Raw genomic sequence first — 72,089 nt, 5'->3', positions numbered from 1 at the left:
GGTGCAGGCAGAGGTGTCGTTGTTGCAGGAGCATTGTTGTCGGTAGGCCCAGCTGGTGGTGCGGGACGGGACTGTACTTTGTGCTCACGAACGGTGTCCACAAGCCACGGTGCAGGCAGGGATGCCTGGTGATGACACTGGAGTCGATGGTGCTGGCGTCGGTGGGATGGGGCTGTGGTGAAGGACAGAACGGTAATTTGTGCTTCTCTCGAGTGGTGTCCACAGGCCACTGTGCAGGCAGCAGCATCGGTGTCAGCAGAAGCGGTGTCAACGAGAATGCCCAGGCTGCGATGTGAGGAGGAAATGGCGAAGTGCAGGGCCCATAGGTTGCGGTGCGAGCAGCAACTCAATGAAGTCATTTGATGACAATGTCGGTGAGACCAGGGTCGCGGTGCAAAGTGGGGCAGTGCTGCCTCATGCGGCGTTGGCAGGTCACAGTGCAGGTTAGCAACGTCATTGGAGGCGGCACGGCGGTTTCCCCTCTCGAACAGCACAAAACACACAGTTCCCAGTGCTGCAGGATGAGGAAACTGAAGTCTTTGGTGTCCCTGAAACTTTTAACAGGAGGCAAGCTCTACTCCAAGCCCTTGGTGAACTTTCTAAAGCAGGATACACAGCAGAGTTCACCCATTACACTCTTTTTAGGCAGAATCAGCAACTGCGGGCCAGCCCAGCAAAGCAACACAGCAAAGGGACAGTACTCCTCCTTCAGCTCTTCTCCTGGCCAGAGGTTCCTCTTGATTCCAGAAAGATTCTAAAGTCTGGGTTTTTGGGTCGAATACTTATACCCCTTTCTGCCTTTGAAGTTGGCAAACTTCCTAGCAAAGACTCAAGTGTTTGCAAAATCCTTCCTTGTCCAGGCCAGGCCCCTGACACACACTAGGGGGCTGGAGACTATTGTGTGAGGGCAGGCACAGTCCTGTCAGGTGAAAGTCACCACTCCCCCCTCCAGTCTAGCTCAGATGGCTCATCAGGATATTCAGGGTACAACCCAGCTCCCTATGTGTCACTGTCTAGAGGAGAGGTGTAAACAGCCCAACTGTCAACTGACCCAGACGGGGAATCCACAAACAGGCAGAGTCACAGAATGGTTTAAACAAGAAAATTATTACTTTCTAAAAGTGGCATTTTCAAATTCATAATCTAAAAACCAACTTCACTAAAAGATGTATTTTTAAATTGTGAGTTCAGAGTCCCCAAAGTCCATATTTCTGTATGCACTCAAAGGGAATCTGTGTTTTAAAGTTATTTAAGGGCAGCCCCCATTTTAACCTATGAGGGAGATTGGCCTTGCAACAATGAAAATCGAATTTGCCAGTATTTCACTGTTAGAACATTGAAAACAGACCAGTACATGTCCTACCTTTTAAATACACTGCACCCTGCCCATGGGGCTACCTAGGGCCTACCTTAGGAATGTCTTACATGTAGTAAAAGGGAAGGTTTAGGCCTGGCAAGTGGGTACAATTGCCAGGTCTAATTGGCAGGTTAAAACTGCTCACACATCCACTGCAGTGGCAGTTCGGAGACATGTTCATAGGGCTACTCATGTGGGTGGCACAACCAGTGCTGCAGACCCACTAGTGAATGTGATTTACAGGTCCTAGGCGAATCTAGTGCACTTTACTAGGGACTTTCTAGTAAATCAAATATGCAAATCATAGAAACCAATCAACAGTACAATTAATATAGGGAGCACTTGAATTTTAGCACTGCACTGATTAGCAGTGGTAAAGTGCTCATAGACAATTAGCCAGCAAAAATAGACCTGAAAAAAATAGGAGAAAGAAGGCAAAAAGTTTGGGGATAACCCTGCAAAAAGGGCCATTTCCAACACACAGTAATCTTTAAAAATGACTGACATGTATATGTCAGCACTGGTCCTGAGCTCTAGTGCAGTGACCCCCCCCCCCCCAAAGTACACAGCCAATATAGGTTCACCTGCCTTTGTGTCTAGCGATGGGGTTGGAGGGGGTGTTTTCTCCGTGGTCCAGTGGCATCAGTGACGGAGGGTGTTGTCCATGGGTGTTCAGCTGGAAACAGAAGCGGAATCAGGAAAGAAGATGAGTTTTCACCCCTCACCTACCCCAATCCGCCAAGTCAGACTTGGAGGTCGGACCGCAATTGTTTACTTGGCAGTAAGGAACATCCAAATCTGCACAGCGGTAAGTGTGCCTGGAGTACTGCACCAGCCACTCTTTCCTCTGGTGCTGTGGCAGTGGATGAGAATCCTTGGTGGAGTCAGTGGGACTCGGGCAGGTTATCTTCTATGGGACCGCCAACATCTAAATCTGGCAGGCAGACCACATGGCGGCGGACGGGTTTTCAATCAGAAAACCGATGGTGGGACTGTTACAACACAACCAACATCTAAATCAGGTCTATAGTCACCTAACCATAACATTGCTTTAACCTTTGTTTTTTTCAGTGAACATCTAAGGTTTTTTTTTTAAAATAATAACAGATCTTTTTATCACACCTGACTAGGATGTTACTTTAAACTTTGTTTTTTTCCAATGAATTTCTAGGGCTTTTTTTAAAGTAAAGTAACATAAAGGCAACAACCCACCACAGGTGGCATTCAGTCATGTGTGCTAGAGAGTTGTAGCCAATACCCAGGCCGGCAGCAAACCCCATACTGAGCACAGCTTTTGCTGTGTGCAGCATACAGAAGGCCTTTGTGCCCCAAGGACAGGGTCTGTGGCTAAACACAAGAGAACAAGCATTTGCAATGCAATCAGTCTCGCATTTGCAAGAGTTAGAGCCATTGGTGTTATGAATGACAATGTTTTTTACCCATGTGTTTTGGCTTGGAGTGGAGTGGATGGATGTAGTATAGAGTGGAAATATGTGGGTTGATTTGGAATTGTCAGGTGTGGAATTATATGGGTTGGAATTTTGTGGTGTTTAGTGTATTTGTGTAATGGAATTATGTGACATGTTGAATAAATAGGAGCGAGAGCTACACTGAATAGATAGAAAGGAAAATAGAGAGGGATAGGAAGTTTGTGATTGAAGTAGTGAAAGAACTTCAGACAGAGGAGCAGAAAGAAGGGGAGAGCAGGCCACAGACGCATAAACAGGGTGCACCTCTGTATGCAGAAGACACCCCAAGAAGGTGAGAAGAGCATGGGTTTGAGAGATGGAAATCTTGAAAAGGCACTGGAAAGAAACTGTGCTCGAATACTTGAAGTGAACCAATATGAAAGAGGCAGGAAGAGTGTGAGAGAGAGGGAGAGAGTTGTGAGAGAGTAAGAGATACAGATAGAGAGAAAGATGAGTGGGAGGAGTAACTGGGGGGTGGGGGGTAAGGCGAGAGGTGGACTAGTGCCCAGCGCAAGAAGGTACAGGAAGGGAGCATGTGTGAGCAGGCAGTATAGAGAGGAGATAGGGAGTCTGAGGGAGGGATGAGAGGGGCAGTAGAATTGCAAGATGAGAGAGGGTAGTGTGAGGGAGAGATGAGAGGGGCAGTGCGTGTGTGGGGGAGAGATGACAGGGTTGGTGGAAGTGCTATGGAGAGACACAATATATTTATTTATTTTTTCTGGTTTTGTATAATGCAAACTTGCCCCAGGGCATTAGAACCCTCTATAGTGAAGAAACAAAGTTACAAGAGTTAAATAATGAGATAACTTACATTGGGGAAGAAAACCAAAAGGGAAGATATCTAATTGAGGGGAAGCATAAATAGCAAATACACAATGAGTTGAGATATTTAGAAAAACATTTTGGCCTATATTTCTACTTTTTGACACAAACAAGCACCGGCGCTGGTTTGCGTCAAAATTTTTACCACTGGCTAACGCCATTCCTATGCACCATGTGGGCGCCTTATTTAAGGAATGAGGTTAGCCGTCGCTGAGGACTGGTCAGAATAAAACACAATGACTCAAACCAGGAAGCGCCGACGTAGGGGAAAATATGGGTTGTGTGTCAAAAAATGGTGCAATTCAGCTTTGAGGCAAAAATCATGCCTCAAACCGGACTTGTGCCATTTTATGATGCACAACCCCATTGAAATGACTCCTGTCTAGCAAAGACAGGAGTCATGCCCCCCTTGAGCCCAGAGGTCCCTTCACGCCTGCCCTGACCCAGGCATTAAAAAACGGCGCACATCAGGCTGTGCGCTGTTTTTTAAGGCCCGCCCTCTCCTGTGCATCAAAATGACGCGGGAGTATAAATAAGGCGCACAGGCCTTAAAGTCATTTTTTGGGCAGGAACGCTTATCTTGCACGTCATTAACGCAAGGAAGTTTTCCGCATGACTCACACGGAGGAATTTTGACGTCTGCAGGCTCGGGCGTCAAAGTTTAAATATGGTGCACAGTTTGCGCCTAATGTGCGTCAAAGTTTTTGACGCACATTCGGCGCAAACAGAGTATAAATATGTCCCTTTATCTTAACTTGAGTCTTCACTCATTGTGCAAAAGATGGGCAACAGACCAAAGGATGTACATCACATATTAACCAACAAACAAGTCCTCTAGGGAATTCCTCTTCATTAAATGATTTAAACCATCAAGCAGGTCACATGTAAGATCCAGTTAGTGCAGGTAGATTAATGCCCCATGCAATATTACTGATTTGTCAACCAACAGGTTTTATGACTGAGAACTCATTTTAAGAACTTACAGAAGTGCTGCACTGCTCAAGGCTCCAGCCCTACAAGTAACTCCTTCTCAGAAAGTGCTTGAGGCCTCCCATGACTTTGACTAGGCAGTCATTGAGATTTATGACCGAGTCCCATGTAGGTCTCCGCACTCGTAGAAAGAGTGTCCCCACCATGTTGGCTTAGCCTATTAAGAATGCAAATCGGTCTGCAGCTGTTAATAATGCTTCTAATTTAGAAACCAACACGTCTATTTGCATAGATAATATATTTGAACCTTCTAACAGCATAGAATCTCCCACTGATAATTTAGGATCTACTTCATACTGAAATATGTCTGTCTGAGGGGGGAGCACTTCACTTAGTAAAGACTGAAAAGTGTTCAGGCAAAGTGATAATGTGTGCTAGATTTCAAGTTGGAGTGTGAAATGATGAAACCAGAATTAGACTGCAAGCACAATATGGAGAAATGTGCATACTAAAAGGGGCCTTAACAAACAAATTATAAATGGATATAGATATTTGAATCAAATGTGAAGGAATGCATTAGGTTTTAATGCACCGGCTGCCAGACAATTTTGAAGGAAGTGCTGAAACTGGAATTACACCTCTAGTCCCAAAGTTAGAAAGCTGTAGCTCAAGGCCTATGCCACATCATTCTTGTAACAAAACAAATGAGTTCTTGTGTGCTTCAGGGTACAAGATTGTTTGTGCATCAAAGACATGAAGAACAAACGCTAAAACCTCAGATACTAAATATATTATAATTTTGGTAACACTGTTTTAAGAAGCTTCCAGGCTCTTACTAATAATGAAATAAAGTACACCCAAGTAGTGGCCATCTTAGCAAACTAGGAGAGGAGACATGAAAGGCAAAGCTTATTTTTCAAAGCTTACTTTGGCTGAGTGCTTTTAAGTCACAACAAAATCAACAACTTGTTTTAACATTGACATATTGCCTATAACATAATGGCAGGTGAGTACGTTTTGGTCACTAAAACAATAAAAAGTTGTTTTGAAATTGCTGTATTGCAAAAAACACACACTCAATTGGAACTTCAAACAGTTCAAATTTTGCTGTAACAGTCACAGATAAAAAGCGTGCACAGCTCTGAAAAGAATACAACATAACTTGGTTTTCCGTGCTGCCCCAAAAACATTCTCTCAGCCCCGATCACCTTTTACTGGCAGTACTCACCTGTCCCCCTGCACTTGATAGAGCGTTCCGTACTAATAATTTACCTGTATTTGGACGCTCTTTAGGCCGATGAATCTTTTGGCTAAGTGAGACTCTCTTCACTCGAGATCAATCAATTTAATCTAATCAATAATCAATAACGAACATAAGCAATACCCTGATCAACATAACACTTAACAATTAATCCAGAATACATTTCGGCGAACCATGACCTTTCGGTCATGAATAACCACACCAGTTTATTCAAGGTTAATGAATTTATTTCCCTATATTAACAAAGCTAGCACAATATAGATGTGTCTCAACACCAAATGATAAACATAAATGAACATTAATAGCTGTCCATAACGGCGGAAAAGATGCAATCTATGCAGCATTTGAATAACAAGGCATTCGATAATAGCAATGCAAATCACTAAAACTATAATCTGTAATGAGCTAATTGCATACATTGGTCAGCATAGCAAGGTCTCAAATTGCATCGTGCAACAAAAGGAATCCTCACCTAACCTCAAATTAGCATCGGCATGTGGGACTTCAAGCAAAACAATTTTAGCAACATTAATTTGGAAAACTCCTAGCTAGGGATCTTATCAAAAATCAGCAGTTGGTTACCTAAAAAAAACACAATGCAATTGTACAATTTCCTTTCATATTTACCAATTACAATCAGCATTCAAGGAAGTCTTCGTCTCACAGGTACCGTTTCTCGATCGGCATGGGTACCGGTTTCGATCAGCATGGGATGGGGCAAAGGGGCAAAGTGGACGGGGCAATTGCCTCACGGCGGCAAAGTAAACTACTACTTCATGCAAAGGGATCAAAGTTAAAGTCTCTAGGGCAAGAATTAATTAAAGTCTCTTTCTCTCGATTAGAGAAAGCATCAGAGTCTCTTTCAAAATGGCGTCGCAGCAAGGTGGGCCATAATAGCTGCAATGTCCTGCAAAATGGCGGGTATCGAGCTGGTAATGGCTGCAATGGCTGGTAATGGCTACTTTCTTCTCGTGCACCTGGTTTAAATAGACAACAGTTCAAATCCAGTAGGGTCTTCCATTGGAGGGTTCATAGGTTGGCTCCAAATTGTCCAATCAAAAACAACAGTTCTCAAGCTTTTACTTAAGCATACATTATCCTTGGAGACGGGTACGCAAGTTGCAACATTTTATACCAATTAACTCACTTTCAGAGCTTCCATTGTCCGCACCTGCAGATTGACCTTGGAGCAAGAAAAAAGATGCCAGGCTGGCACGAAACCTTAAGATAAGCATGTGAACGATCTCAGTGGAAAAGTACAGCTTCAAGCAAAAATACACGTTTATTTGCACATTGGAAAAACACGAGCATCTAAACCGTGAGACCAGGCAACTAGGCCAAAGCCTCCTCTAAAGTTATGCTAAGCTAAAACATTTCAAACAAGCAAATCCTAGCACACGTTTACGATTATGGCAAATTCGTGCAATTCTAATACATCACGTTATATAAAGCACGCTTATAAATGTTGGCAAACTACTCTAAGGGCACATTTGTCCCCGTACAATCTTTATTAGTTCGGTTAAAGTCACACTTGATTATTGCAGCACTACGTTTAAGCGGTAATAAATGTAAAACCTTCATTTCTGCGTCATCACACTCACACCTTCAGATTGGAACCGAACACCTCCAGTCTAGCAGCTGATACACTGGTGGGTTAAGGCTGACTACAGTTGCACACGGATGATGTCAGGAGACATAGACAAAGAAGACGTCCTCAACTTCTCTGGCAGACCAGCTGAAGAAGCAGAGGTATTGGAGAGAGTCCGCTACTTTTGCAGGACATAATTAATTTCAAATCAAAATGAAAAAGGTAGCAAGTAGGAGAATAAAATACACATAATGTATGTATGGCATTGATATGTCTTGAGAGAGGCAGAAAGTATTGAGGTGGCTGTTAGAAAACATGGGGCATGTAGTCCCTACAGTGCTGATGCTGTGAAAGAAGCAAGGAACTGCATCTCTAGGCAGGCAGTGCGCTCTGCACTTTACGGGGTGGCTGGAACAGCTTGAGTGCTTGAAAGCTGTGGTGGCAGCAGCAGGGAGGTGGAAACAGGTATCCTCGAAAACAGCCTGTAAGTCTTTGAATGCACAGCAAATGTAAGAGATTAGAACGCGATTTATAGACCTGTTGAGAAATAGACCTCGGAGCGACTGAAAACATCCACCGCTCCTGCCAAATGCTCTTACAGAAAGGGAAAAGTAGTCCCTAAACAGATTCTACAATGGGCAAGTTAAAGGGTACAAGTACTGGGGCACTGCTCTGTGGGAGGAAACAACTGATGCAAATGAGGGACAAAGAGGAATAAATGACCAGTACCAAGCAAGGATTTTTAAAGGACACTGAAACAGACAGACAAATGACATGCAGTGGATGGGGCTGAAGCCCACAAAGAAGTGTATACAAGAGGTCATGGATGCTAAACCTAAAAAGGGAAGAAGGCTTTGTGCCCCCTATATATTCAGTAAAAACACCAAAGTTTATGGAGACGTTATAGTTAGGGTCACATTTTAAACATACAAAACTATAGAAATTCAGCTATCATAGTTAGAGGTATTTTAAGTAACTATAACTTGTGCTTTAAGGTAACTATAACTCATGCCCTCACCATGCACAGTTTTCGCTTCAATTAGTTTACCACAAATGTTACACTGATATTAATAATTATGTTATAAAAATGTCATGAGTCCGGTAATATCTAGGGTAATTAGCAGTGCATGGTGAGGGCACGAGTTATAGTTACCTTAGGGTATGAGTTATAGTTATTTGAAATAACTATAACTATAAATAAATATAACAGCTGAATTTCTATGTTTTTTTACATTTGAAATATGAGCCTAACTATAAAGTGAATTTCATTTTTTTTTTTAGTTCTATTCCCTAACAATAACATCCCTGTAACCTTTGTTTTTTTCAGTGAATTTCTATTGGTTTTTTAACATAACAGCGTTGGGCTGTGGGTGGCGGGTGTTGGCTGCAGGGTCTGGTTGCAGGCCAGGCCCTGCAGCCAATTCCACATAACCACCCAAACCCTCCCCACACAAAGCCTTAGGCCTTGTAAGGTATGGGTTGGCCGCAGGCCAGGCTCTGCAGCCTACCCCACAGAACTAATTAAGTGCTTCTTTGTTTGGTGGAGATGTAATCATATACCTATGAATCAAGAACGTGTCTCCAAAAATGGTGAGAAACAAGTTTGTGGGGTCCTTTTAGTAAGCTGTCAATCTTCCTTAGAAAATGGTACGAAGATATTGCATAGCACTAATGTATTTGGGGCAGGGCCAAGGGGGTGGGTCTTCTAAGCCATTTTACATATTTATATTTTTTAAAAGGGTTAACATTATATCTGATCTCACACAGCAGTGACAAGAAAAAACCCACTCATCACAGTCACTACATGAGATATTACGCTCAAAAAAAGAAAGGATGCAAACAGCTCCTTCAAGGTCTATAAATAATTTTTCACGGTGGAACTGCAGAGAAAGCACACTTGCTTTACCTCTGCCATAATCAGGAAGTTAGGATGATTAGTACTTTTCAGAAGTGGAGCTTAAATATGGGCCCTGCTTTTTTCCTCTTTAAGTGCTTCCCATTGAGCGTTATCTTTTTAGAAAAGCTCTCTTTGCCAGAATGAATCCTGCCATACATATTTATCTATCATGCATATGCAGGGCAGGATTCATTGGGGACAGCAAGAAGAGGCTCAAGGCCCCGCGGTTCCAGCTAGCTCCTCACCCCCTGTGGGAAAGTGCATAGCTCCTGCACACTGGGATCTTCCTGAAATGCAAAACCTTTATCTGTTAACCTGCCCGCATGTCTGTGGGGAGGGAAAGAGATTAAATCTCAGCTTTGGGAATAGCGGGCCATTTTTACAGCTCTCGCTTGCTGGAAGCGAAGTGTTTGCTTTTGCTTTATGGGAGCTATCAAAGCTCCCACCCTGCTAAAGCACTTCGCTACCTCCCAAGTGTGGGCACCTTGAGAGGTAGCAGGAGTTTGCCCTGCGGGGTGGTCCCCAGCTCCACATTTGACTCCAGGAGTGAGGCTGTGTGGCCCCCCTCCTTTTTTCTGCACAGAGCCAGTCCAGAGGAGGTGGTAGTCTCCGGGGCCTTATAAGGGACTGTGCAGCACCCTTCCTTGTTTAAAAAATAATAATTGTCCCCAGAGAGGTGATGGTCCGTGGATCCCAGGTAGTCTGCATGGCGCAGCGTAATTTTTTAATTATATTATTTTTTCAACAAAGAATGCCCCTGTGACCTGGCCCACCTGGGAGCAAAACTAAAAGCAAGCGCGGGCGACCACTCTTGTTTTAAAAAAAAAAATTCACAGTGAAGTTCGCCAATATTCATGAATTTCACTGTGAATTTTTTAAAAAATGTTTTTTGCCCTGGCAGATTCACAGAGGGGTAAATGGACCAAGGCTGGTGGATTAGAATCCATTGAAGCAGAGTCCAAAATGGCTGCTAACACTAAAGTGTTGGCAGCCAATCAAATCTCACCATGAGATCAAAACTATTTGGTGCTTCTAGATATAAAAATGTATATTTCCTTAAATATCTTGAAAATTACAGAACAGATTTACACCAAATAACACAAATCATGATCTCCAGATCAAAAGTTACCTTTCAGCCAAATTTGGTGTAATTCAGTCATGCAGTTCGGGCTGTAGATGTGTCTAAAGAGCCTATGGGAACTAACATGAGAAACACACTTTTTTTGACCCTCTGTTTTCCATAGCCCTCGCTTGGCGGATCTGGTAGAAAGGTAGCTCCTGGCCCAGAAAGCACCCTATTTGTTATTTGGTGTAAATCTATTCAGTAGTTTTCGATATAGGAAAGGAAAAAGATTTGGCTGTAAGCACTTCGACCATGAAATGCCGGCAGCTGTCTTGGGACCAATATACATGATAGCACCCCATTAAAATGCATTGTAGCGAATGGCAGGTTTTGAGGGTCACAAAAAAGGAGAAGGTATAAAGGTTGTTAACAAATTTTAGTTAAGATATAAATCATTTTCTTGATGGAAGCATTCTAATTTAGAAAATTGTGGTGTGGTCTACTGTGATTTTACCCTGCTGGGATTTCATGAATTATGTTTGAGAGAAAAATGTTTTCTCATGATTTTTCCATAGAGGTTATGGAAGGTGTCCGCATGTGTATCATACACATGCGACGCCGGTAACAGACTCTCCAGCTCTTCGTTTGCGGGTCGGAGGCTTATCATGGTCTTCAGGTACTCCTTCCATCCTTCGGCATATCATCCTTTAATATACCAGCGGTTCATTGGAATTTTAGAACACTTTTGGGTACTTCCATGCTTTGGAGCCTCGAAAAAGTCAACTTTGACGAAACACGTGTCGGCTGTTTGTTTTTCCGAACATGAGAATTGCATTTGCCTTCTGATACTGTGCCCAAGATGTCCTATTGGGCCAGTTGTCATTTTCATCCAGAGACATTCTAGAAGAATAAAGTGATACTTTCACATATCTGCGATGTGCCGTGATTTTCTCTTCTGCATTCCACAACTGTGACCTCTCCTAGGCAACAGTGTACGCACCCTGTGGCTGGGTGTATAACCACTTGGGCACTCCTTCTATTACAAACTTTATCATCATGGACTCCGCAACAAGACATTAGCTTACCTTTGGGAAGTGCGCTCCTTTCTCTACACAGCCACAACTTCTGTTGCTATTTGTATGTATATTACACAAGGACACATTCATGTTGTTTTTAGGATTAAGAGATTAAGGCCCTCATCATGACATTGGCGGTAAATCCTGCTTACCACCGCAGTGACGGCTGCCAACATACCATGCGGTGGCAGATATCCTTTCAGCATGTTTTGACACACACACACAAATCCGACAGAATACTGCCACATACACAAATCCGCCAGCCCAAAGGTCAGTGCTAAAGTGGCAGTACCAACACCCATACCGTTATGCCAACAAAACAACGCCCACCACATAATGACCCACGAATCACCATGGCGGACATTCAGTGGCGGTAAACCATTGGCGGTACACACCAGCATGCTCAGAATGGACACCCAAATACTAAACTGCACAACATTGGCCACTACCAAATGCTGACACCTGACACTCATACACACACCACACACACCCACCCACAGCACTATAAAACATGCACCATCACCCACACCCCTTTACGAATACAAATTATTGCCACCAGACTGACATCAAGACCACTGCGACAACTAGACACACACACACCCATACATCCCTCACGCACCCTACTTCGCACACCCAACCACAGTACCCAACACCCACACACTTACACACAACACCCAGGTCCCCACAAAGGCCCCCCCTTTCGCAGATGAGGAGTTGCGGGTCATGGTGGAGGAAATCGTCAGGGTACAACCACAGCTGTTTAGACCACAGGTACAGCAAATATCCATTGCCAGGAAAATGGAGCTATGACAGAGAATCGTGGACAGGGTGAATGCTGTGGGACAAAATCCACATACAAGGGACGACATCAGGAAGAGGTGGAAGGACCTACAGGGGACGGTATGATCCGTGGCAGAAAGGCACTAGCTCACCGTAAAGAGGATGGGCGGTGGACCCCCACCTCCTCCCCCAAAGCTCACAGCATGGGAGGACCAAATCTTGGCATTACTGCATTCTGAGGGACTCACTGGAGTTGCCAGAGGACTGAACACTGGTGAGTCAACATTTACCACTTATCACTCCCATACCTGCATGCCATCTCACACCCTCACCCTCACTCCCATCACTCCACTCTATTCCACACACTGCACCTACACATATGACTAACCCTAAAGCCAAGCCCTGCATGCTATACCAATGCATGGACAGCCCTCCCAGCCCTGCATGGACACCCATCACCAAAGCATGCACAGCATGGAGAACAAACAATCCCACTATACATCACCATACACAAAGGTGGCAGGGCAACAGCAACGATAGAGGGGAAGCTAGGGATGTACAATATGTCACAGACATGATACACAATACATCACTTACATCCCCACAGGTACCCCAGCCAATCTCAGCAGAGTGGAGGTGCTACGAATAACCAGTCCCCCAACAGAAGATGCCCCCAGTGATGACAGTAACTCTGGACTTCAGGATCTGAATGAACTACCTCGCCCATCAGGGACCACTGGTCAGTCGGTCACCCCTGCATACTCCAAGTCAACCACAGAGTCTCCCCCATCAGTATCGAACACCACAGCACATCAATCAGCAGTGTGCCCACCTGTACAGGGACCCCAGTCCACACCTCACACCCAAGACAATTAGGGACCTGGGGTCAGTGGCAGTGGGCACACCATTCAGGGGACAGAGGCACAGGGGAACAGGGACACTGGGAGGACTGCTGCGCACCAGGGGGAGGACAGGCCCAGGGAACCGACTCTCCAGGAGGCACTCACCAATGTCCTGGGGGCCTACCAACAATCTCAGGACACAATGGGCCAGATCCTTAACAACATGCAGGAGAACAAGCAGCTACAGGAGGAACAAAAGCAGGAGATCAGGGAGGACTTGCAGGTTCTCACCAACACCACCATGATCTCCATAGCAGGGGTGTTAGCAGACATGGCCAACATTATGAGGGAATGGACACCACACCTGCGGGCCCCTACCACCTGCTAGTCTATTGACCAGCCCTCCACTTCCTCTGCAGCTAGTGGGCAGGGGGCCCCGCCATGGGACCCACAGGCACCAGCACCCCTCCACCTGCAGAAGGTGAACCACCTCGCAAACATTCCCTCCAACCCAGACAGAAGCCAGAGACACTTGCCAAGACCAAGACCATTGCCAAGATATGAGACTCTCCTGATTGTCCCCCTTGTGCCCAACCCTGTCACCTTGTCCACTTTGAATTGCCTTTGCTCCCCTTCCTATGGCCATCTGGACACTGGGCATGTGCTAAAAACAGTCAGGAACAATACCCTGGACTTTCCTTTACTATCACCCTGTTCCATTGCACTTTTAAGACAATTATTTGCACTATAAAAACACCCTTGAACACAGTTTGAGTGACACCATTTTATGTGTTGAAAATGTGCATTTATGGGAACAGTCACATCTTGTGCAAATGATCTGAACACTGTAATAGCATCCAAATAATGACCTGTAGCTGTCTGCAGTAAACACATCAGGACATTGTTGTCATATCACCAACATCTGTAGAAGGACAAGCCATAAGTGACAGTAAGGTGAGATAGAAAGGACGTGAATACCTTCATGCTACAGCCACACAGAAAACATCAATAGTCAGAGTAATGGTCAGTTGCACTGTCTCACCTGTGTGTCATTGGAAGTATTGACGTATAACTGATGTTCTGTTGTACACATCCTCATCCTGTGCCTCCTCATCCTCACTGCCCTCAGGGTCCACTGCTGCCACAAGGGCATCTCCAGTCCCCTCCTACTGCACTGCAGAAAAGCCACATGTCGTCTGAGGGCCAGGTTATGCAACATGTGCAGCATGTCACTACTATCTGGCAGACCTTCTCATGTGAGTAGCACAGGGATCCACCTATCAGATGCAGGCATCTGAACCTGGCCTTCAGGAGGCCGAAGGACCTCTCGATTATTCTCCTGGTTCGCCCATGTGTATCATTATAACGGTTCTTAGCCCTTGTCCTGGCATTCCTCACAGGGGTCAGGAGCCACAATGGGTTTGGGTAGCCAGAGTCACCTGCAAATATTGAGGGACAAAATGTAACCTTACACAATCCTATGAGGATAACACTTGAAGGAATGCACTGACATACAGTGGGTGGGGACACTGGCTCACCTATTAGCTACACCCTGTGCCTCTGTAGTTGAGCCATCACATTTGGGATGCTGCTATTCCTCAGAACGAAGGCATTATGTACCGACCCAGGATACTTGGCAGTGACGTGGGAGATGTAGTAGTCCGCCAGGCACACTATTTGCACATTCAGTGAGTGGAAACTCTTGTGATTCCTGAACACCTGTTCATTCTGGCCGGGGGGGACAAGTGCAATACGTGTACCATCAATTGCCCCAATAATATTGGGTATATGTCTCATTGCATAGAATCCGACCTTCGCAGTGGCCAAATCCTCCACCTGGAAAAAGAAATGTAGCTGCACATGTGTTTCACCAAGGCAGACAATACCCTTGCCAGCACGATTGAGAACATTGGCTGGGATATTACTGCTGCCCAGCCCACTGTCACTTAGAAAGAATGAGTTGCCATGAAATGGAGAGGGGGGTTCCCAGTGGGATGACGGATAGCTGATATCAGGTCAGGCTCCAATTGTGCACACAGCTCTGTGATTGTGGCCCTGTCCGGTCTATGGGTGAGTATAGTGTGCCTGTCCTCTAGTGTAGCAAAGTCCACACGAGGTCTATACACGGAGATTTGTCTCCTCCTCCTATTCATCCGCAGTGATAGATATCTAAGGGACACAAGAGTGAGTAGGCCGTCAAAATTTAAAGCATGGAACCACCACCTCAGTGTGCATACAGCATTAATGTGATGGGACAGTTGGAATGGGAATGTATGTGCAATTTTCGGCAATGAAGCAGTTATGGAAGATCTGTATGTAGTCTACCACAATGAAATGGTGACTGCCTGTGCTGTACCTAGGGACAGGTGGAAGTGAGGTAACTTCTCCGACATTGGGCGTCGTGGTGGAAGGAGGTCTTGCACCGCCGTGCAATTCCTAATTGGCTAATATGGGTCTCTATGGAGTACAGTGGCCAATGGGGACCAGCGTCTGCTGTGACGGTGTACACCGCCGCAGACATGACTGCCATTTTATGTCTATAATCTCACTTGATTCCTGACTTTCCACAGGAGAACACCTACACTACGTGTGCTGCTGTGACATGTGTCTGGAACCTACCATGGCCCGTGTGACTGGGAAAAGGGCCCCTGCCTTCACTTTGGAGGAGTTGGAGGGCTTGGCTCCAGTCCAACAGGTGAGTACACCTTGGGCATGATGCATGTGGGAAGGTTGCATGGAGATGTGTGTGCAAGCATTGTGTCATTTGGGGGGATGTCTGTTAGTAGTGTACATGGTGTGCGCCGGGCGATGTGTGAGCCAAAGGAGTTGGAAACGGGATTTGTTGGCCATTTGCCTGACAGGCTGGATTGTATGTGTAATGGTGTCCTCCTGTGTGCATTCCCTCTGCAGGTCAGCGCCCATCAAAAGAAGGGATTGTGGCGTGCCATCGCCAAGGATGTGCAGGCCGTGGAGGTATACAGCAGGCAGAGCACCCACTGCAGGAAATGATGGGAGGACCTGAGACGCTGGGCACGGAAGACCATGGAGGCCCAGCTGGGGATGGCCTCCCAATGATGAAGGGGTACCCATCGGAAAATGACCCCCCTGATGGCCCGCATACTGGCGGTGGCCTACCCAGAGCTGGATGGGCGCTTGAGGGCATCACAGCAGCCACAAGGGGGTGAGTAGAGTGGGCACTACTACAATAATTGGTATGTGGCATGGGATCCGGGTGGTGGGTGTGAGTTAGTTGGTGCCCCTAATGCCAGGACAGGCATTACAGCATGATCCAGCTCAGGGGTAATGGGTATATGGCAAATGCAGGTAACCTAGCATGTCAGTCAGGGTTTTGTGGGTCCAAGGAGGTGTGCACTGGCCAGTGTTTGCCCCTCATCTTGCTGTGCTGCAATTGACTCAGTGCTTCCTTTCTCTCCCTCCCTCCTTTATCCTTCTGTCATCCTGTTCATGTGTGCATTAGAATCATCTCACTGAGGAGCAGGGGCACCTGTGAAAGAGGGAGCTGCATCCCATAGGACCCAGGATGCAGAGTCCACCGATGCTGAGGAAACCAGTGGGACAGAGGGCGTGAGGAGCACCACGTGCAGACAGGAGGTGACAACACAGACTCAGATACCTCCTTCGATGGAAGCTCCCTGGTGGTGGTGGACACCTCTGTGACCACTCCAGCTGCAGGTAGGGAGGGCATCTTTTTCACCCCAGGCACCTCAGGCCCTGCCCCATTGAGCCCTGCTGTCCTGAGTGAGGATACTATTGACCTCCTGCAATCCATCTCTGTTGGGCAGTCAACCATTGTGAATGGCATTCAGGGGCTGGCATTCCAGATGCAGCAATGCAATGCATTCCTGGAGGGCATCCACAGTGGATTGGCGGCCCAACAGAGATTGATTCAGACTCTGACATGCACTCTGATGGCAGCCATTGTCCCTTATCCTACCGTCCCCCTCCAACTACCGCTTCCCAGTCCCAGTCTCCGCAACCTCAACCTATCCCATGCACACATGCAGATGAGCATGCACACCAGACATCACACAAGAGTGGCACAGTCAAACACAGGCACCACTCTTCAGTCCACAAGCACACATACACACAACAGACATTTGCATACACATCCATATCCACTGCCTTCTCCATCTCCGCCTCCTCCTCCATCTCCCTCACAGTCACATCCACACTCAGACCTGCATGCACTGCTTCAACAGCCACCACCAGTATCACCACACCAAGCAGCAACACACCTCACTAGCAGACACATCCACAACATCCATCCATGTGTCCCCTGTGTCCTCTCCCACCCTGTCGGCACCCCCACTTCTAAAAGGACACAAACACAGGCACTCAGACACCCAACAGCCATCCACCTCACATAAGCACACTGGCCATGCATCTGCACCGAAGTCCAGCAGATGTATTCCTCCAACAACCACTCCCTCAACCTCCACTCCCATCCTTCCTCCCTCATCCTCCCCCTGTCCCAACAACCCAGTCCAGCATCTCAGCCAAATAGTCCACGGGGACAGTGGAGGAACCTCCTTGTTGTGGAGGCAAGACAGTGAAGGATCCCACTCCACCAGCCAGGAAAGGGAAGGATCCCACTCCAGCAGCCACGAGGGGTAAGGTTCCCACTCAACCACCAATGCAAGAAAAGGTTCCCCCTTAACTACCAATGCAAGAAAAGGTTCCCACTCAACCACCAATTCAAGAAGAGGTTCTCACTCAGCCACTAATGCAAGAAAAGGTTCCCACTCAACCACCAATGCAAGAAAAGGTTCCCACTCAACCACCAATGACAGGCAAGAAGCCCACATCTCCAGCTGGGACACAGCAGCCCTCACCTCCAGCAGAGGCTGCCCACGTGACACCTTCCCCAGCAGAGACAATGCAGCCATCACCTCCAGCAGAGGCTGCCAAGGTGACACCTCCCCCAACAGAGACAATGCAGCCCTCACCTCCAGCAGAGGCTGCCCAGGTGACACCTCCCCCAACAGAGACAATGCAGCCCTCACCTCCAGCAGAGGCTGCCCAGGTGACGCCTCCCCCAACAGAGACCATGCAGCCCTCACCTCCAGCTGAGACACAGCAGCTCTCACCTCCAGCAGAGGGCATGTAGACCACCCTCCAGGGACTGTTGTACAAGGAGCTCCCTCCAGGATCAGTGGGCACATTCCCCACCTCAGTGACTGTGCCCTTGCACTCCCTAGCATTGGGAAATGGGCATGGAGCCCCTCCAGGATCAGTGGGAAAGTTCCCCACCTCAGTGACTGTGACCTTGCACTCTTAAGCATTGGAAAATGGGTATGGAGCCCCCTCCAGAACCAGTGGGCAAATTCTGGACTTCAGCTGAGGTGCCCCCACCCCCCTTCCCCCTGAGGTGCCTGTCCACTTCTGTGATGTTGCCCCTACACATTTTTGTGCGTAGTTAGTCAGCATCAAGTTGGGGCATGTACTGTGCCCTGTTGCCATGTGGGCCTTATATACTTTGGAGTGGGCATTGGCCCTTTCTGGACATTTGTTTATGTATATCTGTCCAAAATTGGTTCATATGGTGGCTTTTGCCTTGCAAATACATTTTCAGTACTTCTGACTTGTAGTCCTTATATTATTATGCCGTGTGTCGTGTGCCATTGGTTTACAGTTGCAGCTGGTTCTGTGTATGGTGTGTGTGTGTCTGGTGTTTGTCGTGCTTGTGTGTGTGTCACTCTCCTTTTCCTCCCTCCCTCCCTTGTATGCTAGGCGGCTGTACTCACTGTTGTTTTTTTTGACGGCGTTGGTGTTCCAGGTGGAGCATGGCATAGAAGACTTGACGTTCCGGTTCCATGGCGGTGTTGATCTTCTCTGCATCTCTGCTGGTGAGTCTTTGGTCTTCTCTGATGTATTTCTGCCAGGCTTTTGATGGCATTGGTACCATCCTGGAAATTGTGGCAGTGTGCTGTGTCATAATGCGGTGGACGGTACCTTACCTTCCACCTGGCTGTTGATTGCTACCGCCGTGGTGCGTGGTGTTTACGCCCTGGCAGATGGTGTGGTACATTGCCTGTCTATGGGAGTTATCACCCCCATGTTCATAATTTAGCAGTAGTTACCACCAGCCTGTTGGCGGTATTACCACCACTTTAACAGTCACCACCAATGTCATAATGAACACCTAAGTGATTTGTCCAAAATCACAAGATGTTGAGCTGATGCCTAATCTCAAACCTGGTTCCCCAGTTGCAAAGTCTGCAGCTCTGGCCATAACGCCACATCCTCTTCCCTAAGTGCAACATATAATCAAGGGATCAACTGGATAAAATCCAAAAAGATAGAAAATAATTTAAAAGTGCTTTGTTACTGTTTGAGAACCCAGACAATATGTGTTAGACCTGACAGCCTTAGGGTAGTCACCCCTAACTTTTTGCCTGCCTCCCTCCATTTTTTTGGACACTGTTTTTGCTGGTTTATAGACTCTGTGCACTTTACCACTGCTAACCAGTGCTAAAGTGCATATGCTCTCTCCCTTAAAACATGGTAACCTAGAATCCTACCTGATTGGACTATTAATTTACTTATAAGTCCCTAGTAAGGTGCACTTTATGTGCATAGGGCTGGTAAATTAAATGCTACTAGTGGGCCTGCAGCACTGGTTGTGCCACCCACTTAAGTAGCCCCTTTTTCCTTGTCTCAGGCCTGCCATTGCAAGGCCTGTGTGTGCAGTTTCACTGCCACCTCGACTTGGCATTTAAAAGTACTTGCCAAGCCTAGAACTCCCCTTTTTCTACATATAAGTCACCCTTGAGGTGTGCCCTAGGTAACCCTTAGGGCAGGGTGCTGTGTAGGTAAAAGGCAGGACATGTACCTGTGTAGTTATATGTCCTGGTAGTGTAAAACTCCTAAATTCGTTTTCACACTACTGAGAGGCCTGCTCCCTTCATAGGCTAACATTAGGGCTGCCCTCATACACTGTTGAAGTGGCAGCTGCTGATCTGAAAGGAGCAGGGAGGTCATATTTAGTATGGCCAGAATGGTAATACAAAGTCCTACTGACTGGTGAAGTCGGATTTAATATTACTATTCTAGAAATGCCACTTTTAGAAAGTGAGCATTTCTTTGCACTTAAATCCTTCTGTGCCTTACAATCCACGTCTGGCTGGGCTTGGTTGACAGCTCCTTGTGCATTCACTCAGACACACCCCAAACACAGGGTACTCAGCCTCACTTGCATACATCTGCATTTTGAATGGGTCTTCCTGGGCTGGGAGGGTGGAGGGTCTGCTCTCACACAAAGGACTGCCACACCCCCTACTGGGACCCTGGCAGACAGGAGTAAACTGAAAGGGGACCTGGTGCACTTCTTAGCCACTCTTTGAAGTCTCCCCCACTTCAAAGGCACATTTGGGTATAAAACAGGGCCTCTGCCCTACCTCATCAGACACTTGCTGGAGAAGAAACCTGAACCAGAAACTACATCCTGCCAAGAAGAACTGCCTGGCTGCTCAAAGGACTCACCTGTCTGCTTTCTACAAAGGACTGCTGCCTTGCTGTTGCCCTGCTGTCTTGCTGAACTCTTGTCTGGCTGTGAAAGTGCTCTCCAAGGGCTTGGATAGAGCTTGCCTCCTGTTCCTTGAAGTCTCAGGACCAAAAAGACTTCTTCCTTTCACTTGGACGCTCCGTGCGCCGAAAATTTCGACGCACAGCTTGTTTCGCGGCAAGAAAAACGCCGCACGCCGACGCTGATCGACGCGACGCCCTCGGGACGATCGAGACTTCGACGCACAACCTCGCAAGGACAAAGCCGCCCGACTTTCCAGGAGAAATCGACGCGACGCCTACCGTGAGCGCGAAACTTTGACGCACGGCCTCGCAAGGACAACGCCGCCCGACTTCCAAGGAGAAATCGACGCGACGCCTGCCGTGAGACCAAAATTTCGACGCACGGCCTCGCAAGGACAACGCCGCCCGATTTCCAAGGAGAAATCGACGCGACGCCTACCGTGAGATCGAAACTTCGATGCGCAGCCCCGCAGAACGACGCGCAGCCGGAAAACAAGCAGGAGAATCCACGCACAGACCCGGGACATCTGGTAATCCCCGCAACCCACAAAAAGAGACTGTCTGCGCGCCGGAAAACGACGCCCGACTTCCCCGCGTGGAAAAGAACGACGCAAGTCTGTGTGTGCTGAGGAGAAATCGACGGACACACCCCTTTTTCCGCGCATCTCTTCTCCTGTGGCCCTCTGAGGAGATTTCCCACCAGAAACCAGGTACTCTGTGCTTGAAAGACACTTTATTGCTTTTTAAAGACCTAAGACACTTTATATCACTTCCCTGTGATATTTCTACAATTTTCCATTGCAACTTTATTCTTTTTGACCTACAATTATCCTGATAAATATTATATATTTTTCTAAACACTGTGTGGTGTATTTTTGTGGTGCTATATGGTGGTATTGTATGATTTATTGCACAAATACTTTACACATTGCCTTCTAAGTTAAGCCTGACTGCTCGTGCCAAGCTACCAGAGGGTGGGCACAGGATAATCTTGGATAGTGTGTGACTTACCCTGACTAGAGTGAGGGCTTTTGCTTGGACAGAGGGTAACCTGACTGCCAACCAAAAACCCCATTTCTAACAATATGCCCTCATTTTAGTGTTTTATACCACAAACCATAAGTTCTACGGAAATAAGACGCTCTCATTTTAATCATTTCTAAAGGAAATGCTTTAGGTATTACAGTTTTGATTACATCAAGATGATGTCAGGAGTGCCACATTCTTCTAATAAATATAGAAGGTTAGCAATCTTTTTGTATGTTAGAAAACTGGGGGGAGGCAGAGGTGAGGGGCACAGACTCAAATAATTGAGGGTACGGAGGAGGGTGCAGAGGCAAGAAGTTGACCATGCTGGGCAGGCGGGAGGGGCAGTGGTAGCACAACGGGCCATAGAGGGCAGGGAAAAGGAAAGCAGGGGCAACAAACCAATTATTCAGGAGAGGCTGTGGCAATATAACAGACAAATGAGGGCCGAAGGAGGAGTCAGTGTCAGTACAACCATACAGACCAGATTCAAGCAGGATACTCCCAATGTTTTTAAGACCAAAAGGATTTTATTTTATCTGTCTCCTACCTAACATCACCTCTATTTCAGTGTAAGTCAATAGGAAAAATCAATTCCCCATGTTTTCTTTTAAGATCTCCCTCTTACGAAGTTCAAAATGTTGGCAAATGTGGTTCAGTGGACCACGGAGAGCAGGAAGAATGGGATAGGGACATGGACTTTGAGACCAGAGGGTAGGAGGGACAGAGGGCAGGAGGGCGATGGGCAGGGCCACCAAACTGTCCTTACAGGGCAGACATCAGGGGTTGCAGCAGCACAACACAACACCTAGGGCAAGCAGGACGGCAGTATAGCACAACAGACCATGAAACACAATAGAGAGGGGACAGGGCCATGCACATGAGCATCAGAGAGAAGAATGGAAAGAGGCAAAGGCAGCAAGTTGACCATACCAGAGAGGCAGGAGGGACAGTTGCATCATACCAGACCATGAAGGGCAGGAGGGAGGGGCAGGGGTACGACAATGGACCATACAAGGCAGGACAGAAGGAATAGGGGCCTGTACAAGGAAAATGGAGGGCAAGGGGGCATGGCAGAAGCAGCAAGCTCACCATGGAGGGCAGGCGGGATGGGCACTGGAAACCCACAACACCATGGAGGGCAACAATGAGACTATAATGGCACACTCACTGACAAGGGAGGGAAGGTGGGAGGGGGTCAGGGGCAGCATACTGACCACAAAGGTCAGGTGAGAGGGGCTGTGGCAGCACAGAAGACCATGCATGGCAAGCAAGATGGGTAGTGGAAGCACAATGGCCATGGTTAGCAAAAGAGAGAGAGCAGGGGCATGCACGAAGAACAGTGGAGGACAGAAGGGAGCGGTAGGGGATGGACACGGACAAGACAGGGCAGGGGATGGGGCTTTACAACAGACCACCCAGGGCAGGCAGGAGGAGCTGTTGCAGCACAATAGAGCATGGAGGGCAGAAGGTAGATACAGCAAAATGGATGATGGAGGACAGGAAGGAGGGGATAGGGGTATGGAACTCATACAGGCAGGATAGAGGTGACAGGAACAGTTGGCCGCCATCTGACCATGACAGGCAGGTGGGAGGGGCAGTGACAGCTCAACAGAACACACAGAGTAGATAGGAAGGGCAGTGAAAGGTCCATGGAACATGGTGGGCAAAAAGGAGAGAGCAGTCACATGCACACAGACATTGGAGGGCAAGGGAATGAGGGTCGGAACAGCAAGCTAAGCACAGAGGCTAAGCAAGGGGGTAATGATGGGGTATAGAACTGGGAAAAGAAGGGCAGAAAGAGTGAGTAGGGACATCAAGCTAAGTGGCGGACGGTGCCAGCACATCGAATCAGGTAGAGCAGGAGAGAGGGGGCTGGTGCATGGACTGAGACAACAGAGGATAGGGAGGAGGTGGATAGGGCAGCAAGCTAACCGTTTAGGGCAGGCAGGAAGGGCAGTGGTGAAACAATGGCCAGACAGGGCTGTAATGAGGGAGCAGGGGCATGACTCAGACAGTGGATGACAAGGCGGAGTGGAAGCAGGAGCAGCAAACTTGTTTGGGCGCAGCACAATGCCAGGCCATGCCCTGCATCCAACCTCCCCCCATTGTGCATTGAGATGGGCATCTTACTTAACATTAAAAAAATCCTTAGAAGTTCGCTGAAAAATACAAATGTTACAGGGACGTTATAGCTAGGAAATAGAATTTAAAAAAACTTAAAATTCACAAAAAAAAAAAGGTTATAGGGACATTATAGTATGTTCAGATTTTGCACGCACAAAACCATATAAATTCACCTGTAAGAGTTATCTCAAGTAACTGTGACTCGTGCCATAAGGTAACTATAACTCGCGCCTTACCTATGTACTGCTAATTACCCCAGATATGACATCACTCATGATATCTTCTATGACATCACTGATAATACACTGTAACAATTGAAGTAATATTTTTGATGAGAAAACTGTTCAGAGACTATGGGGGTCATTCCGGGGACCGCGGAAGCACCGCCAACAGGCTGGCGGTGCTTCCAGGGCCATTCTGACCGCGGCGGTAAAGCCGCGGTCAGAAAAGGGCAACCAGCGGTTTCCCGCCGGTTTACCCCTGGCCCAAGAAATCCGCCATGGCGGCGCTGCTTGCAGCACCGCCATGGGGATTCCGACCCCCTTCCCGCCATCCTGGTCCTGGCGGTAAATACCGTCAGGAACAGGATGGCGGGAAAGGGTGTCATGGGGCCCCTGGGGGCCCCTGCACTGCCCATGCCACTGGCATGCGCAGTGCAGGGGCCCCCTCACAGGGCCCCATAATGATTTTCAGTGTCTGCAAAGCAGACACTGAAAATCGCGACGGGTGCCACTGCACCCGTCGCACACCAGCAACTCCGCCAGCTCTATTCGGAGCCGGCTTCATCGTTGCTGGGGCTTTCCCGCTGGGCCGGCGGGCGGCCTTTTGGCGGTCGCCCACCGGCCCAGCGGGAAAGCCAGAATGGCCGCCGCGGTTCTTTTGACCGCGGTGCGGTCATTCGGCGGTAACCGTATGGCGGGCGGCGGTTGGAATGACCGCCTATATATAGCAGTGGCCAGTAGGTAGTTATTGTTAGGACCTAGTTTCCATTGAAAAATAGTTTTTTGACTTGCCTATATCACTGGCACCGTTTGATGAATGGTCATAAAAGTTTCCCAAAAAATGTGACCAAAGACCTTGTTGTGCATGGAAGTTTCGGGATGATCTGTCAAGTGTGGGCCGAGAAGAAGGGTCGTGAGTCAAAAGAAGTGTGTTTCCCATGTTAAATCTTGTGGACTCTTTGAACACGCCTGCACCTCTGGACAGAATTACACCAAATTTAGCAAAAAGGTATGTTTTGGTCTGCAGATCTCCCTTTTTTGGTGTTAATCCATTCAATACTTAAAGACAAATCAAAGGAAATCTAATTTTGTATGTATAGTGTTGCAACGACTTCATGAATACTGTCGATCTTGTACAGAGATACAATTGGCTGCCAACACTTCAACTACGAAGTGTTGGCAGCTATTGTGAGACTCAGAAAAAAAAAGGAGTCATGGTACGTTAACACTAACCCCCTAGCCTTGGTGCAGGGGTACCCATGGTACACTACCAGAGCAAAAAAGAAAAGCATTTTTTTCAAATTCACTGCAAAATTCATATATTTTGCCTGAATTAAAAAAGAATGCGATCTTTGTATTTAAAAAAGTTGTGGCGCCTGGATAGGCCGGGTCCTGGGGCCATTATGCAGACAACAAAAGGAGGGGGGCCCATGGGCCTCCCTCATAGGTCTTGCACAAGTCCCAGGGACCACCACCACTCTAGGGCTATTGTGATTAAATATGCAGGGGGCACCCCCACACCCCAGTGGCCACCACCTCCCCAGAGCTAACTAAATAATTATATAATGGGGGGTACTGTGGACCCCCCTCAGCCACGGGAACCACCACTTCCCCGGGACTACATATACAAATTATGTGAGGTGTGGCCCCGCACCCTGAAGACTGCCATCTCCCTGGGGCTAATTAAATAATGGAGGGATCCTGCGGACCCCCTCCCACAGCCCTGGGGACTACCACCTTCCTGGGCTATCTGTACAAAGTATGTGGGGGGAGGTATGGCTCCCTGCACTCCAGGGACCACCACCTCACTGGGCAACATATTGTACAAATTGAAGGGGAGGTCCTGCTGACTCCTGGAGGACTGACACCTCCCCAGGGCAAAATTAAAATCATGTAAAGGGGCTGCGCAGCCCCCCTCTTAGAGCCAATAATGGTCCTGGAGACCGCCACCCCCCCAGAGGCCGGCTCCTGCTACCTCCTGAGGTCCCACCCTCAGGAAGTGGCTGTTTTCTGTTGCTTGGTGGAAGCTGACAGCTCCCGCCAAGCAAAAGCAAACACTCCGCTTTCAGCAAGCAGGACCTGTCAAGCTGCTTCTGCTTGCTTAAAGCAGAGTTTTCATCTCTTTCCCTGAACACTAACATGCGTGTAGAGAAGAGACGTAAACATTGCTCCTCATGCAGGGAGCTGCTACTTGCAGCAGCCCCAGGGTGTGGAAGCAATGCCCACTCCCGCAGGTCACGGGGAGCCGACTAGGACTGTGGGAGCCTTGAAGCTCCCCCCGGGATCCTGTGACTTTCTCTCTCTCTCTCTCTCTTCCATCCCATAATGGGATGGAAGAGAGAGAGAGAGATTGTTATTTCAATGGTCTCTCCATACAATGACTTCAAAGCTGCATACAAGCAAGACGTTTTGTTGGGATGTTTTAGTTACCGTTTGATGCACACCAGAACAGGGTCACCTCTGGCCTACTGGTTAATCCCTTGGACTATTATTCAATAGGCTGGAAGTTCAAATCCTGGTTTCTCACAGCAGTGTGTCTGTTTATTTACTCCTATTTTGAATGTTAAACATACCTTATCTCATGGCAATATGTCTGCCTATTTACTTATGTTTTGACTGTTACACATTCCTAGTGATGGAACATTTGTATCTTTTTCCCATCACCATCTTTGGATTGCATGTCATAGAGAGGTCTTTCATTGCATACTAAGGAGTCAACTGGGGCCTACTGGTTAAGGTCTCAGACCCTCCTACAGAAGATTGAGGGTTTCAGTTTAGGGGCCATATTTATACTTTTTTCACCCAAAACTGCATTGGCGCAGTATTGCGTGAAAAAGTATAGCATCAGCTAGCGCCATTCCAAGATGCCGTCCGGGCGCCATATTTATGGAATGGCCATAGACGACGCTAACAGGGTGGGGGAGGCGTAGGGGAAACCGAAGTTGTGCGCCGAATTATGGCAAAATGCTTACTGGGACTTGCCTGGCATGGGTCCCCCATCCTGTGGTGTCCCTTTGGTGTGGGTGCCGGTGTCCCTTGGGTCAGGGAAGGGCACCTGTGGGCTCTTTCCATGGTCCCTGACCATGGATATATACCTACAGGTCCCCTAACTCTTGCCCATACACAGGCATTAAATAATGGCACTAAGTAAGCTTAGTGCCATTATTTAAGGCCCCCAACCCCCAATGCTGGATTTTAGCACGTGGGGGTAAATATGGCGCTTAGGCCATATTGTCCTTTTCTGGACATGAACGCCTACCTTGCATCTTATTGACACAAGGTAGGTTTTCACCTCCAGAAAATGACGCTAACTCCAAAGTTTTGTCGCTAGGTGTGTCTAGTGCCAAAGTATAAATATGGAGTAAGGTTTGCACTGAATTAGCATAAAAAAAAAATGCCCATTGGCTCCATGCCCACAGCAATGTCGTGGGGAGTGTAAAGCCACAGTCTCACAAGTGTGTCTAGTGGGTGGTCTGCCCACTGCTTGGTCCTGGGGAGTGCAAAGCCACAGTCTCACAAGTGTCTCTGTGGGTGATTTGCCCACTGCTTGGTCTTGGGGAATGCAAAGCCACAGTCTCACAAGTGTCTCTAGTAAGTGGGTTGCCCACTGCTTGGTCCTGGGGAGTGCAAAGCCACAGTCTCTCTAGTAGATGCCTTCTCCACTGGTTCTGGAGGGGGCCTTGTGCCCAGTGTGCTTCATCCTGCCAAGGACAGGGTGAGTGGATGCATTTCTCCACTGGTTCTGGAGGGGGCCTTGTGTCCAGTGTGCCTCATCCTGCCACGGATAGGATGAGTGGATGCATTTCTCCACTGGTTCTGGAGGGGGCCTTGTGCCCAGTGTGCTTCACCCTGCCAAGGATAGGGTGAGTAGATGCATTTCTCCACTTGTTCTGGAGGGGGCTTTGTGCCCAGTGTGCTTAATCCTGCCAAGGAGGGGGTGAGTGGATGCATTTCTCCACTGGTTCTGGAGGGGGCTTTGTGCCCAGTGATGTAGCACTTGGGGGGTGCAGGTCACATTCCCTCACCTGGGTGTCTGAGGCACGAGATTTGCACGGAACAGGTGGCATGATAGTCCTTGGAGGCAGGACTAGACTCCATCCTGCGGCGGCTAAGGCTGCAAACTGGTGGTAGTGCGGGTGCTGGTGGGGGTGCTGCCTGTGGTGGTGGGAGGCTCCAGCACTTCTCCTGCAGCCTCAGATGGCTGTCCACTGGGGTTGCTGCTGCTGGTAGAGGTCCTTCTGCCAGCGGTGCAGGTGGCAGCATTTGCGGCGGGGCCTGTGGCGGTGCTGGGAGCGGTTCATATGGCGGTGCTGGCCGTGGTACAGGTGCTGCCAGTGGTGGAGGGAGGCTCCAGCACTTCTTCTGCAGCTTTGGACGGGTGCCCACTGGGCTGCTGATGCCAGTCGTTGTGCTAGTGGCGGTGCAGGTGGCAGTGCAGGTGGCGGTGCTTGCGGCTGTGCTTGCGGCGGGGCTGCTGGCGGTGCTGGCTGCGGGGCAGGTGGCAGGGCTGGCGGTTGAGCTGGTAGGCACCAGGCCTTCATCTGCGGCCTCCGAAGGCTGAAGTGCCATGCATGTTTTTTTCTGCCCCTTCCTCACCTTGGCAGATGGTGGTGTGACCTTGGCTCTGGCAGCTGGAGTTTTTGAGGAGGCGTTTCTGGGTGGTTGATGCTCCTTGCCCTTTCTGCATGCTGGCCCCTTCTTCACCTTGGCAGGTGGCGGAATGCTTTTATCCTTTGCAGGGGTTGGTGGCACACTGTCTGGGCTGACGGGTGCCCCGTTTGAGCTTCTGTGAGTTGCTGGTACCACAGCGGACGGCGACTTGGTGGCTGAGGTGCTGGCCTGGGTTCTGGACATCCTGGCCTGAGGGGAAGGACGGGGGGAGGGGTAGGGAAGAGGTGAATGTTTGCCATGAAAAGCTTACTAGACACACTGGGGCAGGAAGAGGGAGAGGGTTTGGGAGTAGAGGAAGAGGTAGTGGTTGTAGGAGGTGTCTGCCTGCTGAGTGTGGGTGCAGGTGCATGGGCTGGATGCTGTTTTGAGGTGGATGGCTGTTGGGTGGGTGGGTGCTTGCGTTTGTGTACTTTGGGAGGAGGGGTCACTGACACACTGGGAGAGGACACAGGGGATGTGTGCATGGTTGTGGGGTGGTGACTGCTCATGAGGAGTGTGTTGTGATGGGCGTGCTGGTGATGGAGGTAGTGGAAGAGGACGGTGTGCATTCAGGTGTGAATAAAGACGCTACTGGGAGGGAGGTGGACGACGAAGAGGGGGACACAGTGGAGGCAGCGGATGTTGGTGTTTCTGCATGGGTATGGTGCTTGTGTGAGTGCCTGTGAGATGAAGTATGGTGCTTGTGTTTGCCTGAGCCACTTTTGTGTGTTTATTTGGGTGAATGCTGGTCTGAAGGTGTGCTTGGGATAGGCTGGGGTTGAGAGGATTGGGACTGGGTAGAGGAAGTTGGAGGGTGGAGGCTAGAGACAGGGACAATGGCTGCCATCAGTGCGGAGGCCAGAGCCTGAAATGCTCTCTGTTGGGCCGCTACGCCAGAGTGAATGCCCTCCAGGTATGCATTTGTTTGTTGCAAATGCCTCTCGACACCCTGGATGACATTCAGAATGGTTGACTGCCCAACAGCCTCCTCACTGAGGGCAGCAGGGCTGACTGAGGCAGGGCCTGAGGCGCCTGGGGCAAAGGAGATTCCCACCCTCCTGGTGAGCGGGCACGGGAAACACGCTGAGGGGCTGCTGGGATGGCGGTGCTGGTAGGGGGGGTGCCGGCTGTACCTGTTATTGGGGTGGGCACAGATGTGTCCGCCACTGCCAGGGAGCTTCCATTGGAGGAGGAGTTGCTGTCTGTGGTCTCCCCTCCTGTCCCTGTCGTAGTGCACCCTTCGCCCCTGGTCCCACTCTTGCCCTCACCCTCAGTGAATTCGGCTTCCAGGCCCATGTGGGATGCAGCTCCCTCTGTCACTGGTGGCTCTGCTCCTCTGCCAGATAATGCTAATGCACACAAGGACAGGGTGGCAAAACAAAAAGGGGGAGAGGGACAGAGGATACACTTGGTCAATGCCAGCAACAACACCACACAACACACAGAGAGCATCCCTATGCACTTGGCCATGCGCTACCAGTTACTAAGATAGTCACCAGCCCATGGGTTACAATGCCTAACGCCATTAGCTACACACCTGAAACCCACAGGACCCTGCTCAGAACTAGATGTCCACTAACACTATTGGGGTAGGAGTGCTTCAGAGCCTGCCCAACAAGGGACATATCCGGTCATCTTCGCCCTGGCCTAGGGGCACCCGAAGCCCACATCCCCCACCCAGGTAACGCGAGCAAAGTCTGGATTCTGAATCTGTACTCACCCCCTTGTGGCTGCTGTGATGCCCTCAAGCACCCATCCAACTCCGGATAGGCCACCGCCAAGATGCGGAACATCAGGGGGGGGTCATGTTGCGACGGGCACCCCTTCCTCATTGGGAGGCCAGCCCCAGCTGGGCCTCTGCCGTCTTCTCTGCCGAGCGGTGCAGGTCCTCCCACCTTTAGCAGCAGTGGGTGCTCCGCCTGTCAAAGACCCCCAGGGTTCGCACCTCCTTGGCGATGGCACGGCAAATACCCTTTTTCTGATGGGCGCTGACCTGCATAGAAAAGACAGCAGAAAAGTGAATTAGTCAACCGTCCGGACCGTCAGACTCATGGCCCAACAGATCCCTCCCATACCCTGACGCACATACATTGATCACCTTACATGCTGCACTCTGGTCAGGACACCTCTTCCCCCCCTCCACAGTTAGCTTACACACACAGCACTCCATTAATTCATGGCCCACGCATCATGCTCACAGTGTACTCACCTGTTTGTCTGGAGGACCGTAGAGTAATGTGTACTGGGGTAGGACCCCATCCACCAGTTTCCCCAACTTCTCCACAGTGAAGGCAGGGGCCCTTTCCCCAGACACAGGAGCCATTGTCGACTCCAGACACAGGTCACAGCAGCACTTTCAGTGTAGGTCCTCTCCTATTGAAGGTCAGGTAGCAAGTGAGTGAACAGAGAGAAAATAACAGTGACATCCGCAGTGGTGTGCGTACCGTCACCGCCAGTGTACATCGCAATTGACTCCTGGAACCCATAGGCCCCAATGATAACCAATGCAAAGTCATCGACCGCCTACTGTGACGGCGCACAACGCCAGCGGAAATACCTCATTTCCACTTGTCCCTGCTCATAGGTCAGGCAGCTGCCATTTCAGGGGGGTACAGGCCATGGCACCTAACTGTGTCACAGCAGACATTGTCACAGAAACTGATTGTCAGATTCACATGATGGTTCTGTAAAGGAAGAAATTCATCATTAGTGAAATAGATGTGTGAATATAACCCTCTGCTCACTGTTTTCTTCCATAGGCTTCAACCGCTGAGGCTGAATATGAGATGCGGCATCCTCCGGTGTACAGACCCCTGGTGGACCTTGCGACAATGGAGGACAGACACATAATCGTAACCTACAGACTTGATCGTGCCACAATCCATGAACTGTGTGCCCAATTGGAGCCAGACCTGATGTCAGCTATCCGCCAGCCTATAGGTATCCCCCTCTAGTGCAGGTCCTGTCAGTGCTCCATTTCCTGACAAGTGGTTCCTACCAAACAACAGTGGCCATGGCATCAGGGATGTCTCAGCCAATTTTCTCAAATGTGTTGACCAAAGTGCTGTCTGCCCTGCTGAAACACATGTGCAGCTACATCGTATTCCCCGAGGTGGAGGATTTGGCCACAGTGAAAGCTGACTTTTATGCCCTGGGACATATCCCCAACATCATTGGTGCCATTGATGGTACACATGTGGCATTTGATCCTCCCCCTGGAGAAATGAACAGGTGTTCAGGAATAGAAAAAGCTATCACTCTATGAATGTGCAGATGGTGTGTTTGGCGGACCAGTACATCTCCATGTGAATGTCAAATACCCTGGCTCTGTGCATGACGCCTTTATCTTGAGGAATAGCAGCAGTCCATATGTGATGGGCCAACTCCAGAGGCACTGGGTGAGGCTAATAGGTGAGCCCAAGGTCCCCACCCAGTATAAGTTGGTGTCTGGGTATGGGGTTGTCCCTAAGGTTTAGTGTGTATCTAACAGTTGTCCCTCGATATTTGCAGGTGACTCTGGTTACCCCAACCTCTCATGGCTACTGACCACAGTGAGGAATGCCAGGACAAGGGCAGAGGAACGTTACAATGAGGCACATGGGCATACAAGAAGGATTATTGAAAGGACCTTTGGCCTCCTGAAGGCCAGGTCCAGGTGCCTCCATCTGACTGGTGGATCCCTGTACTACTCACCCAAGAAGGTATGCCAGATCATCGTTGTATGTTGCATGTTGCACAACCTGGCCTTGAGACGCCAGGTGTCTTTTCTGCAGGAGCATGAGCCTGGGGATAGGCGTGTGGCAGCGGTGGAGCCTGTGGACAGTGTGGAAGAGGAGGCAGAGGAAGAAGATGTTGACAACAGAAGCAACATAATACAGCAGTACTTCCAGTGGCACACAGGTAAGACACAGTAACTTCACTTAACTTATCAGTTATCTGTTGGACATTGTACGTGGCAGCCTGATTTCCCTATGTCTATGGCCACTTACTGTACCCTTTGGTATCTCTATTTTCAGACCTCTGTGGCCCACTCTGGCTCCTGCTATGTGTACTGCTGCCCACCAAAGGTCATTTAAAAGTATATTTGACTCTATATTTGACTTGCAATGCTTTCAGTATGTTGAACTCATACATATTTGAATCATTTGACAGATTCCAGATTTGTATTTGTTCCAAGGGTGTTTATTTACCTGTTCATAAGTAGAGGGGTATGTGCAATGGGCTGGGCTGATGGTGAAGGAAAGTCCAGGGAAGAGTCCAGTCTCTTGATATCGCAGGTGCATTGTCCAATGGGGCATGGGAAGGGGAACAATGGCAGTTCAAGGTGGACAGGTTGACAGAGTGGGACAGGAGAGTCTTGTTTCCTGGCGGGATCTTGGCAATGTTCTCTGGCATCTGCCTGGATCGCAGGGACCGTTTGCAGTTTGGTTCTCCTTCTGCAGGGAGTGGGGTGCGGGTGGCCTGTTGTTCCTGTGGGGGCCCCTTCTGTCCACTAGCGCCAGCAGAGGTGGAAGACTGTTCATCGGTGTAGCTAGTGTCAGGGGTCTTTTGGTGTGCCACTGCCTCCCTCATGGTGTTGGCCATGTCACCCAGCACCCCTGCAATGGTGACCAGGATGGTGTAAATGAGTGTGAGGTCTTCCCTGATCCCCAGGTACTCTCCCTCCTGCAGCCGCTGGGTCTCCTGCAACTTGGCCAGTATCTGGCCCATCGTCTCCTGGGAAATGTGGTATACTCCCAGGATGTTGGGGAGTGCCTCCAGGAGAGTTGGTTACCTGGGCCTGTCCTCCCCCTGTCGCACAGCAGTCCTCCCAGCTTCCCTGTTGTCCTGTGCCTCTGTTCCTTGAACCGTGTGCCCACTGCCACTGACCCCAGGTCCCTGATCGTCCTGGGTCTGTGGGGTTGCCTGGGGTCCCTGAAGTGGTGGACACACTGCTGAATGACGTGTTCTGGGGACAATGGCATGGGCCAGGTGGGCGGGTGCTGTGCTGGTGTTTCCTGAAGGGGGAGGCTCAGTGGTGGGTTCGGACTGTCGCAGGGGAACTGACTGTCCAGATGTCCCTGATGGGCAAGGTTGGTGTCGTCACTGTGGGCCTCTTCTGGGGGTGAGTGGACATAGATGGCACCTCCTCTCTGGTGACGTTGAGTAGGGTCCTGTCAAGATGCAAATGCAGTGTCAGTGTATCTACGAGTGCCATCTTGTGCATGGGTGTGCTTCCCTGTATGGTTGTGATTTCCCTGTCAGCTTTGCCTTGTGTTCGTGGTGATTTTGTGGGATGGGTGAGTCTCTCTACTGGGCATGCTGTGGTGATGGGTGTCCATGAAGGTCTGTGATGGGTGTCCATGCACTGGTGTTACATGCAGGGCTTGGTATTGGAATGGGTTGTGATAGTGGGGTATATGTGAGGTGGGGGAGTGATGGGGGTGAGGGTAGGGGTAGGAGTTTGTGATGGCATGCAGGTAGGGTGAATGGATACCTCGATGAAGCCCTCAGGATCCATGATTGCCAAGACTTGCTCCTCCCATGTTGTTAGTTGTGGGGGAGGAGGTGGGGGTCCACCGCCAGTCCTCTGTACGGCTACCTGGTGCCTTGCAACCACGGAATGCACATTCCCCTGTAGGTTGTTCCACCTCTTCCTGATGTCATCTCTAGTTCTTGGGTGCTGTCCCACGGCGTTGACCCTGTCCACGATCCTCCGCCTTAGCTCCATCTTCCTTGCAACGGACATCTGCTGCACCTGTGATCCAAATAACTGTGGCTCTACCCAGATGATTTCCTCCACTTAGCTCTTGCTCTGAGAACCTTGGGTGTCTTTGGGGTGCCATAGATGTGATGTGAGTAGTATGTGTGAGGATGTGTGGGGTGTTGTGTTGTGGGGTGCATGGATGGTGTATTGGTTATGATGTACTGTGCCTCTGATTGAGTGGGGGCTCCTGCCTTGTCTCTCTCTCTCTGTTGGCATTTTTTTTTTCTCATTGAAAGGGTTGTGGGTAATGTGGGTGTGTGTTTTATTGTGTTGTTGGTGTGGTGTGTGTATGTGTGTCAGGTGTGTGTATTTTGAATTGTCCAATGTGGTGTAGTTTTGTAAGTGTGTGTGTATTTTGAGCGCGGCGGTGTGTACCGCCAATGGTTTACCACGATTGAAAGACCGCCGCGGTGATTCGTGGGTCATCATATTGTGGGCGTATTCCTGTTGGCGTAACAGTGTGGGTTATGCTATCGCCATTTTATCACTGACCTTTGGGCTGGCGGACTTGTGTGGGTGTCTGTATAGTGGCGGATTTCTCTGTGTGAGTCATAATACCCGTAGCGGATTACCGCCTCGGTCACAGTATATTGGCAGCCGTCAGCACGGCGGTACTCGGCATTTACCGCCACAGTTGTAATGAGTGCCTTAATCTCTACAAGAAGGACACCTTGTGCGGCAAAAATTGACTCACAGCCTGCATCGCGGTAAAAAATTCATTGCGCGCCGAACCAGAAAAACGCAACCTAACTTCGCAACGAGAAGATCAGGGCAGTGCCAACGTAGCGACCGTAAATTCTACGCATGGCCCACTGGATTGACAGACAACCGAGCCGGAACAATGCAGCCCAACTTCCAGAAAGGAATCAACACAGTGCCTGCCGTGGGGTAGAAATTTCCACGCAACGCCCACCGGATCGACACAGCACCTGTGACTTCATCCTGTCAGCGCCAGAAATCCTCGCATTGTCCCGGGGGCATCCGAAAACTCCGCAACCGGAAGAGGATCCATGACCAAGCCCCAGAAATCGACGCACAGCTGTTCCTGCGTGAAAACTAAATGATGCATCGCTGTGTGTGGCCCCAGAAATCAACGCACACCTCCTTGTTTTCCACGCACCTCCCCCTCTGCGGTTCTTTGCAGAGATTTTGAATGCGAACCAGGTCCTTTGTGCTTGAAAGAGACATTTATTGCTTTTAAAAGACTGAAGACTTTTTATATTGTTGTGTAGCCATTTTAACCATAGCTCCATGCACTGTATTTTAACTCACTAGGCTGCTGTGCACCTTATGCTAAATATATTTTATTCAGCTTCATTTTATTATTGTTACTATAGCCACTTTTACGGTCTTGTTTTATTTTCTGTTTATCTAACTGGTTTTGCCTAGGTCAGCACTCTGTTCTCAAACAAGACATTCCTGATCACTCTGTGCTTCTTTCAAGGCTACAACACAGTACATTGCCAGTGAACGTGGTAGATGTTTAGTCTCCAACATTCGTAGAAAAAACACATCCTTACGTAGGGACATTTTCCAAGAACATCAGCTGTGTTGTTATAAAAACACTTCCTTGTCCCTTCCTTGTCCCTTACACGTTAGAGGGAGATTCCAGTCAGATAACCACGACTGTATGCTGATTGCCGAATGATTTGCTACAGATGCTAATGCAGACTGCAGGCCTGTGCTCAGGTATGGGGGATGATGTCTTCCTAGGGGAACCTGAAGGGCAGAATTAGAAATTAACATGCTGTGCTCTATCATAGCCTAGGTAGGAGTTTGTCTACTGACCATAGTGACAGTATGATAGCGTTATTTTTATGCTTCACTCTTCTAGGCACAATTGTAATATTGTTATGCTGTGTCGTCCTGGTTATTGCAGCTCACGCTTTGCTATCTAAGATGCAGTCCTTTTATTAAAGTCATTATTAAAACCTAAACTGCCTCTGTTTATCATTTATATACGAGACTAAATGTAATTGAGAGAAACTGATGAGACCGGACCGCCACCTTAGAGCCATCCTAGTATACTTTTTTATTGCAAGGCGGCACTAAAGTGGCTTTTTACAGATGCCATATTTACAAAGTGGTATGAGGGCATTGCCCACTTTGTAAATCCTTGCTCCACTTTATGCTTGCCCCAGGCATAATGTATGCAGTGGGGATTACCTTACGCCATTTGTTCTGCACTTTAAACCCCTACTCAGAGCAGGCGTTAAAAGGGGGCATGCCATTGAATACAATGGGCCCCTAAGTACTTTGCAGGAGTGGCGCCAAAATGTTGGCACTACTTCTGCACAGTACATCAATAGCGTCAGGAATTCTCATGGTATCGACCCCTACCCTGCTCCATGGTGCGCTGTATTTTAAATATGGCACATACATGGTGGTGGTAGGGTGGGCGCCAATGGGTGGAAGGAAAGTGGCGCAGCACTGGCTGAAGCACCACTTTTCTTAAATCAGCCCCAAAACGTTTTTCACACATTAAAACCCCACCTGATATGTGGTAAAGGGACATGTGATTGACAATAAGCAAACGTAGTTTAAATGTTGTTTCTGATGTTAGTTCATATCTAGTTTATGTTTATAATTTTATTGCACTCATACAATCAGGGAGCACCTCAGCTCACATAACCCTGAGGTCTTTGCATGGCAAACTGCACTAGGGTCCCATGGATGGAATCCTCTATAATTTATAACAAATAAATGCACTTGGCATGCAGCTTCTTCAAAGAAATTAGCTATGTTAATTCCAAACATAAGTACTTGCAGGACAAAACTTTTAGTTAGGTTTGTATTCCTTAGATTGTGATTTATTGCATGACAGTTGATACTGCATATTTATTGATTCCTGCCTTATGCTTACTGTGAGCTCAAGCATTGCCTCAAATGTTGACAGCTTTGCAGTGTTATAGATGTATAGACTTTGAATCCTAGCAAGGTAGACCCATCTTTCCGAAAGTGGGTCAAGTGAGTACCAAGTATTAGGTAATAATAACATCTGTTATCTACAGCAAATAGAAATGCCAGAAGTGCATTATCTAGCCCTATGTAAAAATAAAACATGCACCTTGATGCTAGGTTGCCTCCCCTATAGGCAAGATTGTTTTTGTGCAAGAAGGGGGCACCTTCCTGCATAAAACCAATCCTGGGAGGCTTTTTTCTCTTTCTATATGTCCAGGAAAAATTAGAATAAATTAAGATATTTCTTTTTGTTGCACCTCCCATGGCAAGGTGTAAGGTTTTGTTGCATCCCCATGTTTACAAGGTCTTGTAAATCTGGGGATGCATCAAAAAAATGGTCATTGGGTGGGAACACCTATCCCAATGCCCATGGATTGCCTCCCTTGTCCACCGTAAGGCAACACAGCGACTGCACTGTCTTGCTTACTCTATATTTTTTAGGCCTTTCAAATCCACTCAAAATGGCTTTGCTTGGCCTCCTAGATATGATTTCAAGGTTTGTGCTGCTGTTACTTCATAAAAAGTGACGCAATGGCCGTGCAAGGGGCTCCTAATATGCCCCTGGGTTCCCTGTTTCAAAGCTGGATATTAAAAAACTGTAATGGGCTCATCTCTTCCATATGCCCAGGTTCCACTGGACTTGCTGTACCAGTGATATATGCCACTGTATGTTATCCTTTCGGGACATAAATCTGGCTCGAGTGCACACCGAGGAAATGAAGTAAACATTTTATTTTCAATCAGCAACATCATATTTTAAAATGCCTCCCGCTCTGGGTATATATTTACTAATATTCACATTTCTAATAGATGGACTCCATAATATGTGAACATATTATTTCAAATGTATTTAGAGATTCTCGATGTGACAAAGTGGGCGTTTTTGAGAGATAATATTTTACTTACATATTTATTACTGTGGGCCTGAATTGGAGTTTGACGGGCAGGCTAATCCATCAAAAATATGACAAATATCTTCTATGATTTATTTTACGTGCATTGGCATCGCAGGAAAGATGCACCAGTCAGCCAAGAACATACTTTAGGAGATGGTTAATCCTATGAATCCTAATGTACGCATATACTCTAAACTGTATTGACAAGAGTTCTGGCAGACAAAAGTGCAACCAGCATTTGTAGCACGTACCAAAAGAAAGCGATTCCTTTGACTGAAGTCTCGTCGAGGAAAGTGCCAGATACTCGAGTGCAGTTGGGAGAGCATCAACAGGTACAACTGAACTGGCCGCCAAAGCATGCGACTCATAGAGATAACATCTACACCACTGACCTGGCTGCTCCCTCTTTTCATTCCAAACACCCTGCAGCAGCACAGAGCAGCAGGGATGTGCATAGCCTCACTTGCTTCTCATTGGTGATTATGGGAAGTCATTCATGTCAAAATTACAGCTCCCCATATTGGACACCTCCTGAAATGCATAGCGTGCTGCAAAATGAATATGGCACACACCAGAATGAATGTACTATGTGTCAAAATAATTATGAGAGTGAATCTGAATTGAACCAAAACAAATATGGAACCTGGCAGAATGAACATGCTACTTAGTGATTAATATGAATAACACACAAATCAAATTGAATAAGAAAGGAAGCGCACAGGAGGTCCCGGGAGGCGTGTCGAGGGCAGGAGCCCTTTAAATCTTGAACAGCGCTCCCGCCGTCGCTGGAAGCGCACAGGAGGTCCCGGGAGGCGTGTCGAGGGCAGGAGCCCTTTAAATCTTGAACAGCGCTCCCGCCGTCGCGGGAAGCACAAAGGAGGTCCCGGGAGGCGTGTCGAGGGCAGGAGCCCTTTAAATCTTGAACAGCGCTCCCGCCGTCGCAGGAAGCGCACAGGAGGTCCCGGGAGGCGTGTCGAGGGCAGGAGCCCTTTAAATCTTGAACAGCGCTCCCGCCGCGCGGGACGCGCCCGGGCAAAGCCCGGGCCCGTCCTTGCCCGTCATTGCCAGGAAGAGGCAGGGCAGGGCCACCCCCCTGACATTTATTCCAAGTCGTCTGGATTTGGCAACTTACACGTATGGCTGCCTGAAGGTACTGTGTTGACATTTACTCCAAAAAAGGTCTTCTTATAGAGGGCCTTAGGACGGTTCTCTCCCTCACTTGTTGTAACGCTTTTATCATTACCTGATAGTTTTTGGAGTGGGGCTAGGCTGGGCCTCTGCCTCTTCACATTTTTGCAAGAGGTCTGCTTGTATCTATAGTGCAACATTTATAGCTAACGCTGTCATACGAGAAGATAATAGTATTAACTAGGTTTCCCCCACCAATCCTTTTTCTAATCTCTTTTATAAATACATATTGTGGACTGGTCCACAGAGCCGAAGCACTACATAGGCGGCTCAAGTTATGGGAAAACGTAAGGCATCAGAACCCCCAAGGGGGAAGGAGAAATCTATAAAAAAACTTAGGAATGCGGGTGAGAACTGCACTATAGCTGAAATTGATGATCTTATCGAGGAGGTAGTGTCACTACTATGTAGCAGGGCCACTATCTGGGAGGGTCCCGATAAAAAGATTACCTCCTATTACACGAAGAAAATTGAACCAGAGGAAGATAAAGTGATAGAGATTATTTGTCAGCAAGAGGGGGAGGTATCATCCGATATTAGGACTGGCAGCCCTAAGGATGCTACAACCCGATCCATACACCCATGCACCATTGATAATACTAGGAAGAAGGGCCATACGCAGGAGTATGAAGCTGTGTGCTCCAATAAATATGCAGTCTTGGCAGAATTCGATAGTAGTAATGTACAGAATGCTCAAGAGGGGGAACCTGTGGATGAGTTACACCCATTTATCCCAACTGTACAGTTAGATAGAGAGAGGACCTCTCCTCTCAATTTAGAACCAGCGAATCCTCTAAAACACAAAATAAGAACTATAGCAGACCTTTTTGACCTACTCACTGGATTAATCCAGGAAGTTAGGGATTTGAAACTTGAAGTAAGAACCTTAACAGATATTGTGGAAAAGGAGGGGGGTAGGGGTATCCATAGAGCTCAGTGCGAAAAGGAGTCCCCCCTTATATCATTCCATCCATAAGGTAGACCCACATGTTATCAAAATTTGGATACTAACCCAAACCCTACCCCAGCTATAGCTAAGATTTTACATCAATCACAGGGATGCACGAGAGGGGTAGATGGGGAAAATACTGGTCCACGCAACTACCCCAGAAGAAATGCTAGTGTTCTATGCCAAGAAACAGGGAATTCACGAAGAGAACCCCATTTGGTAAAAGGACCCCAAAAAGGAAATCTGGAATCTACTCTGAACCCCTATCCCCAAGTATTTAATGATCATAACCGTCACACTATATGGAATCGATACTCTGAGGAGGATAGGTTTCCTATTAGGACCAATGTGGTTTATCTGTTAAATGTTCCAAAATTGCCCTTAAATAGCGGAGAAGACGAGGAGTCCTTAAAAAATAAGCTTACACACTGGATCAGGGCCAAAAGACACTGTCCATCCATAATTCGTTCAGATATCAGGGGGGCTGAAAGAATCCCAGGAGAGAAGGGGCAACATGACGTTATTGCACTAACATTCAAGGATGGAAGATTAATCAGAGGACTGATTGACATGGAACAGAGAACCCCCGCCCCCAAAATCAATGCCATGAGGTTTAGTTTGGATCCATTAATTACCAAACCCCGAGTCCAGAGGCATAAGTACAATCACAATGAGGGATTGCAAAGGAGAAATGGTGATTCCAATCTTGAAAGAGTAGATTGACTAATCCAGATAGATCAGGCACAAGTGGGACCAAATGGGGACCCAACAGTAGGTGAGCCCCATGAAGGGGATGATCTTCAAGCTACAGGGGCAGGGAGTGTAGTGGAGTCTTTGCACAGTAGGAAAGATTTGACAGCCTATCTGAGTCCTACTTCCAATGTCACGACCCTAAACGGAAGGGGCCCTATCACCATGATCTCCTGGAATGTAGCCGGCTTAAAAAATAAGCTTATAGACCCCGAATGGCAGGACTATATTGATCAACATCATGTCTGTCTCTTTCAAGAGACTTGGCTTAAAGATCCACCGTATAAATTAGGATATAAAACCTACTTTATTAGTGCAACTTCAGCTCCCAGAGGGAGACCGTCTGGGGGGTTGGTTGTATGGGTGAAAATCTCATTAAATGTCGAGATACGTATGCAAGCCACTGAGTCAGAGGACATTCTATGGTTGGTAGTGGGGAAAAAAAATAAGATAATAACCCACTTGTTCAATGTATATATAAGACCTAGAAGGACAAATTTGGAGTCTCCTGAAATAACTCTACTTGACGACCTGCTCAAAAAGATCCCAGTAGGAGAGACAATTATGATAGGGGGTGACCTTAATTGTAATTATGAACCTATAACTGGATTTGAACATCTAGCAGAAGAAGAAGATCAATTGAGAGCAATTCCTTATTTAACAATAGACAAAACTGTTCCGGGGACAGTGGCCGCACTGCAACTCATGGGCCTTACATTAAAGCACGGACTGAAAGCGTGCAATGGCAGAGTGGGTGAAGGAGGCCTTAATTTGGATACCTTCCAGAGAGGCAACTCAACCTCGAAAATAGACTACATTTTGCATAGTATAAGTACATGGGAAGATTAGCGACATTTAAAATAGATAAAGGAAGGGATAGCGATCACTTCCCGCTAATAATTGAACTCAGGGCCCACCTCCTAGATTTGGATTTGGAATATACAGAACATGATAAGGTGGAGTTACAACCCACCCTCAGTAACAATAGAAGGGTTGTAAAATGGCCAGCAATACTAGGCAATCTGGATACTATGACTAATATTTACAATACATTTTCTGATCTCCTGGAGCCTTATGCAGAAAATAAACCTATTGACATCCCTATTATGGCCATCCACCAATCAATGAGTATTGCACTAAGATCCGTCCTGACCAAACAGCCACAGAATAAACACAAAATGGAGAAGGTGCAAACCACCCCAAGCAGTCCATGGTACACTATCAAATGTAGGGAGAGGAAAAGAGTACTGATAGAGGCTCTAAAGCAAAAAAATCAATTAGCCGTACAACAGGCAAGGGCCAGCTACAAGAAAACGCTGGCAATTGCCCAAAGCAACTGGGAGGATCAAAAATGGCAAGACCTGCTGGAAGCAGCAAAAAGCAATGATACTAGGATCTTCTGGAAAATAGTTACCCATGGCAGCAAAGAGGGGATATTCACTACAGATCATCATATAGATCCGAAAACATGGGTTAACTATTTTACACATCTTTACTCTGATCCCCCACCCCCAATTTCTATCCATCAAGACATAAAACCCTAGCTACTTGGGGCACCTTACCCGAGTTACAATTTAGTCTGGAGGAGACGGTGAATGCCATTGAAGCAATCAAGCCAGGAAAAGCCCCCGGTTTGGATAAGATCCCGGGGGATATGTTTAAACATAGCATTGAAATCTGGGCAACTTATTTAAATCTTTTAAGTAACGCTATAGCAAGGGGGGGCCCAATGCCCGCAACATGGAAAGGGGCAGAAATAATCCCATTCCACAAAAAAGGATCCAGGGAAGACCCAGGGAACTATAGACCAATCAGCCTCATAGATGTCATGCAAAAAATGTATGCTAGACAGATGCTGAATAGAATTAGTAGCTGGATAGAAGAAAACAGCATATTGACTATATATCAAGCAGGCTTTAGACAACAGACGAGCACAGTCGACCAGGCCTTTAGGCTATTGACAATAATGTGGAAATATACTAGACTAAGGAAAGGTCACCTCTATATCGCGTTTGTGGATCAGCGTGCAGCCTTTGATCTGGTGCCAAGAGACTCCTTATGGGCAGCACTAGGGATACAGGGCATGCCAGGGAACCTCCTGGGCCAGCTAGAGAGGTTACATGAAAATACATTTGCAAAGGTTCGGTGGGGGCCAAAGGGGGAGTTGACAGACCCAATACCTATCAAGAGGGGGGTGAGACAGGGCTGTGTGCTTGCCCCAACACTCTTTTCATTATACATTAATGATCTGGTTCATCATTTGAAACAAAGTAACCATGATTCACCAAGATTGAACGGTGATCCAGTCCCCGCCCTCCTCTTTGCAGATGATACCATCTTATTATCTCAAACTCCCATGGGCTTGCAAACTCTATTAGACAAATTCAGTGAGTATTGCAGCTTGAAGGGATTAGAAATAAATACAAACAAGACCAAATACCTGACTGTCAACCCCCATAAAGCACTCAAGAGAAACATTCGGATTAGAGGGCAGGCACTGGAATGAGTACATTTTTTTAACTATCTAGGGATAATGCTTGATGCCAAATTGTCATGGGCACCGCACATCAATAAAGCTGCTATCTCCTTAACTCATAGTTCCATGGCAATTAGCAAAAATTACAAATGCTCAAGGTCTAGCATTGTGTCACCAGTATTTGAGATCTATAGGTCCAAAGCACAGGCTGCTGCTCTAAATGGCGCTGAACTTTGGGGATTCACAAAACTAACCCCATTGGTTACCCAGGAAAATAATTTCATGAGGGGGGTACTGGGTCTCCCTCTATCCACTCCGCTGATTCCTTTAACCTATGATATTAACATGAAACAAATAGGTAAATTGGCAGCCCTGAGGCCCTTGCTTTACTGGTGTAGACTTTGGACAACCCCTGAATTGATCTAATACAGGCAAGCACTAATCGAGATCATGGACTTGGACAAGGCCATCTCCCTCCCGTGACTCCACTATATAAGGCAATGCTTTTACAATCTAGGGCTGAAATTTTATTGGGATGAACCGCATACACGTACAACACACTCTAAGATCCGACTAAAGCAAGTATTTTGGGACTTCACCCTAAATAGCCCTCTCTATAGCAAGGATCTAGGTAGACTAACCTTAAGTTTCCTGGATATCAAACCATTACCGAGTGCTGAGGAATGGATTGATACTATCCAACCTAGACGAGCAAAAGTTTTATTTATGAAGCTTCGATATGGGACTCTCCAGGTTAAGGCCTTTACTTTTAAATGGGGCCCCTTGAATGGGAGAAGTCATGAGGCGACTTGCGAGCTGTGTAATATGGAGACTCCTGAAACAACGGATCATGTACTTTTAAACTGCAATGCCTACGATAAACCAAGGAGGAAATGGATTCGACCTATTTGCAGGAATGTTGGAATCAGGAATTGCAATGAAGCAGCAAGATTCTTGAGATCTAGCACGATACCATATGTTGTTTTTGGTCTAAGCCGGTTTCTACTAGCAATTTCATTAATCAGAGACAAGGCGGGCCTGAGGCTATAGGCGCTTAACTCAGGCAAAACTCCCACGGTTAATCTACGGTCCCCAAACAAATAATTGGGAGCCACCTTTGGTAATCCAATGATCTCTGGTTACACAATCAGTCAAGGATATATGTAGCCCAGGGGTTATTGCCAATGCCCGGGAAGTACTTGAATTATAACTTTATCTTGCCCCTGGCACAAGGACCGTAGTCATTGGGAGGTTTTTCAAGTTATCTAGAATGGCCATTTGTCACCTATGAAACTAGTTCTTAGATCCAGTTATTTATTTAAAATCCCCCCTTAGCTAAGCAAATAAGTGCCTGTTGGCACGGGAGGCAAATTTTATGGGTTTTATGGTTTTTATAAATGAAATACTGTAATTGATTCTTATTTATTGTTTTTAAGATCAACATCAGATAGTCTGTTTTTAGTAGTTAAGTGAATATTAATTGTTGTTGGAATATTGTGCCTTTTTGTATTACTTGATTGAACCCCTTTTTATGGCTTTTAATCGAATATAGGCATGTATGAAAGAAAGAAATCGTTGGGTTCTAGGGACTGTCAACCGGCTCTTAAAATTAGCAAAACAACCCCTCATGTGATGGTGGTATGCACATTGCCAAGATTTTAGAGGCAATTTGATATGCTAGAGGCAAATGTTTTTCCAAAAAGCATGAATCCTATTTTTACAATGGTCACTATTTGTGCTTACTCACAGTTCTAGAGACTAAGTGAATTTTCTTTTTTAGTACATAGTTATTGCTACTAACAGTGAGATAACAATTCCAATTGTTTTTTGCACAAAGATCTGTATTTATAGGTATTTACAATATTTTTATGGTGATTTGTATGATGATGTGTATTGTGTATTTTTATAGTGTTTTTATTGATCAATTGCTTATTCTTATAACATTCATATGCACAACTTGCCTATCTGTATTGTATGGCCACCGGGGGAGACCTGGTCTTGATTTTTTTTTAACATCATGATGGGTATGATTTTATCGACTTTCTCAAAGTGTTTTTGTTTCCTTTTTAGAAATGTAAGAATTTTGTCAGTATGCTTTTATGGTATTGTTTTGCCGAAATAAAGCTGAAAACGTAAACAAAATATACTGATGTGTATAAAAATCAAACAGAAATTAATATGGCCCTCACTGTAAACAATAAAACAATCACCGAAACGAATACAATTTTCACCAAAAAGAATGGGGCATTTCTTGAAATGATTGAGTTATGCCACGAGAAAAATGATATACATTGAAATTAATATGGCAGATTGAAAATAATATAAAGTATTGAAATGAATATATTATATTCTGAAAAGAAAACAATGCACATTGAAACTAATACAATGTACATTGAAATGAACGTTAAACATGTTGCAATGAATTTGAATTGTGTTGAAATTAATATTACCAAGATGGAAATGAATATGAGACACACAGAACTGAATAGGAGATGATTGAAAATTAATATGGCTTGTGTTGAAATTAATGCAACCCCATTGAGTTGAAGTTGACATGTCTTCAAATGAGTATGGCCACAGCTGAAAATCACATGAGATTTGTTAAAATGAATATGCCACGCCTTGAAATTAATATGACACATATTCAAACTAATATCATACATATTCAAATTAACATGATATATGAAAAAATTGATAAATTGCATCTTAAAATTAATATGACAAGTGTTAATATGAATATGACATCCATTGAAATAAACTTAACATCGATTGAAAAGAATATAACACATGTTAAAATGAATATGGCCTACGTTGAAATAAATATGATCTTCATTGAAATGAATTTGACATGTTTTAAAATTAATACGAGTAACGTTAAAATGGTCATGACATTTATCACAATGAATATGGCTTGCATTGAAAGTGATATGATATACATTGACATGATTACAATATATGTTGCAATGGATATGATTCATGTTGAAATTAGGATGTGTTAATATGAATGAAGCATCCATTGAAAGAAATATGACACATGCTAAGATGAATATGACATGAATTGAAACAAATATGAGCTCCACCTAAATGAATTCAACATGTCTTAAACTGAATAAGATCATTGCTGAAATTAAAATGAAACTTGTCAAAATGAATATGTTGTGCTTTGAAATTGATATGAAACACAGCAAAATAAATACTGCGTATATTGAAATTAATATGACCTATGTTGAAATGGATATGACTGTGTTCAAATTATTATGACAGGTGTTAAGGTGAATATGACATCCATTTAAATGGAAATGGAAATAGAAAGGAATATGGTACATGTTAAGATGAATATGAGCCACTTTAAAATGAATATGACACCTGATGAAATTAATATGGCCCACATCAAAAGCTATATGACATTCTGTAACATGAATATCACACTTTTTTAAATGAAAATGAAACTGTGAGATAAATGTAACATGCTTTGAAATGAATTAGGCAAATATTGAAATGAACACAAGCCATGTTTAAATGAATATGACTGCCATTTAGATGAATATGGCTTGCTCTGAACTTATGTGGATTTGCTTTAAAATTAATATTACATATTGAAATTAATGTTACATATTCTCAAAGGGTCGCAGTATGAGTTTGGCGGTTTGTGCACCACCATGGCGGCAGTGTGAACGCCATCTGCTTGGCAGTCAGACTACAGTATTACGATGCTGGCAGTCCCATAGGGAAAGACTGCTGCAGTCCCGCCAGCACCACCAGGCAGCGTAGACCACCGCAGTGGCGAGGCAGACCAAAAAGGCCGACGGAGCCAGTGTTTCAGGTGCAAGCATAATGATGTTGCCTAATACCAGTGTGACCGTGGCAGTCCAACCACCACATCCCAGCAGGTGGAAACAGAAAGCAAAAGGAAGCAACTCACCTGCAGACAGTGTTACATGACCTGTGCCGCCATGAAGCCCATCACACACACGTCCTGCCGCAGGTGCTGCTCATCGATGGACTCACACAGCACCCACAATGCAACACAATGGAAGGTCAATAGGATGCACAATAGGTTGTGAAACGAATATCCAAAGCTCACAATGCAAACAATACCTGCATAATAGTGATGGTGATATCAGGAGCATTCATGGACACATTTCACTTTGCACATGCCCCTAAAACAGCATTTGCATAGGAACTGACCCTTCATGTATCTCAGGGCCAAACAATATTTGAGCCAAGTGATATGCCTAGCTGCCAAATGTGTAAGTGCAAGTCAAGAAAGGACATACAACGGCAACAACATGGTCCAGACATCTAGATGATGTAGCTGTAAGGTACACACATCAAAGTGGACACATGGTCAGTCAAATCCAAAGGAAGCTACCACAATTTAACACCCTCCATGTGTGGACAAACAAAACTCTAGCTCCCGCACATGAGACGAAAGTACAATCTATATCAGGGGACAAATCTACACCATACATGCTGACATTGGCCAACATAAGAGGAAATACTTACCCTAGCAAGCATAACACAATGCAATGACACCCCAAATGGATCAACACCCACATATCCATACAGTGAACATCTTCCCTTGTCTTGGGTAATCAACACTTCCCACAAAGTCAGATACTAAAAAAAAACAGCAAATGTGGTGGATGTGTCTGTGGGTGTTGTGGTGGTGTCTGGGGGTATGGTGACTGAGGTGTGTGGGGCTGTGGGTTGTGAGCTGTTCTAGGAGGCTTGCCTTGCTTGTAGTGGGTACCTCAGGTACTTACACCTCATACCAGGTCCAGTTATCCCTTATTAGTGAAATGTAGTAGTGTTCTAGCAGCTTAGGCTGCTAAGGGTAGTTGTAGAAGAGCAGATTAGGCTGAACTAGGAGGCATGCAAAGCTCCTGCAATACCACTTATAGTTACACAGTACTTATACACAATACAAGACAATACTCAGTGTTACCAAAAATAAAGGTACTTTCTTTTAGTGACACAAGACCAAAATTATCTTAGAGGCAATACGCCTTCTGGAGGTAAGTATTATACACAATATATACACTAGACACCAAAATCTGGTAAGTAAATAGTCATAGGCTAGTGCAAACAATAGAAAATACCATAGAATGCAATAGGAAGAAATAGGCCTTGGGGCAACACAAACCATATACTAAGAAAGTGGAATGTGAATAACAAATTCCCCCCTAGGCAAGTGTAGTGTGTAGTGGGGCCCTAGGAGTGTAGGAAAACCACGAAGATTGGTAAAATACCCCACCCCAGAGCCCAGGAAAGTAGGAGTAAATTACTGGAAATTTCCTTAGGACACACTAAAAGTCGTGAATAGAGTTATTGCAAGAACCAAACAAGACTGCAAGCACTAAATGGTGGATTGCTGGACCTGAAGACCTGTAAAGAGAAGAGACCAAGTCCAGAAGTCGCAGAAGATTCCAGGAAAGACAGAAGCCCCTGCCAACCTAGGAGATGGTGCAAAAGAGGATTCTCCGGTTGGTGAGCACCAAAGAAGATGGCTGTGGGTTCCTGCATGATGCAAAGGATGTCCCACATGGAGATGTTGAATGCAGGTGAGTTGTAGCGCTGGAGTAGTCCAACAAGTCTTGGTTCAAACAATGTTGCGGATTGTGTCAAAATGGTGCTGCCTGGACCCAGGAGGGACCTGGGGGCCTCAACTCAGACTGAGGAGGCAGAGGGGGCTCCCAACACTGTAGGGAACCCAGAGATGACCAGGGAGCACCCACAGAGGTCCCAGGACATGGGGACAAAGAAGGTGCAAATTCTTGTTGCTGCGCACTACAAAAGAAGGTTCCACGCTGCCGGAGAACAACTCAGCGAGTTGAGCGTCATAGGATAGAGTCCTGGGGACCTGGGCCAGGCTGTGCATGAAGGATTCTTGCAAATAGTGCACAGAGGCCTCAGAAGGTGGAGGTGGCGTGGTACAACGGGGAAGACAAGCTCTTACCTCCTCCAAATTTGGACAGCTGGACCTTAGGACAGTCCGTGCCAAAGGGGTCAACCAGCTGTGTTCCATCAGGAGAGGAGTCCCAGAGAACCTGTCGTTGTCTTAGGAGGTGCCTGCTGGAGCAGGGAAGTGACTCTGTCACTCCACTGGAGATTTCTTTGGTCCTTCTGGTGCAGGGTGAAGACGGGGCATCCCCAGAGTGTGCACACCATGGAAACTGTTGCAGTAGTTGGCTGGAGCTGAAGTTGTAGAGTCGTAGCAGCCTTTCTGGATACTTTGCTGCAGTTACAGTGGTTCCTAGAGCAGTCTGCGGTTGTTCCAAGGTCAGAGGATGAAGCAGGAGTTACAGAGGATTCCTGGTGGAAAGTTGCAAGCCAAATCTGAAGAGGAACCCACTGGAGAGACCCTAAGTAACCCTGAGAGGGGGAATGGCAACGTACCCAGGTATGCACCTATCGGAGGGGTCTCTGATGTCACCTGTTGGCACTAGCCACTCAGAGATCTCCAGAGTGTCCCCACACCTTGGAAAACAAGATGGCTAACGCAAGGGACACAATGCAGGAGCTCTGGGTACCACCCCTGGAGTGGTGATTGACAGGGGAGTGGTCACTCCCCTTCCCATTGTCCAGTTTCATGCCGGAGCAGGGACAGGGGATCCCTGAACTGGTGTAGACTGGCTTATGCAAGGAGGGCACCATCTGTGCCCTCTAAAGCATTTCCAGAGGCTCCGGAAGGGTACCCCTCCCAAGCCTGTAACACCTAGTTTCAAAGGAAGAGGGCGTAACACCCTCCTCCCACAGGAAATGCTCTGTTCTGCCTTCCTGGGTCTGGGCTTCTCAGACCCCAGGAGGGCAGAAGCCTGTCTGTGAGGTGGCAGCAGGTGTAGTTCCATTGCAAGCCTCAGAGAGCTGGTTTGGCAGTACTGGGGGTCCATGGTGGAGCCCACAGGATGCATGGGATTGGCCCCCAATACCAGATTTGGAATTGGGGGACAATTCCATGATCCTAGACATCTTACATGGCCATATTAGGAGTTACCATTGTGAAGCTACATATGGGTATTGACCTATATGTAGTGCACGTGTGTAATGGTGGGCCGCACTCACGAAGTCTGGGGGTTTGGCCCTGGACTGTGTGGGGGCACCTTTGCTAGTGCAAGGGTGCCCTCACACTTAGTAACTTTGCACCTAGCCTTCAGTAAATGAAGGTTAGACGTATAGGTGACTTATAAGTTACTTAAGTGCAGTGAAAATGGCTGTGAAATAGTGTGTGCACTATTTCATTCAGGCTGCAGTGGCAGTCCTGTGAAATGGTTTGTCTGAGCCCCTTATGGGTGGCAAAAGAAATGCTGCTGCCCATAAGGATCTCCTGGAACCCCAATGCCCTGGGGACCTAGGTACCATATACTAGGGTGCTATAAGGGGGGCTCCAGTGTGCCAGTTAAAACTGGCATATGAAGTCATTAACTATAGAGACTAATTTGGAAGCAGAGAGAGCATAAACACTGAAGTTCTGGTTAGCAGAACTTCAGTGACACAGTTAAGCACTACTGACAACACACACAGTAGCTATGAGCACTGGGGTCCTGGCTAGCAGGATCACAGTGAGACAGTAAAAACACACTGACATAAAGTCACAAACAAGCCAAAAGTGGGGGTAACCATGCTACAAAGAGGCTACTTTCTCACAGGTGTTGTTTGGGCGTATGGTGAGTGTGATGGATGTGTCACTGGGTGTTGTGGTGGTGTCTTTGGGAATGGTGGATGTGGTGTGTGGGTCAGTGGGAGTGTCTGTTGAAATTGTGGCTGATCTGGTGTCTTTGGGTGAGTGTAGAGTGCCTGCAGGCCGGTGTGCCTGGTAGAGTTTTTGTTGCTGTGTGCTGCTTGTGTGCGTTGAGGTTGGTGCATGAGAATGTGTCTGTGTGCTTAGGACAAGTAGGGGGATAGGGAATTTGGATAGGGAAGAGAGAGGATGTGGGAGGGAGGATTGGGGATAGATTGCTGTCATCACTGAGGAGGCCAGAGCCTGAAAAGATTTCTGTAGGCCAGACACAGTCGAAATCATGAACACCATCCACTCCGGCTCTCCATATGACCCCTGTACTCACCACATCCTCTACAAAGCAAGCTCCGTCATCGCACCCCAACTACAGAAGATCATCAACAGCTCCTTTGAGTCTGCCACCTTTACGGAGAGCTGGAAACATGCCGAGATCAACGCCCCCCTCAAAAAATCCTCAAGAACTTCCGGCCTATCGCCCTGCTTCCCTTCCCGGCAAAATTCATAGAGAAAGCTGTCAACAGACAACTAACCTGCTTCCTCGAGGAAAACTGCACCCTGGACCCTTCCCAATCCAGATTCCGCAGCAACCACAGTACCGAAATCGCCCTCATCGTTGCCAACGATTACATCAGAACCATACTGGACAAAGGCGAAACCGCGGTCCTCATCCTCCTGGACCTCTCGGCCGTGTTCAACACCATCTGCCAGCACACCCTACGTTCATGCCTCAACAATGCAGGAATCCATGACAGAACCCTGGACTGGGTCACCTCTTTTCTCACCGGCAGAACCCAGACAGTCAGCCTCCCCCCCATTCTGCTCGGAGGCCACCAAAATCATATGCGCTGTACCCCAGGGTTCGTCCCTCAGCCCGACCCTCTTGAACGTCTACATGGCCCTGCTTGCTAACATCACCCGATCCCACAACCTCAACATCATCTCATATGCCGACAACACCCAGCTGATCCTATCCCTCACCAAGGACTCAGCCAAGACCAACCTCCACGAAGGAATGAAGGCCATCACCGAATGGATGCCTCAAACTCAATTCTGACAAGACGGAAGTCCTCATCTTCGACTCCACCCCTTCCGCATGGGATGACTCCTGGTGCCCTGCCACTCTCGGAGCTGCTCAGACTCCCACCGACAACGCACGCAACCCAGGATTCATCTTGGACTCCCCATTATCCATGACCCAACAAGTCAATGCCATCTTCTCCTCCTGCTTCAACACCCTCCGCATGCTCCGAAAGATCTACAAATGGATACCCACAGAAACTAGAAGCACAGCCACCCAAGCCCTTGTAAGCAGCAAACTGGACTATGGCAATGCCCTCTACGCAGGAACCACGGCCAAACTCCAGAAGAGGCTGCACTGCATCCAGAACGCCTCTGCACGCCTCATCTTGGACATCCCCCACCCCTGCCACATCACAGACCACCTGAGAAACCTGCACCGGCTCCCAGTCAACAAAATAATCACCCATGCTCACAAAGCACTGTACAACACCGGACCAGAATACCTCAACAGACGGCTCTCCTTCTACACCCTGACTCGGCATCTCCGCTCCACCGTCCTCGTCCTCGCAAGCGTCCCACGCATCCGCAGAACTACAACCAGCGGTAGATCATTCTCGCACCTCGCCACCAAAATGTGGAACACTCTAACACTCTTCCAACCCACCTGCACAAGGCCAAACAACTCCTTACCTTCAGGAAACTTCTCATGACCTGGCTGCTTGAGCAGTAGGAACACTCCCCCTTTCTCCCCTCCTCCTAAGCGACTTGAGACCCTCATGGGTGAGTAGTGTGCTTTACAAATTCCTGATGGATTGATTGACATCTCACTATGAATGTCTTCCAGGAAAGTATTTGTCTGAAGTTGGCTTACCAACTCCTGGATGGTATTCACAATGGCAGTCTGCCCCACAGAAGGCTATTGACCTCCTGATACTCCTCAGGAGGTCAATAGCCTTCTCACTCAGGGCAGCAGGAGTAACAGGGGCTGGCACTGAGGTACCTAGGGCAAAGGAGACGCCCACCTTCTTAGGTGAGTGTGCATGGCCAATTGGGTGGGGAGCAAAGAGGAAGGGTGGTGCTAGTACTGGGGGTGGCGGACAAGGATGGTATAGGAACTGATACCTGATGGGTCCCCCACCGCTAAGGAGTGGCCAGTGGAGATAGAATATAAAGATGACGAGGTTGATCCTGTGTCCTCTGTGGCACTCCCCTCACCTTCCGGGCTACTGGATCCCTCCGTGTCGGTGGTATCATGACTGGGGGTACCGTGGCCAGATGCTTCCCCACTTGGTTTCGCCCTGTCTCCTTCATTTGCCTGGGATGATGCTCCAAATACAAAGGGGAAAAAGGAATCCACATGTTCCTGATCACACCTGAACAAAAGCTGTGATTTACAAACAGTACCATGATGTCAAGCAGGCCCCAGCAACAAACTACTTCAAGGTGGCTCCTACATGAATCATACATATGTATGTATGTCATATGAACTGTCAACAGTTGCCCACAGAAAAATCAGGTTTCAGATCTCCAATAGCATGGGATGAAGTTGTGCCATCATAATAACCATTGAACAAGTAGAAGACCATATCACCTTCAATGCTTTGCCTCATGGAGCATACCTGTTACCTGTTGTCATACAATAGTAGGCCAATGCCAAGTTCATTCCAACAGATCCCACACAAGGTCATGCAGACATCTATTTGTCACATACTCAATAACACAACAATAAGAAATGATGCTCCAAATCCTGCCATGCTGCTGACAGCAGTACAGTAACCCGAAGAAGGGTACATGGAAATACTCACATCACACTGGAAACATGTCAACAATGCACACTTCACCATGTGTAAATTGTCCTAATTGAGTCATGGAGGTAGTACTAATGTTGCTCAGATATACTACATATTTGGCAAGGAAATGTACACTGTAGTCAAAATGTGCAATTTGACAGGGAGATATGTTGCTAAAATACATAACACAATGAAACAGCTAGCCCCCGGAAAATCACCACTACTACATGGCACCCCTTACAATGACAAACTCTGATAGCATCAGTAGAAGCCATTAGTTCTTTGTATATTGGAGAGGCCCAGGGATTTACAAGAGCTTGTAGAAGGCCCTGGACATGTTGTCCAATGGGAAGCTACATCACTGTGTCCATTTTGGTCCTGCAAACCTAGATGTCCGTGGATGAATGGTTCTACCCAACTACATGTGATTCCAACAAAACTGCAAGTCACTCCATGATGTGTGCCAACAGTCAGGCAACAAATCTTTCTCATTTAACATGTGTAGTGCACTTTGCCACTTGATGCCACATCAATGGCATGGAAATGGACATTGTGTGTAAAACCTCTAGTCCTACATGTCATATCTCTCCTTGCTACTGAAGTTGTACATGCCAAATGACATGCAATGATGGGTGAGAGTATGTGTGAGCCCACAATCAATAGTGACACACTCCAGTCTGTGGCACCACATAAAATGTCACCCCATTGCATATGTCAAATTCCAAAGACAGGTTGGCATGCAACTATAAGTGAGGGAATATAGAAACCTTCCTGTGAGCACAGGTAGACAAAGCATGAAACATCAGTGTACACATTTTGTTAAAAGAGAATAGGACATATGCTAACATGTCAGCACAAGAAATGTTTGCAACAGTGAAACAGGGACATAAATCATGTCAATGGACATTCACCACTTACCAAGGGAAAGTTTTGATCTGTAGCTGCACCCAAAGAACAATGTATGCTCTGTCACATGTGTGATGCCACCTTCACATGTCAGACAGTAGTGAGGCACCAGCACTTATCACACACCGAAAACAAGTGGCCTCTTGGGAGCAGATGCCAATTTATTCACTTAACCAGACACATGGCTGAGGACAGTGAGCCATCACTTCTTTTTCTTTGGACTGTAACACTGAGGAATAGTGGTCTGTTGCGTAGAATTTAGACCCACTACAACAACAAACCTTCTTTGATGGATCACTGTACAAAGCAATGTGTTGTCCTCTGAGAGCAATTGTTTTGTGTATTGTACTCAGTTGTGATCTAGGTCCCTGGGCTACTAGGCAAGGCACATCAATATGCACCAAATTACATATGTACACAATTACTCATCTTGTGTGTCACACATGGCCCATGCCCAGTCATCAGGAGGAGTTGTCAGAACCTAACACATTAACTTGTCTGTGTGACAGGCAGTAATATGTACTGAACTCATTGTGGCTGCTGTGCTCCCTGCAAATGCCCATCAAGGACCAGGTATGCTACTGCCAGAATGCGGGCCCCTAAGGGGGTCATGCTTCGAGGTGTGCCTGCCTACGTTGGGAAGACAGCCCTATCTGAATCTCTGAGATCTTCTGGCCCAGCACCTCAGGTCCTTCCACCTCTTGCAACAGTGGGCACTTTGCTGGCTATGGAACCCCAGGGTCTGCACCACCTGGGCGATGGCTCTCCAATTCTCCTTCTTTTAATGGGTGTTTACCTATATGGATGCAAGAGACAAATCAAGCGAGTACAAACACAAGTTTTTGCTCAAATGGTTGTGTCACACAAGTCAGAAACACCAAGCATAAAATGGGCAATTTGTCAACACACCACAAGTGTGAAGCACATGCCAAGAAGTACAGGGACATGACTACACACTTTTGGATTCATCTGCAGACTAACCCACTACCCTGCCCAAGGCATACAATGAATAAGAAAGCCTAACGACATCAGGTATTCGACGCTCCAGCAACATGTACTGTGATGTGAGCCATTGTGAAACACCACACAGCAATGTGGTTTCTGAAGGGTAAACTCGTTAGGCCTGATTGGACAAACAAATTTACACTCTGCAACACTGACTCAATGCATGCAGTCCCTACAGGCAACTATCATAGTACAGACTTCACCCTTACACTTGAATGACAATGAAAGGGCTGGCATGGTGGGCACGGAAAGTATCTTCCCTGTGCATGTGTGGACATGTGGCCTAGCAAATGCAGACACATGTCCCTTCAGAGTAGGTTTCGGTAGTATGTACCTGTACCACAAAACACTCCTTTAAACATATGTTTCTAACCTACAAAGAGAACAACTCAGCAAGTTGAGCGTCACAGGATGGAGTGCTGGGGACCTGGGCCAGGCTGTGCACGAAGGAATTCTGCAAATAGTGCACAGAGGCCTCAGGAGGTAAAGAAGACGCAGTACACAGGGGTACTGTCACTCTCAGGAAAGGCAAGGTCCTACCTCCTCCAAATTGCGTCAGAAACTTCAGGATAGCCTATGTCAATGGGGTCCACCCTCTGTGTCCTTAGGAGCACGCTCATCGCTGTGAGAGGAGTCCAAGGGTACCGGTCATCATCTTGGAAAGTGCCTGCGTGAGCGGAGTGAATCTGTCATCCCACAGGATGTTTCTTTTGACCTTCTGGTGTAGGATGAAGACAGGGAGTCCCCAGAGCATGCACACCATGGAAACTGTTGCAGCTGCTGGCTGGAGCTAAAGTTGCGGATGAAAAGTATCCCTTGTGGATACTTTGTTGCTGTTACAGCGGTTCCTGGAGCAGGCTGTAGTTGATCCGAGGTCAGAGGATGAAGTAGTAGTTGCATAGGATTGCTGAAGAAAACTTGCAAGCAGAATCTGAAGAGAACCCACAGGAGAGACCATAAATAGCCCTGAGTTGGGGTTTGGCTACCTCATCAGGTAAGGAACTATCAGGTGGGGTCTCTGACGTCACTTGCTGGCACTGGATACTCAGAGCCCTCCAGAGTGCCCCCACACCTTGCAAAGCAAAATGGTTGAAGTCTGGGACACACTGGAGGAGCTCTGGGCACCACCCGTGGGCTAACCCTCCCCAGCCTGTAACACCTATTTCCACAGGGAGAGGGTGTAACACCATGCTCTCAGAGGAAATGCTTTGTTCTGCCTTCCTGGGACTGAGCTGCTCAGACCCCAGGAGCTCATAACCCTGTCTGTTAGGGGTAGTAGCTGTAGCTACAGTGCAAGCCCCAGAGAGCTGGTTAGGCAGTACTGGGGGTCCATGTTGGAACACCCAGGATGCATGGAATTGGCTCCCCAATACCAAATTTGGAATGGGGGGACAATTCCATGATCTTAGACATGTTACATGGCCATATTCAGAGTTACCATTGTGAAGCTACATATAGGTTTTGACCTATATGTAGTGCACACATGTAATGGCGTCCCCTCACTCACAAAGTCCCGGGAAATGGCCCTGAACTATGTGGGGGCACCTTTGCTAGTGCAAGGGTTCCCTCACACTTAGTAACTTTGCACCTAACCTTCAGCAAGTGAGGGTTAGACATATAGGTGACTTATAAGTTACTTAAGTGCAGTGAAAATGGCTGTGAAACAGTGTGTGCACTATTTCAGGCAGGCTGCAATGGTAGGCCTGTGCAAGAGTTTGTCTGAGCTCCCTATGGGTGGCAAAAGAAATGCTTCATCCCATATGGATCTCCTGCAGCCCCAATGCCCTGGGTACCTAGGTACCATATACTAGGGACTTATTAGGGGGCCCAGTGTGCCAATTGAACTTGGTAAATGAAGTACCTAGCCTACAGTGACCAATTGAAAAGCAGAAAGAGCATAAGCACTGAGGTTCTCGTTAGCAGAGCCTCAGTGACACAGTCAAGCACTATACAGACACACACATTAGTCCATCAGGATCCCAGTGAGACAGGCAAAAACATACTGACATACAGGTAAAAATGGGGGTAACATGCCAAGGAAGATGGTACTTTCCTACACCAGTATTTCATTATCAGGACATGTAAAATGCCCCAGTATATGTCCTACCTTTTAAATACACTGCACCCTGCCCATGGGGCTGCCTTGGGGCTACCTTAGGGGTACCTTACATGTAGTAAAAAGGAAGGTTTGGGCTTGGCAAGTGGGTGCACTTGCCAGGTTGAAAGGGCAGTTTAAAACTGCACACACAGACACTGCAGTAGCAGGTCTGAAACATGTTTATAGGGCTACTCATGTGGGTGGCACAATCAGTGCTGCAGGCCTAATAGTAGCATTTGATTTACAGGTCCTGGGCACACATGTTGCAATATACTAGTGACTTACGGGTAAAACAACTATGCCATTCATGGATAAACCAATCATCAGGTCAATTTAGACAGAGAGCACTTGCACTGTAGTACTGGTTAGCAGTGGTAAAGTGCTCAGAGTCCAAAAGCCGTCAAAAAATAAATGTAGCACATAGTCGAAAACATATATTTATTTTATTTTATTAATTTGTGTTTATATCATATCCTTTCAGAATATGTAATATTAATTTCAATATGTATTGTTAATTTGAAAGCAAATCAACATTGATTCAAGGCAAGCCATATTTAAACAGTGAGCATTTTAATTTACACATGGCTTGTGTTCATTTCGATATGTGCTTTATTCATTTCAAAGCATGCTATATCTATCTCATATAGTTTCATATCCATTTCAATAAGTGTCATATTAATTTTAATGAATGTCATATAAATTTTGATATGGGTCATATCAACTTCATCAGATATCATATTCATTTGAAAATGGTTCATATAAATCTTAACACGTGTCATATTGCTTTAAATGAATAGCATATTCGTGTCAGTGGATGTCATATTCACCTTAACACCTGACATTATAATTTTAATATGGGTCATATCCATTTCAACATAGGTCAAATTCATTTCAATATATGCAGTATTCATGTTGCTGTATATCATATTGATTTCAAAGCATAACATTCATTTTGACAAGTTTCATTTTAACGTCAGCATGTGTCATATTCAGTTTAAGGCATGGTGAATTAATTTCAGAAGGGCTCATATTCATTTCATGTCATATTCATCTTAGCATGTGTCATATTCCTTTCAATAGATGTCTCATTCATATTAACGCATGATATTGATTTTAACATGACTCATACCAATTGCAACACATATTATAATCATGTCAATGTGTATCATATTACTTTCAATGCAGACCATATTCATTTTTTTATAAATGTAATGTTCATTGCACATTATATTCCTTTTAGAATAATGCGTTTTCATTTCAGTACCTTATATTCATTTCAAGCTGTCATATTCATTCCAATGTGTGTCATATTCCTCTTGGCATATGTCAGTCATTTCAAGAGATGTTTCATTCTTTTTTGACAAATATTGTATGTGTTTCAGTGATTGCTTTATTATTTACAGTGAGGGCCATATTTATTTCAGTATGATTGATATATATTTCAGTATATCTCTTATTCAATTCTGAGTGTGAGTTATTCATTATAATCACTAAGTAACATATTCCCTTTGCCTGGTTTCATATTTGTTTTGGTTCAAGTCAGATTCATCCTGCCAGGTATCATATTTATTTTGACACATAGTACATTCATTCTGGTGTATGTCATATTAATTTTGCAACACGCTATGCATTCCAGGAGGTGTCCTATGTAGGGAGCTGTAATTTTGACATGAACGGCTTCCCATAGGTGATGGCATCAATGACGATCAGGCCACGCAGTCGTAAAGAACCAGGCAGACTGTGCCTAATGTTGCGCATAGTTGCTGCAGGCTGCCTGACCTTCTCCTCAGACTGGTGAGTTTCCACTACACATTCCTGCTTCTTGCCCTGTCTACACAATGCCTAAGATGGCATTCTCACAGTGTAGCTTTTCTAAGTGGGTCTGAAGGCCATCAGTTGTTCTAGTGCTCGGAAGGGGTTTGAGGGTTTATGGTGCAGGAGCTCTGTGCTTCCAGGACCAAATTCATTGTATTTGTAAATTTTTGCAAAATCTGCACATTTTATTAATTTCTGAGATCACTCAAACTCTCTACCACCACCTTTGATATTTCAATTTATCCGCTATTATAGAAACTTCATAACTTTCACAAATGTCATTTGATTCTCACTTTTCCAGTCTTCTGGTTGACTTTCTCTCTAATGCATTTTTACTCTTCCACTTTTCCCCAATTGCCTCTATCAATCTTTTTTTTAACCCTTTTACTCTTGTTTCTCTGACCATTCTCAGTCCATTTTCCACAAGTGTCATTTTTTTTGCATTGCTTTAAACGCACGCAGAGCCTAGTCCAACGTTACCTTGCATTACTTGTTATACAATCCCTGAACCACATTCCAAACTTCTCTAATCATTTCTTACTGGCTATCTTCCCTGCCCTGTTCTCGGCTTCTCCTTCACTTCCCGCAATACTTCGTATGCCACCATTATCTACTCACACTGCTCTCTTTCTTTTTTCAATACTCAGCTTAAAATTCACATCCTCTCTCTTCCCATGCCATTTCTGTCAACAAATGATTTATATTTTACCTGTACCTTGATCATCTGATTGTTCCATTTCTGATGTAATACAGCTCACTATGGTGTAATCAATATATCCTCCCACAAAACAACTTAATATGAGCGCACACAAAACACACTGAAACCCATTGCGAGGACTCCAAGTAGAGAAACATTCTGGGTTTGTTAATGTTGACACAAGGTTCTGCATTAATGTAGGAGATGAAGGTACCCACAGCACCGTTACTAACGAAGAGACTGCAGTATTGACGTTTGTGATAAGACTTCACCCATGGACAGCCAGAATTGGGTGAAATTAGGTGAAAACTATGGAGTGCTTTTACAATCAAAGAAGTACTATTTCTCACAGGTGTATACTTAAGATTGTCCCTTATTTGTTAAATTCAGAAGGCGTATGACTGGGAAGTTGCTGAGTCGACATCAACTGTTCTGTATGTCGCTTTAGCACAGACACCATCCTTTTCTGTCAGCATGCTCTTCAATTCCTTGGAATCGTGGAGTTATGTGTGTTAACTAAAGTCTGCCCTCAACTAGCAGGTGGCATCTGAGCTTCTCAGCAATGCTCCTTGCTTGCACCTGTCAACAATGCTGATATCTATGGACAGTATTTGCATTTGCCTACCGTTATGCAGAATCTATAGACATTGCTCGCACTTGTCCCACAATTATATTACACCTTTAATTTAATTGGTCACAACCTGAGTTTGTTAGTTTTCTTAGTATTCTAATGGGACTAACAGTGCTTGTTGGCAGTGATTTTACATTCAGTAGGACCGAGTCGCGTTAGGAGCAGAGTTTCCTTTTAATAGGAACGCGCTTTCACTTTTGTAAAGCGTTTCAACTGAGACAGTGTGCGGATATCTTTTTTAATGGAGATGTGTTTCCATTGCCAACAGTGCTGTACTATTAGTATGTATACTGGTATTGGTCAGTAGTTACATTTGTTAGCACCTGTTTTAGGCAGCATGCACAATTGCACCTTCCAAAATAAATTCATAACACAGCAAAAAATGTATAAGGAAGTCAGCAGATGTCCATTAAGAGGAAGCATACTTGAAACATTCTGTGATGTTTATGTCATAGCAAATTCAAAAGCATTACCGCCATTATGCCAGAGCCAGTAGTAATAAGCCGGATTTGGCCAACATCTTGCCTTGACAGCAATGTTGACAATATTAAAAGAACCAAAAGCACTAATTGTGAACTTAATTTACCAGGATGCAAAGGGAAGAACTGTGCTGGGATGTGAGGCAGTATGCTCCCAACCCCCTTTCTGTTTAAAAGGCTCCCTTGAGCCAGCAAGTTGACAAGCTTTGGAGATGCCCCTGTGGACCTGTGAGTGGTACTGTGACCTGAGAGGAATTTAGAAGCACTTCTAGCAACCCCAGATTAATTGTATTTGCTCTCTAACACTTCTGCTATCTATTGATGAACGGCTAAACACAGAAACACGTGTCTAGAGATATACTGTATAGCAATGTCTGCACCAACTTTGTTGAAAAACTACAGCTAATTTCAAAGTAAGCACGAATGGTTAACTGCATTTACCAGGATGCAATGGCGGACAGTGCTGGGAAGTGAGACAGTGTACTCACAACCCCACTTCTGATGAAAAGTCTTTCTTGAGCCAGCAAGGTGAAGAGCTCTGGAGATGCACCTGCGTGCCTGAGTGGTACTGTGACCTTAGAGGAATTTGACAGCATTGCCAGAAACCTCAGATGAATATCTTTTGCTACCTACTACTCCTACTCTCCACTGATGAAGGGTTAAACCAGGAAACACGTTTAGAGAATACAGCGATGTCTGCTCAAACTTTGGTGAAAAACTACAGCAAATTTTCAAGTAAACACCAATTGTGAACTGCATTTACCAGGATGCAATGGGGCGAACTGTGCTCCGATGTGAAACAGAGTGCTCCCAACTCCACTTTTGTTTAAAAGGCTCCCTTGAGCCAGCAAGCAGATGAGCTTTGGAGACGCACCTGTCTGCCTGTGAGTGGTACTGTGAATTGAGATTAATTTAGAAGCATTGCCAGCAACCCCAGATGAATTTTCTTTGCTCTGCAGTGTTTGCAGTGTCCACAGCAGCTTTGGTGAAAAACTACAGATAATTTTGAAGTAAGCACTAATTGTGAACTGCATTTACTGGGATTCAAAGAGGTGAACTGTGCTGGGATGTGAGGCAGTGTGCTCCTAACCCTCTTTCTGATTAAAAGGCTCCCTCAAGCCAGCAATATGACGAGTCTTGGAGATGCACATGTGCATGGTACTGTGACCTGAGAAGTATTTGACAGCACTGCAAAGAATTCCAGATTTATTTTCTTTACTGTGTACTACTTCTGCTCTCCACTGTTGAAGGGCTAAATCCAGAAACAAGTGTCCAGAAATATATAGCATTGTCTGCACCAGTTTTGGTGAAAAATGACAGCTAATTTTGAGGTAAGCACTAACTGTGAACTGAATTAACCAGTATGCAAAGGGGTGAACTGTGTTGGAATGTGAGGTAGTGTGCTTCCAACCTGCTTCTATTTTAAAGGTTCCCAGGAGCCAACAAGCTGAAGAGCTTTAGAGATGCACGTGTGCCTGTGAGTGGTACTGTGACCTGAGAGGAAGTTTGCAGCACTTCCAATTACCCCACATTAATTTTGCTTTGCTTTCTACCACTTCTCCTGTCTACTGGTGAAGGGCTAAACACAGAAACAAATGTCAAGAGATATACAGCAGTGTCTGCACCAACGATTGGTGAACAATTACATCTAATTTTGAAGCAAACACTAATTGTGAATGGCATTTACTAGGATGCAAAGGGGTGAACTTTGCTGGGATGTGAGGCAGTGTGCTCCCAAACCCCCGTTCTGTTAAAAGGCTCCCTTACGCCAGCAAGCTGATGAGCTTTGGTGATGCACCTATATGCCTGTGAGTGGTACTGTGAAATGAGAGGAATAGTGCAGAATTTCCTGCAAACCCTGATGAATTTTCTTTGCTCCCTACTACTTCTGTTCTCTGCTGATAAAGGGCTAAACCCAGAAATGCATGTCTAAAGATAAACAGCTACGTCTGCACCAACTTTGGTGAAAAACTACAGCTAATTTTGAGGTAAGCACAATTTGTGAACTGCATTTACCAGGATGAAAAGAGATTAAGTATGTTGTAATGTGAGGCAGTGTGCTCTTAACACCCCTTCTGTTTTAAAGGCTACCTTGAGCCAGCAAGCTGACCCTTCGTGGAGCTACACCTGGTTGTGGTACTGTGACCTGGGAGGAATTTGGCAGCATTGCCAGCAACCCCAGATGAATTTTCTTTTTACGCTACTCCTTCTACTCTCCACTGGTGAAGGGATACACCCAGAAATATGTGTATAGGGATGTACAGCAATGTCTGCACCAACTTTGGTGAAAAACTACAGCTAATTTTGAAGTGAGCACCAATTGTGAACTGTATTTAACAGGATGCAAAGGGGTGAACTGTGTTGGAATGTGAGGCAGTATGCTCCCAACCCCGGTTCTGTTTAAAATGCTCCCATGAGCAAGAAAGCAGAACAGCTTTAGAGATGCACCTATGTGCCTGTGAGTGGTACTGTGACCTGAGAGGAATTTGGTAGCATTTCTAGCAGCCCCAGACGCATCTTCGTTGCTCTTTAACACATCTGCTCTCTACTGATGAAGCGCTAAAGCTAGAAATATGTGTCTAGAGATATACAGCAGTGTGCACCAACTTATGATGAACAACTACAGCTAATTTTGATATGAGAACTAATTGTGAACTGCATTTTCCACGATGCAAAGGGACAAACACTGCTGGAATGTAAAGCAGTGTGCTCCCAACCCGGCCTTTGTTTCAAAGGCTCTCCTGAGTCAGGAAACTGAAGAGCTTTGGAGATGCACCTTTATGCCTGTGAGTGGTACTGTGACCTGAGTGGAGTTTGGCAGCATTTCCAGCAAGCCCAGATAAACTTTCTTTACTCTCTACCCCTTCTGCTCTCTACTGATGAAGGCCTAAACCCAGAAACACAGACAAACACATACAGCAGTGTCTGCACCAATGTTTGCTAAAAAACTACAACTAATTTTGAAGTAAGCAATAATTGTGAACTGCATTTACCAGGATGCAAAGGGGTGAACTGTGTTGCGATGTGAGGGAGTGTGGTCCCTACCTCCCTTCTGTTTGAAAGGCTCCCTTAAACCAGCAAGCTGATGAGCTTTGGAGATGCACCTATGTGGCTGTGAGTGGTCCTGTCACCTGAAAGGAAGTTGGCATCATTTCCACAAACCTCAGATTAATTTTCCTTGCTCTCTACTGCTTCTGCTCTCTACTGATGATGACTAAACCCAGAATAACTTGTCTAGAAATATACAGCAATGTTTGCACCAACTTTGGTGAAAAACCACCGGTAACTTTGAAGTAAGCACTTATTGTGAACTGTATTTACCAGGAATCAAAGGGGCAACTCTTCTTGGAAGTGAGGCGGTATGCTCCCAATCCACTTCTGTTTAAAAGGCTTTCCTGAGTCAGCAAGCTAACAAGCTTTAGAAATGCACCTGTTTGACTGTGAGTGGTACTGTGAGCTGAGAGGAATTTGAAAGCATTTCCAGCAACGCCAGATAAATATTCTTTGCTCTCTACCACTTCTGCCCTCTACTGATGAAGTGCTAAACCCAGAAACACATGTCTAGAGATATACAGCAATATCTTCACCAACGTTTTGCAAAAAACTACAGCTTATTTTGAAGTAAGCACTTATTACGACATGCATTTATCCAGGATGCAAAGGGGTGAACTGTGCTGGAATGTGAGACAGTGTGCTCCCAAGCTGGGTTCTGTTTAAAAGGCTCCCATGATTCAGAAAGCAGATGAGCTTTGGAGGTGCATCTGTGTGCCTGTGAGTGATACTCTGACCAGAGAGGAATTTAGCAGCATTTCCAATACCCCACAATAATTTATAACTTCATTTACCAGGATGCAAAGGGATGACGTTTGCTGGAATGTGAGGTAGTGTGCTCCCAACTTCTCTTCTGTTAGAACAGCTCCGTGAGACAGCAAGTTGTTGAGATTTTGGAGATGCACCTTTGGGCCTGTGAGTGGTACCTTGACCTGAGAGGAATTTGGCAGCATTTCTAGCAACCCAGATAAATCTTCTTTTCTCTCTTCTACTTCTGCTCTCTCCTGATGAAGGGTTTAACCCAGAAACACATATCTAGAGATATACTGCGATGTCTCCAGCAACTTTGGTGAAAAACTACAGCTAATTCTGAGGTAAGTACTAGTAATTGTGAACTGCATTTATCAGGATGCAAAGTGGCAATCTGTGCTGGGATGTGAGGCAGTGGGCTCCCAACCTTCCTTCTGATTAAAAGGCTCCCTTGAGCCAGCAATCTGACGATTTTTGGGAATGCAAATGTGCTCGGTGCTGTGACCTGATAGGAATATGGCAGGTCTGCAAGCAACTCCAGATGAATTTTCTTTACGGTCTACTACTTTTGCTCTCTACTGTCGAAGGGCTAAATCCAGAAACACTTGTCTAGAAATATATAGCATTGTCTGCACCAGCTTTGGCAAAAAATTACAGCTAATTTTGACGTAAACACTAATTGTGAACTGCATTTACCAGGATGCAAAGGGTCGATCTATTCTGGAATGTGAGCCAGTTTGTTCCCAACCCCACTTCTGTTTCAAAGGCTCCAGTGAGCCACCAAGCTGAAGAGCTTTGGAGAAGCACCTGTGTGCCTGTGCATGATACTGTGACCTGAGAGAAATTTGGCAGCATTTCCAATAACCCCACATGAATTTTCTTTGCTTTCTACCACTTCAGCTCTCTACTGGTGAGGGGTTAAACCCAGAAACAAGTCTAAAGATATAAAGCAGTGTCTGAATTAATGTTTGGTTAAACACTACAGCTAATTTTGAAGTAAGCACTAATTGTGAATTGTATTTACCAGAATTCAAAGTGGCGAACTGTGCTGGGATGTAAGGCACTATGCTCCCAACCCCGGTTCTGATTAAAAGGATCCCATGAGCCAGAAAGCAGAAGAGCGTTAGAGATTCACCTGTGTGCCTGTGAGTGGTACCTTGACCTGAGAGGAATTTGGCAGCATTTCCAGCAACCCCAGATGAATTTCATTTGCTCTCTAACACTTCTGCTGTCGCCTGATGAAGGGCTAGGCCCAGAAATGTGTGTCTAGAGATATACTGCAAAGTCTGCACCAACCGATGGTGAAAAACCGTAGCTAATTTTGAATTAAGAACTAATTGTTAATTGGATGAACCAGGACGCAAGAGAGTGAAATGTGCTGAAATATGAGGAAGTGTGCTCTCAACCCCAGTTCTGTTTAAAAGGCTCCAATGAGCCAGAAAGCAGAAGAGCTTTGGAGATGCACCTGTGTGGCTGTGAGGGTTACTGTGACCTGAAAGGAAAGTGGCAGCATGTCGAGCAACTCAAGATGAATTTTCTTTGCTATCTACTACTTCTGCTCTCCACAGATGAAGGGTTAAACTCAGAAACACATGTCTAGAGATATACAGCAATGGCTGCACCAACTTTGGTGAAAACTACAGCAAATTTTGATATCAGCACTAATTGTAAACTGCATTTACCAGGATGCCAAGGGGCGAACTGTGCTGGGATATGAGGCAGTGTGCTCAAAACCCCACTTCTACAATCACAGGGATATAGGGCTGCAAGGGACAGCAAATCACTATCCTTGTCATTGCACTTAAAAACTGCCACCTCCTCCTGAAGTTGCTATTGTGATCTTTAAGGGGAAGGTGTCCGAATGAACCCTGTTCCTTTATGAATCAGTTACCAGCCTAACTTGTGTCAGTAACTGGGCGGTAGTTACTGACCAGAATTGTGGTTACAACCCAATTGCAGATTTGAAGGAATACCTTAAAATTGTGATTCGGTAGAGGTTGGAAGTCACACTTTTCAATCAAAAGTACCGTTCTGAATTGCAAAATAGGATTAGTGGATTAGAAAAAGGGCTTTTAAGGATACAGACCCCGGATTTTTGTGAATCACATGGTCTTTGAGCTTACAACTCATTGTACATCTGCCTCTATTTAGCTAATATTCATAGCTAAACATCAGACCTATAAACCCCAAAATGAAGTTGCAAGATAAAATCTTATACTGGGCAAGACAAATTATTCCTAGTAATGCTGGGCACCAAATCAATAAATGACCAGGTGAGGAAATTATTAACAGAAGGCGTATCAAAGAGGAAGCAGGGATGTAAAGCAGAGGTTTCCATGGAGTTCTAGCATTCATCACTACAAATTTTTAATGTAGTATTCACTGACAGGATTTCCTAGATATGGGGAATATATCCAAAAAGATCTCGGAATAATCAGAAGAGAGAGAAGAAAAACAAATCCACGTCTTGATACCCTATAAATAAATGAAAGTTGAGGACGAAGATGCATTTGCCACTGTTACAGTGGTGCTAGAGTGGGGAGTACTGTCAATGTTACATCATTAAACACATAGAAATTGTGAAAAATCCAAGCGTCACACACAGAATAGTTAGTAACTCACATTTGGCAAGAAAGTGGTGAGGGTGTGTAACAGAGCTGGTGGTGCATTTGGAGCACACTGCCACAAATATTTTACTAAAGCAATGCGCGGTAGCACACTGTCATTTACAGGCAGCACATTTTCTATTGTAATGGCCACTTATTTTGACATACAGTTTTACCATAATGTGTGGAAATCACGCTTCAGTGAACATTAGTCATTTACACATCACCAAGTGAATTGTCTTGATTCATTTTGGTCCCAACACAATCTTTCTTTCCATCACACTTCTGACATATATTTTGAAATATTTCACAATTCATTCATAGGTGTTGGAAATGGCCCTTCTGCAGGGTTATCCCCAGACTTTTTGCCTTCCTCCTTCTCTTTTTCTGACCTCATTTTTGCTGGTTTTTAGACTCTGCGCACTTTACCACTGCTAACCAGTGCTAAAGTGCATATGCTCTCTCCCTTTAAACATGGTAACATTGGATCATACCCAATTTGACTATTTAATGTACCTATAAGTCCCTAGTAATGTGCACTGTATGTGCCTAGGGCTGTAGATTAAATGCTACTAGTGGGCCTGCAGCACTGGTTGTGCCACCCACTTAAGTAGCCCCTTAACCTTGTCTCAGGCCTGCCATTGCAAAGCCTGTGTGTGAAGTTTCACTGCCACTTCGACTTGGCATTTAAAAGTACTTGCCAAGCCTAAAACTCCCCTTTTTTCTACATATAAGTCACCCCTAATGTGTGCCCTAGGTAACCCCTAGAGCAGGGTGCTGTGTGGGTAAAAGGCAGGACATGTACCTGTGTAGTTTATATGTCCTGGTAGTGTAAAACTCCTAAATTCGTTTTTACACTACTGTGAGGCCTGCTCCCTTCATAAGCTAACATTGGGGCTGTCCTCATACATTGTTGAAGTGGCATCTACTGATCTGAAAGGAGCAGGAAGGTCATATTTAGTATGGCCAGAATGGTAATACAAAATCCTGCTGACTGGTGAAGTCGGATTTAATATTACTATTCTAGAAATGCCACTTTAGAAAGTGAGCATTTCTTTGCACTTAAATCTTTCTGTGCCTTACAATCCACATCTGGTTAGGTTTAGTTGACAGCTCCTTGTGCATTCACTCAGACACACCCCAAACACAGGGTACTCAGCCTCACTTGCATACATCTGCATTTTGAATGGGTCTTCCTGGGCTGGGAGGGTGGAGGGCCTGCTCTCACACAAAGGACTGCCACACCCCCTACTGGGACCCTGGCAGACAGGATTTAACTGAAAGGGGACCTGGTACACTTCTAAGCAACTCTTTGAAGTCTCCCACACTTCAAAGGCACATTTGGGTATAAAACAGGGCCTCTGCCCTACCACCACAGACACTTGCTGGAGAAGAAACCTGAACCAGAACCTGCAACCTGCCAAGACAAACTGCCTGGCTGCTCAAAGGACTCACCTGTCTGCTTTCTACAAAGGACTGCTGCCTTGCTTTTGGCCTGCTGCCTTGCTGAACTCTTGTCTGGCTGCAAAAGTGCTCTCCAAGGGCATGGATAGAGCTTGCCTCCTGTTCCCTGAAGTCTCAGAACCAAAAATACTTCTCTTTTTCATTTGCACTCCTCATGCGCGAAACATTTGACGCACAGCTTGCTCCGCAGTGAGAAAATCGCTGCACGCCGATCCAGGAAGACGCCGCTCGACACGACACCTACAGTGCGACCGGAACTTTGACTCACGGCCTCACATGGACAACGCCGCACGACTTCCAGAGAGGAAATCGACGCGACGCCTGCCGTGAGAAAGAAAATTCCACGCACAGCCTCCCAGAACGATGCGCAGCCGGATAACAAGCCGAGGAATCCACGCACAGACCCTGGGACATCTGGTAATCCTGCGAACCATGGAAGGAGTCGGCCCGCGTGCCGGAAAACGACGCACGTCTTCCCTGAGTGAAAAATAACAACGCAAGTCCGTGTGTGAAGGGGCAAAACCGACGCATACACCATTTTTCTTCCCGCAGAACGACGCACATCTCCCCGCGTGAAAAATAACGACGCAAGTCTGTGTGTGAAGGGGAGAAACCAACGCACACACCATTTTTCCACGCATCTCCTCCTCTGCGGCCCTCTGCGGAGATTTTCCACTCCAAACCAGGTACTTTGTGCTTGAGAGGGACTTTGTTTGCTTTTTAAAGACTTAAGACACTTTGGGGGTGATTCTGATTCTGGCGGGCGGCGGAGGCCGCCCGCCAGAATTCCGCCCCCATTATACCGCTCCGCGGTCAGAAGACCGCGGAGGGTATTATGAGTTTTTCCCTGGGCTGGCGGGCGGTCTCCAAAAGACCGCCCGCCAGCCCAGGGAAAAACTCCCTTCCCACGAGGATGCCGGCTCGTAATCGAGCCGGCGGAGTGGGAAGGTGCGACGGGTGCAGTGGCACCCATCGCGTATTTCAGTGTCTGCAAGGCAGACACTGAAATACTTTGCGGGGCCCTCTTACGGGGGCCCCTGCCGTGCCCATGCCATTGGCATGGGCACGGCAGGGGCCCCCAGGGGCCCCGCGACCCCCCCTACCGCCATCCTGTTCATGGCGGCTTTCCCGCCATGAACAGGATGGCGGTAGGGGGGGTCAGAATCCTCATGGCTGCGGAGCGCGCTCCGCAGCCATGGAGGATTCAAACGAGCAGCGGAAAGTCAGCGGGAGACCGCTGACTTTCCGCTTCTGACCGCGGCTGAACCACCGCGGTCAGAATGCTCGTTGGAGCACCGCCAGCCTGTTGGTGGTGCTCCCGTGGTCGGTGGCGTCAGAATGACCCCCTTTATATCACTTTCAGTAATATTTCTACAAATTCTTATTGCATCTTTTATTGTGTTGATCTACAAATATCCAGATAAATATTCTATATTTTTCTAAACACTGTGTGGTGTATTTGTTTGGTGCTATATGGTGTTATTGTATGATTTATTGCACAAATACTTTACACATTGCCTTCTAAGTTAAGCCTGACTGCTCGTGCCAAGCTACCAGAGGGTGGGCACAGGATAATTTGGATTGTGTGTGACTTACCCTGACTAGAGTGAGGGTTCTTGCTTGGACAGAGGGTAACCTGACTGCCAACCAAGAACCCCATTTCTAAAAATAGGTATTTAAATAAAGCTGAGTGTTCGAAAGAAATTACATCCAACAGCAATTCCTGACACACCAGCACCATGTTCACATACTTCACTTTACAAGGTCCTCTCATTTTGTGGTCAAAGAAAGTAACCAGCAATCTCCCTGTTAAAAGAATAAGTAGCAGTTTGCTGGAAGACACAGACGGACATTTGATGTCTGTATTTAAAGGAACACACAGTAAATGTGATAAGATTAAAACAAAATGTAAATTAATCTTTTTTTCTCATTCACCATGGGAAGTCCATGAGTGTTATTTTAGAGGTGCTGCAGCACACCCAGCACCCTTACTTCCAATTCCTCTGCACTGTTGTTGAGTGATCACAGTACTTTCCGGTTGCTCGCAATGGAGAAGAGCATGTGTCCGGTTTGCATCACAACATCATTTAATAATTTAAGCAACAGGATTAAGACCGAGGTGGTACCAGTCAAATATGCACTGTGTTTATTACTTTTTAAGGGAGAGTAAGTCCAAGCACGCACTAAGCTTATTGCCATGGTCAGCCAGACCTTTTATTTCATTGGGCACTTCCCGATGGGCTGGAGCCCTTCAAGGCCAGTTTTGAAAGCCCATAGCTCTACATGGTGCCACTTTTCTCAGCTCCCCAACGTTAATTGCAGCAGGCACAGGGAGGCTTCGAGAGAGAGAGTCATAAGGCAGAGAGACCTTCATCAGAGAGGGAGGAGGGAAGGACAGAGAGAGATAAAGGAT

The sequence above is a fragment of the Pleurodeles waltl genome, chromosome 11, assembly GCF_031143425.1.
Source record: "Pleurodeles waltl isolate 20211129_DDA chromosome 11, aPleWal1.hap1.20221129, whole genome shotgun sequence".
Taxonomy (NCBI): domain Eukaryota; kingdom Metazoa; phylum Chordata; class Amphibia; order Caudata; family Salamandridae; genus Pleurodeles; species Pleurodeles waltl.
The sequence above is the reverse complement of the archived record's forward strand: the minus strand, read 5'-3'. Positions refer to the sequence as shown.